Below are 72,089 nucleotides of genomic sequence, written 5' to 3' on the forward strand. Positions count from 1 at the left end.
TTTTCTTCATCCTCATGAGGGTGTAGTAAATTGGAATTGAAATCGCCTGTGAGTATTATTTCCCATGTTGGCTCATCTAGGCGGAATTTTGTTATTATCCCACTGAGTTTCTTGAATAACTCTTGTTTAACCTTAGATTTTGGGTGGGCGTAGATATTAATAAGAATAACAGTTCCGATACCAACCGGGGATCCCATTTCTAGTTTAATTATTTGCATATCTGCAGTGGATGCTGGTATCTGGGAGGACTTGATGTTTAGTGCTGTGGAGATATAGACTGAAAGACCCCCCTTTGCTCGGCCATAGTTTTGGGTTCGAATGGCACTAACATGGAATCCTATCCTGCCCGGGACATCAACTATAGATGTTAGCTGTGTTTCCTGTAGTGCAATGATGTCATAGTTATCCCAGGAGTCCGTTTTATTTTTATCAGTTACGATGTTTTTTGCTCCCGCGATATTCCAGGATAGAATTTTTACTGGGTTTTGATCCAAGTGGGTGCCCTGAGTATTATTTCAGGCCTCTCGTGTTCCATGGATTAATCGGAATTGAACTTCGGGGTTCCGATTTTCCGCGCCCCTGGCACCTTGCAGTACCGAAACAAGCATTGGCACCCATGAAGAAACAAACATTGGCCATCACAAATACAATCCTCTACAAACAAGCCCTGGCAAATGCACATTCACAAATCAGCCTCTTTCAACAAAGCAACACAGAGTCCAAAAGTAAGTTCCAATTACAAAGTCCCAGATTGTGCATGATTCTGCAAAACCACCCTAACACAGTGTTAGGTGGAAATCTCTTTTAGCTGCAGCGGCCCGCACAGGTTTAGCAAAGGATTCAAAGGGGCCCAGTCCACAGTCCTCGTAGTAGGACTAGAGGCTCTGGATTACTCGACAGAGGCCTCACCTGCAAGTTGAATTCCTCGCACAGGAATTATGTAGGCTGACTGGGTGAAGTCTAATGTCCCTGAGACTTCTGCAGGAGGCTCTCTCGATTTAGGCCCTCGGGTAGTTTCTTTGGCAAGCTTGGTGAAAGTTTCCAAGTCCTTTCCTCTGTTCACTCAGGCAGAGTTTCGTCTTGACATCCAGAAGGAACACACAAATTCCAGCACAGCATTTTATACCTAAAAAGTCTTTGCACTCTAAGGTCACAAATCACTGACTCCAGTCAGAACTAGTTCCTTGGGGTCAGGGAGCACTTGGTTATGAGGCGGCATCCTGCCCTTTCGGAATGAGGGAGCCTACTGTCAGACACCCAGTCGGAGGTGGAGCCATCATTCACCTTGCCAGGCACTGCCCTTCTTGCATCAAAGAGTCACCCCTCCCTACGCTCTAAATACAGATCTCTCTCTCTAGCCAGGTCTGACCCATCTGGCCCTGCTGCTCCAAAACCAGATGACCCATACACATACTCGCAACAGCCTTCAGCAAAGCTTTAGGCAAGAAACTACGGCGTCTCCAGGAGAGTCATTTCCCTACATTTGATACCTAAATGGTCCTTCCTAAAAGATGGCCATCACTGACCTGAGCATAAACATACCAAACTCGAAGTTCCTCTTTGGTTCCTAGGGCAGGATAGGGGGATAGAAAGTAATCCCTAACAAACAGGCTACACAGATGTAAGCATTAGAGTTATCCTTTCACATGGTCATTTATATACAGGGAGCATTCGCGCTGTGGCACTGATTAGCAGTGGCATGGCGCCTAAAACATCTACACCCAGCCAACATACAAGACAGGAAGAGTAAAAGGGGAAGTGAGACCCACGCCAATGATGCCAGGTCTAACAAGACAGATTAATATGATACATTTTTGGGAGTCACTAGTTATTGTAAGTAGTGGGGGGCATTTAGAGGTTAGTTAGTTTAAAAATGTATGTTTTTGAAGTTTTAACCAGTTTCATTCCCATGCAAGCAGTGGTTGCTGGTCCATGTTTGGATGATTATTTTTTCTTTTCGATTTGTAAAATTAATAAACAATAATTTAAGTAGTTTTTTTAAACCAATTGAAAAAAGCAATATATATGTATTCTTTTTTTGGGGGCGGGGGGACATCTTGCTTTTGTAGGATTTTTGGTGTATTCTTGGGACAATGTTCCAATGACTGAAAGAAGAAAGTGGATTCCCTTGAGCTATTACAATGAGTTTTTTTTAACTGGAAAGCAGGATATTTTTTCCTTTATTCACTATTTAAAGGGATTTTGCTTCACCAGCATACCTTAGCAACCAGATTTTGTGTTTTGGGGTTGCTTTATGGTTTTTGCAACATGTATTTTTCTTTGGATCTTGAATTTGGAGAACGGATTTGTTCTCACAATTTTTAAGAAACAGTAAAGGCCCAATGATGACTTTGGCGGTCTTTCTACTGAACTGACCAGTCGGCTTTCCCAAGAAGACTGCCAATGTGGTGGTCTTCCACCTGCCATATTACAATGAATGGAGTGTGAGCAGTAGACCGCCATGACGAAGTTTCCATCGCCAGTGCATAGGCGGTCCTGAATGCATGTGAATAGTATGCCGATGGCAACCAGGCAGAGGTCTTCCGCCCATCAAATTACAATGAAACAGCAGTACTGGCAGTACCTAGAGGCAAAATCTGGGTTCCTTACCTGTGCGCCCTATTTAATGCCATCCTGAAGGGTATGGATCCTCCGGAAACCTGGTGCGGGAGAGAGATAGTTCCCATACATAAAATAGGTTGTCCTCTCCTACCCACAAATTATAGACCCATCAGTTTAATCGATACCACCCAAAAACTGATGGGACGGGTTATTTTGGATTGATTGCAGGGTTGGATAGAGGAGAAGAAGATACTAACCCTGTATCAGGCCGGCTTGAGAACGAGTACATCAACCGTTGACCAGATATTCAGATTTACAACTACTTTTCTGGAAAATGGTGAGTATCGAGGGTGGCAGCCTCTATATCATATTCGTCGATATGAAGTCGGCCTTTGACCTAGTCCCCAGGGAGAAACTCTGGAACGTACTTCACGACCTCAGGATTCCATCATATCCCTTGACGTGTTAGTGAGGCTACACACAGGAAACTATGCGCAAGTAAGAAGTGGAAAATATGGAGAACTTTCTGCACGCTTCCTGGTGAAAAAGGGGGTACGCCCAGGGATGTGTCTTTCCCCCACTCTATTTTGTCTTTACATTAATGGGCTTATCGACCATCTTAATAACATCAATGACAATGATGCACCAAAGCAAATCTCGGGCAAGGTACCTGCATTGATGTTTGTGGAATACACTTTGTTGTTGTCCAAAACATCAACGGGTAGACAACGTACCCTGGACGGCTTTGCGGAGTTCTGTAAATTGAGGGGCTTGGAGATTAATTTAACCAAGACCAAATTCATGATTTTCAACCCCCCCAAAACCACCCGCCCAAATCCCTCCTTAGAGGTTACCCTCTTGGAAAGTGTCAGGATATTCGAATACCTGGGTATCACGCTAACAGAACATCTTGTGTGGGAACCCCAAATGGCGAAGGCAAATCTTAAGTTAACACAGACGGTGGGGGAGATCATGAAGATGTACAGAATCTCAACGTTCAAGCCAGCTGCCCTTGTTGTTGGAATATATAAAGCTCAAGCCAGGGGGGCCACTTTATATGGGGCTGAACTGTGGGGACACTGCTCTTCCTCTAATCTTTTGAAAACAAATAACAACTTTATGAGGCAACTACTGGGTCTTCCTAGTAGCACCCCCTTAGTTCCCCTCCGTATGGACTTGGGCCTGTGGCCCATTGACAAAGAGATTGCCCTTAGGCCTATTACATTCTGGCGCAGGGTATGGGTGACACCGGAGTTGTCATGCTACAGAGCCGAGCTCAGGGAGATCCTTTGTATTTTTACTAATAAGACAATACTGTGGCTTTCACACGTAAGGAACCTCTGTGCTAGGCTCGGTAGGCAGGACCTCTGGAAATCGCCGGAGTCAGCATGCCCGTTAATTTCTAGGCTAGATCTTGTGCTGCATTATATATAATTTACAAACTCTTCAGGAAAGGACCATTGGTAGTTGGCTAACAGCAGAGATTCCTCCAAGTAAAGGCAGAATATAGAAAAGAATCGTTCTTGGATGTGATCCAACCCCCCCGGCCAGGAAATTGTATATGCAATTAAGAATGGGGACCCTCCCACTAATGAGCTTTACTAGTAAATGGGCCACAGAGACCAATGAAGACTGCCCAGCGTGTAACTACAGGGTAGAGTCTGAAATTCACGTACTGTTCGTCTGCCCTGCATACCATCTGCCAAGCAAACAATGGTTAAAGCAAATATGTAGAAACCTAGGGTTCAGGTGTTGTTTTGAGGCCTATCGAGTATTAAAATACGACACCCACCCCCCAATCGTATTTGCTGCATCACATTTCTTCAACAGCATGTGGTATAGGCGGAGGGCCTTTCTAAAGTGATATTGGGCAATGCATCAAGCATGTTATTTTATAGGCCATTTGTGGGTCTAGCCAACAGGGAACTTCGTCCCAGTTTATAAACAACTTGATACTTAGTTCCCCAGGCTAGAAAGAGGTGAGAGAACAAACACAGAGTGTCTGGAGCTAAGGGAGCGTGTCAGTCAGTCAGGGAACAAGGTGTTCCCTTGTTGGAACTAGGGGACCTCACACACCCAGACGAGAGCCTAGGTGTCATGCTTCATCATCGGTCTCCTGCTCCTCGTCAGACTGGTGCTGCAATGTCTGACGGGCGCCGTAGGCGCTCTTTGATGGAGATCTTTTGTTCCAGCCAGTTTTTGCGTGAGGGTGAGGGGTCTGGTGTAAGTGTAGTCGTGAGTGAAAAGGTGAGGTTTAAAAGAAGGTAAGTCAGTCCACAATGAGCTTTATTTGGGGTGGCTGACTCCCTAGTTTAAAAGGGTGGGAGGGGAGAAAGGGACTGTTTAGGCTACAGTGAACTTACTCAACCCTCTAAAAAGGTCGACATGTTTCATGCCAATGTGGCAATTCTTCAGGACCTCAAGTGGGTACTACACAGTGAAAAATGAAAAATAAATAAAGTATCTAAATACAACCTCAATGGGTCAATCAGGAAGCAAGCCAGCAGGTCTTGCTCTGGAGGGGAACCATAGGAACAACCCTAAAGGGCCCCGCAGTCTGTTCACGTGGGGCAGTTCAAGTGGTAAAGTACCTGAGACACCAGCTGTTCCGCGCTACCGGCAGGAGCGCTTCGTGGTGTGGGTAGGTTTTCCGCCCTGGCAGCTCTTCGTCTCAGGTACTTTACCACTTGAACTGCCCCACGTGAACAGACTGCGGGGCCCTTTAGGGTTGTTCCTAGGGTTCCCCTCCAGAGCAAGACCTGCTGGCTTGCTTCCTGATTGACCCATTGAGGTTGTATTTAGATACTTTATTTATTTTTCATTTTTCACTGTGTAGTACCCACTTGAGGTCCTGAAGAATTGCCACATTGGCATGAAACATGTCGACCTTTTTAGAGGGTTGAGTAAGTTCACTGTAGCCTAAACAGTCCCTTTCTCCCCTCCCACCCTTTTAAACTAGGGAGTCAGCCACCCCAAATAAAGCTCATTGTGGACTGACTTACCTTCTTTTAAACCTCACCTTTTCACTCACGACTACACTTACACCAGACCCCTCACCCTCACGCAAAAACTGGCTGGAACAAAAGATCTCCATCAAAGAGCGCCTACGGCGCCCGTCAGACATTGCAGCGCCAGTCTGACGAGGAGCAGGAGACCGATGATGAAGCATGACACCTAGGCTCCCGTCTGGGTGTGTGAGGTCCCCTAGTTCCAACAAGGGAACACCTTGTTCCCTGACTGACTGACACGCTCCCTTAGCTCCAGACACTCTGTGTTTGTTCTCTCACCTCTTTCTAGCCTGGGGAACTAAGTATCAAGTTGTTTATAAGTTGATTGGACGCATACTTTGGACCCCGTAAAATATTGTCCACCCCTGGTTCCTTTTTTGCAATTTAACTTCGTCCCAGTTCTCTGTTTTGCCACTGTTTTTTTATCTTGATATCTTTTAGACTCAAATGAATTTATTGTCTTTTATCTCAATACTTGCCAGTTTTAAATGAATTCAATAACTATTTTAATTGGTTTTATGATAATGTCATAATATTTTGTATACCGTAATAATTTCAGATATATTAACACATAGTCCACTGCTATTTATTTTCATGTTGGTTGTATGTTGTTAACGATGCACTTTTATGGCCCTAGTTGGCCGAAATAAAGTTATTGACTGACTGTATGCCGATGCCAACCAGGCAGAGGTATTCCGCCCATCAAATTACAATGAAACAGCAGTACTGGCAGTACTTAGATTAAATACTCTGATAGCGGAAAACATTTGAAGCTTGAGCTCAGCAAAGCAATAGAACTGTGGCCATTGGAAGGACACAATACCTGTTGCCTGGTGTTTCCAGGTCAATTGACACCTTTATAGCACACTATAAAACAAGTACAATTCCAAACCATGATTATTTGCCACTCCACAGCTCCACAGTATGATCGGAGGCAAAATCCGAGTCAGAGAAGCCTGCTTAAAATTATTTTTGTTTTAGCTCACTTGTCATTCACTGCACACTTTTCTTGCCCCAGAACTTTTTTCTCTTTGGTGTCTGTTAATTTCTTATTATAGTGTTACTCTCTTCACCCTTTCATAATGCTCAAAAACAAAAATCCCAAGTGTTCAGAGCAAGAGTGTCTGTCATGGTGGATGAAATCCTCAGAGTTGAGCCACAATTGGTTGGGGCACAATTCTACCATACGTCTGTCAGCAGGAAAAGGAAAATGTGGGACAGAATCATCCTCAAAGTGAATGTGGTAGGCACAATCCCACGCACACATGGGGATATTAGAAAGTGTTGGCACAACCTCAGGGCCAAGTTGTGTAACCTGCCCTCTAGGTAGCACCCAGAGGCCCTGACAAATGGTTGTGGCCCTCCCAGTACACCAGTACAGTTTCTACCCTGGAAAGATAAAAGCTTGGGCATCCTGCACACTGAAGTCATGCATGGAATACCTTGGGGAGAAGAGTCTGGTTACTGAAACATTACAAATTCACAAGAAACCTCATTTCCCGGTTTGTTCACATACAAGCTCCCAAAAATAAGTGTAGTAAATAAGTCACCTGAAATATATCATGCCATGATGGACCACAAAACAAGTGTGTTTTTCCAACAGTGAAAGACATAAGCCCAAATGAAAACATATGAAGCAGTAGGTGACCCTTTTACTCTGCACTGCTCGCATGACTAGGATCAGCATAGAGACAAACAAGTTGTGTCATATACTGTCTTGTACTCTGCTGGACCTTGGAATGTTCCATTTCACATAACACATCTCAACTGAGTTGGATATGATGGATTGCAGATCTGATGTATATGTCATAACCAAAAGGAATCCTACTCACAGTGGAAAGGGAAGGGTGTCTACCACAAGTGTGGGGACACACAGTGTTTTGTAAAATATCCCTCACACACCAACAGGCCCCTTGGTGTCATGCTTCATCATCGGGGTCTTCGCACCCCTCTAACGGGATGCGGCGTGCTGCGACCTACGACTACGCGGGAGCACTAAAGGTTGGACTATGTGTGGTGTGTGTGATGCAAGTGGTAGGGGTATTTAAATGTGAGTGTTGGGGTATGGTGAAGGTTTAAAAAGTACCTGGCTCGTGGGTGTATAGGAAAAACTTTATTCACAACCCCGGGCTGGTACTATTAAAAGAAGTGCAGAGTGAGGTAGCTAACTGTCGTGACTATGGACAGTACCTCTGGTGTGCGTCGACATGTTTCGGAGCGTGTGCTCCTTCTTCAGGACGGGGGCACAACTTCCCCACCTTACTCACGTATTTCTATAAATTGTGTAAATAACCAAAAAGTGCGAGACTATATACAGTGACTTAATACTAAAATAAAGGCTATAATGTGCCTACAGCGGTTTGTGACCATGCATTTGCATGACTCATTGTGAAAAGATGTCTTGCTTCATGAGCATTCTGAGACGTCTGGGGTTGATTGCTATTTTTGCAGTAGACTCGGGACAAGTTCGCCTCCGTGCTACCCCACACGCTGCTCCGCTATACAATACTATATAATACCAGCGGAGCAGCGTGTGGGGTAGCACGGAGGCAACGCCCACCCACGCACACAAAGCCCTACACGACCAAGGCCCGAGCTACCTCAACAGCCGAGTCAACTTCTACGCTCCCAAACGCCACCTCCGATCAGCCAACCACGCCCCCGCCGCCGTCCCCCGCATCCGAAGAGCGACATCAGGAGGAAGGTCCTTCTCCTACCTGGCCGCCAAGACCTGGAACTCCCTCCCGACCGACCTGCGCCTGACCCAAGACCACCTCTCCTTCAGGAAGAAGCTGAAGACCTGGCTGTTCGAGCAGTAGCGGCACCCCCCCCCCAGCGCCTTGAGACCCTTCGGGTAGGTAGCGCGCTTTATAAGTGTCACTGATTGATTGATTGATTCATCCACCATGACTGACTCATCACTGTTTCTTTGCATAGATCGTTATTTCACCTATTGTATCAATTCATTGTTCACTAACAATAAATACACTTTTCACTAATCTCATGGACTGATGTACTAAATTTCATGTCTAGCAAACCTTTAATGTACCCCCATCTGAGCCTTACAAATCTAACAAGTTTTGCTTGGATAGCTATTTACATTTAGCATGTACACAATGTTTGCGATAGGTGCACAACCATATGTCACCAAAACATCCATACCAATGTGTCATTAAAAATTTTAAATCACATCATAATCTCAATGGGATATCATGATGTCACGTAAAGCCAAATGAAGAAATGATGCACAAAACATGTGCTAGTAAACAAAATGTTTATTCACAGATGTTTAGTTTTATGTTTTTCCCAGTGCTGTTTGAGAGTTACTGACAGAGAAGGGTTGACTGGCCCAGTTAGAGAGCTACGGGGGAACAACCATGCCTTGAGCTTTTTCCTAAAGCTAAGTTCCTCTTCCAGACCTCTCAACACAAGAGGTATGGAGTTCAAAAGCTTCGAGATTAGATATGAAAAATATATACCTCCCAATCTCGTCACCTTAATTCCTGAGGTTCTGAGGAGGTGATCATATGCTGATCATAGGCATCTGGCAGGTTCATAAGGGGAGATAATACCTCCTATTTTAAGAGGACCCCTGCCGTGTATTGCTTTATGTAAAAGGCAAAATGATTTGAACTTCTTGCGCCAATAGGCAGCCAATGAAGCAATTTCAAGGATTCCTTCACCGGTTCACGCCTCAAAATTTTGAGGAGTAGCCTAGTTGCCACATTTTGGACAACCTACGCTTTTTTGTTTGATATATTTTGGGGATTCCAAAACAGAAAGTTGCCATAATCAGACGGGAGACCATCAGGGATTGCATCACAATTATTCTTAGATGTTCTGGGATGAGCTCCAGAATATTCATGATGATTTTGAGTAACCCGAAACAAGTAGCAGCAAGTTTTTTAGCTTGATAATCCATTGTTAGTGCTTTATCCATCCACATTCCCAAATTCTTTATGGGCGAGTGAGGGTAGGGGAATTTCCCATTTAACTCAGCCAACTGATTACGGCCTAGGACAGGTACTGTTCCCAAAATCATCAGATCTGTCTTGTCAATGTTTAATTTCAGACAGCAACTCGCCATCAAGTTAGGAACTTTTTCCAGATAAGGCACTAGTTGATGGTGCTGCAAGTTTGAACCATCTGGGAAGGAGACCATCAACAGTGTATTATCTGTGTAGGAGACTAGGGATGCATACAGACGTTGAACAAAATGAGGCTGAGTGATGAGCCCTGTGGCACCTCACATATAGATGGCATAGTCTCAGAGAAGCATGTAGTTCCCATGATCTGGAAAAAGCTTTCCTTTATAAAGGAAGTAAGCCATAGCTTTGTTTTGGATCTCAACTCCCTTCAGCCATTCTAACAAGATTGTGTAATCTACAGTATCATACGATGCACTTAAGTGAAGAAGAAGATTTGCGGAAGTGCCACACTGGTCAAGAATGCTTTTCGGCTCCTCAGTAACAACCAGATGAGCAGATTCAATGCAGTGCTGTGCATGAAGGACCATCTGTGTAGGGTGTAAATAATGGATGTCTTCCAAAACGTATGACAGACCATGGTTGACATGTTTTCTAATACTTTTCCTAAGACAGCTCCAGTGAGATTGGATGACAGCTGCCTGGCATTAAAGGATCTAAGTAGAATCAAGGGCCTGATGATTGTGCCTTTCCATTTCTTTGCAACTATTCTTGACTGTAATGAGAAATTAAGTAAATGTTGAAATAAGTGGTGGAGCTGGATCTAGAGGAGATCCTGATTTGATTCTTCTTATAAGTACAAGGGTGTTCTCCTCATTCAGTACTGGGGAGTTTGTTAGGTCTCGTGAAGTTGAGGTCGTTCAAATGTCCTCTATTTTATTCAACTCTGTGGCTATATTACACATGAGAAAAAGCTGCTAGCTCAGTGCATCGTTTCTTGGTATATTGCAGAAGGGTGTTACCCTGTTCTAGCATTGTGAGAGATTTGACAGCTTTAAGCAACTCCTTAGGAGAGTTTGAGGCCTGATTAAACTTCTCTTCATAGTACTTGCCCTGGGCTTTTTTATTTTGTCATTAAAGTGTCTGATGGTCAATTTATATTCAATGTTTAAAGATGGCTCATAGCACTTCCTTCATGTCCTCTCAAGTTTCTTACAATTTTTCTTCAGAGAGGCGAGTTGGCTATTAATCCAGGGAGGTCTTCTCATGTTCCTTTTAGGCCTTATCCTGGACTTTGGAACACATTCATCTAACATTTGCACAATTCAATGTTCCCATTGAATATATGCCTCATCTAAATTGCCCTTTGGATTTGGAGTAGGGGCTCCAAGGCCATAACCCAATCTTCAGGTAAGAGTTTAGCCCAGCTCAGGGCTGGACTTGAGGCAGGATTAGATGACGTTCATATTGATGACTTTACCAATGTGAGTGGTATAAAATGATGATTCGACCAAGGTACACTAATTGGTGAATTGACCTGAATCTTTGAGTCATTACAAAAGATAGGGTAAAGGATATGCCCTTTCTCATGAGTGGAGGTACCAACTTTAATTAGCTGCACTGCCTCTAGATCCTGAATTAATCACTTAGTGAAGGATTTATTCACTTCGTGTAGGTGTATATTAAAATTACCTCAGTAGTATATAGTGATACCTTCTCATCAACTCAAGCTGGTCGCAAAAGTGACAGCTCTGGCAGGAAAATCCTAGTCTTAAATTTGACAGGTTAGTCTTAAAAATTTGACAGGTCTAGTCTTAAACTTCTGTCTGGAAATTTGACAGCTCTGGCGGGAAACCTTGGCCTTAAACAGTCCATGGTTAAAAAGGAAAGAGAGTACCCTTCTAGTAACACCCACAGGAACAGGGTAATAATACAAAAAAAGGAAATTGGGTGTTCCCTGGGTTCTTGATTCAATGGGGAACCAAATCATTCATTCATCTCATTATATTGTCACTCACTCTTTTGCTCAGCCCTGTGCTCTAGTAGAACCACAAAAAAATAAATTTTGTATACAAACTTCAGAGTCTTTATTATAAAAAGTTTTGTTTAAAAAAGTATTCAATACATTGTAAAACATAAATTTTTCGCAGGTAGTTAAAAACAATTTCCATCTATTCAGTGATGTCTAGATTTTTAAAAAAAATGTTTTGTCAAATACATAGACACTGGGATACTCAAATCAGTACACTTTACCAAAACATTGATTGCAATAAAATATGATTATAGAATGTACAATTAATAAATCCCCTTCGGGATAGTCGACGCGTTTCGGTGGTTGTGGCGGTAAGCCCCACCTTCCTCAGGACAATTCAGATGCACACATATATCTGTAAACAGAAAATACCAGTATAAGGGTACATTCACATTATAATGAACAACTTTATCTCTGCCCTTTCTCTTTTTTATTTGTACATATTCATTTTGTGGTCCCACTATGCACTTACATTACTATGATGGCCCCAAGAGCCCACCCACTTAAGGGTTCCCTGTGGACTTGGACAGATAGGCTCATCTAACCATACATACATTCATACATTCATTTCCCTCAGCATAAGCATCACACAATCAATAGGATTGTATACCTCTTGGGGATATCCCTTCTTAGTTAGGACATCTATATGAATTCATACTTCTTCTTTGGCGGCTTATTAAAGTCTCGCTCTAACAACAAGAAAGAAATTTATTATTAGCTGAATCATTCGACTAGCTATCAGGTTTTTGGACTTACGCAAGTCCTTCAAACTCATACCTTATGTTTTGCGCAAGGTACTTAATTTTGCTCGCAATACTTTTCTTTTCTCATTCCTGGCAGTTACGTTCAATTCTGTCCTATGGGGGAAGAATTAATTCCATGAAATTCACCTTCCGTTATTATTATTTTAACTATTTACTAAATTATCCTGTTACATTACACACCTTAATTAGGATCATCAGACCTTCACACCGGTGTAGTCTTCTGTTTGGTAGTCTCAATGGTTTGGAGTTGTGTTTATTCTGCAAAAATTTTAATAATTTCCCTTAGTTACCAGGGTTATACCCTTTCTTTTACAACCCATCACTCCCAGGAGAGCCTCACTCACCTCCTCTTCTTGAGTTCTTTCAAGGAATGATATTTTCAATTTTCCTTTTTTTTGTTTTTAAGATTTTGCTGGTTCCGACTCTATAAAGAGAGTATGAGTATGCATTAGTCGCTTCCTTTATTTCTTTTTGGGGCTCTTTTTATACTCCTATATTCATGCTAGCTGTCACTATTTTGTGTTCATGTATTGTCATCTCATTTTATAATTAATTTTGCGTGCTAGTTGGTAACCACCCTTTACGTGTTTATCAGTTCAAGCAAGATGTTTAAACAGCCTAATGTAGACCTTGGCCGTCTCCCCAAATACTATGTGTTTGGTAACATTTTCTCAGTTTTTCCCCTTGTTTTTTTATAAATACTCATTTATTTTCCATTCTACTTATTTAATCTAAGTGGATGTGTCCTACAGCGATTACATCTACATCTTTATGGGCTGATGCTTTTGTAGGCATAGGGGGTCCCGTCGCTGCGCATTTGCAGAATGATTAATTAACATGATCTTTCAGTGTTCTGCCGTGCATTATTCCCCCATTATTAAAACATAGTCCGAATTCCCTTTCTTTTCATTTGAGACTTTGCAGGGTTTCCTGCAACAAGATATCGGGCTAAAGGCAGCTGTTCCCGATTACGTATTCGGCTCTGCCTAACGCTTTTAACATGACTCCACCCCATTACTGCTCCTTCTGACCCATTTACTCACCGTTTTGCCGATTTCGTCCCGCTTCCACCGATGTGCGTCCAGGGTTTTGATTCCTGAGAAAGCTGTTCTCCGCTCGTTCTTTTAAACACGTGAACGTTTTTGCAGAACGTGAAATAACGTGAAAAAAATGTGCGAGGACTAAATCACCTCCCCATTCCTGACCATGTGACTCCTTCCTTTGCCGGACGTAAACGAGGTTCTCGTTATGTTCAAAAATCGGCGCCATCTTTGAGTGGCTCACGAAGTGTCTAACAAGATGGCTAAGTTCTATTTAAAGCATGAGTATTGAAAGGTTTTTTTCTTTATTTCAGTTCACACTCTATTCTGATTCTTATTCTTGCACGTGCCAAACAGCAAATTAAATTAAATAGTGGGTATTCATAAGGAAATAAAACTTTAGTTAATATTTATATTTCCAGATCTTATTAGTCCAAATCCCTGATTTTCCAGAGAGGAAGTATTATCGATATAACCTTTCCCATTCCTCCGGTTGTTCAGGCCCTCAGTGTGTGTTCTGAATTTACACATATAAAACTGTTCTCTCATTTTTCGTTTTTTCTCCCAGTTACCCCCTCTTCTGGACATTATGATTTTTTCCACAACGCACCACCTTAGGTCCTCTATTTTATGTTTTTCCTGCAGCCAATGTTCAGTTAATGGGGCATTGCACTTATTAATCCTGATAGCTGAGCGATGTTCATTTAACCGGACCCTTACTTCTCTTCCGGTTTCGCCGATGTAGCCTAAGCCACACGGACAAGTAATTAGATAAATTACATTTTTGCTCTTGCAATTATACATCTCTTTGGGGGTATGTGTTCCACCATTCAAACTAATTGTCTGGCTTGGCATTATTAGTTTGCAGTTGACACATGAGCTACATGGGTGGGTTCCTATTATTTTGGTGCCCGTCATGATGCTCAATTGCTTGTTTTCTGGTTTCTCTCTGTATGTTTTTACCAACTTGTTTTTGATTGTTTTATTCCTCCTATATGAATAAAGAGGTTTTTCTATAGTTCCAATGCCGGCATCTTGTAAATAGCTCCAGTTCCTATTAATTATGTTTTTGATTTTATTACTGATCACGGAATAATTTGAGACAAATACTATCTTGTCCATCTCTCCTTTCTTTCGGTCATTATTTTCAAAAAGTGCATCCCTGTTGTAAAATTTGGCTCTTTTATACGCTTTTTAATGATCCCCTTAGGGTAGCCTCTATTTTGCAATTTACTCTTAAGTTTCTCCGCGTGTGTCACAAAATCTTGTTTATCAGTACAGTTTCTGCGTAACCGCAGAAACTGGCCGAAAGGTATGTTATCCTTTTGGCACCGCGGGTGATCGCTGTTATAGTGGAGCATGGTGTTGCGGTCTGTGGGTTTAACATACAGATCCACAACAAGAACACCTTCTTTGCTCTTAATCATGATGTCCAAAAAAGCACATTCATCCTGACTTATTGTTAAAGTAAACCTCAAGTTAGGGTCTCCACAATTAAGCCACTCTATAAATTCCAGTAGATCACTCTTCTCTCCAGTCCAAATAAAAAATATATCATCTATGAACCTTGAGTAGTTTTCTATATTCTCATAAAAGGGACATACTTTATTGTAAATATGTCTGTCCTCAAAGGTACCAACATAGAGGCAGGCCAGGCTCGGTGCACAGGTAGCCCCCATGCTGGTACCCTTGATCTGACAGTACAAGTCCTCTTCAAACAAAAAAATATTGTTTTTAAGGATTATTTCTGTCAGTTCGACTAGAAAAACTGAATGTTCTGATAAGTCTCCATTCTCATCTTTAAGTATCTCTTTGATTGTTTCTACTGTTGCTGTTTGGGGTATATTTGTGTACAATGATTCGATGTCGAGCGACACCAACCATTGTCTTTCCTTATCAAAGCTAATACCCTCTATCTTTTTAATCATTTCAGTAGTGTCTTTGATATACGATCTTTGTTTTGATACCAAAGGTCTTAAAAATTTGTCCACATAAATACTCAGCGGTTCAGTCATAGAATTTAAACTAGAGACAATAGGTCTCATAGGAGGATTTTCCAAGTTCTTGTGTACTTTTGGCAAACCATAAATCGCCGGAATAACCGGATTGATATTTAGTAAAAAAACCATATTCATCGGCACAGATAATTTCATCTTCCCTTGCTAGGTCCAATATTCTTTTTATGCTTAGCTGTAGGTTATCCCACTCTCTCTGTGTGGATCGTCTATAGTGTTCCTTCACTGATAGTAGTGACTGCATTCTTTCTCTGTAATCATCAGTCTCCAAAATGACGATACTACCCCCCTTGTCTCCTGGTTTTACCGTTATGTTCTCACATCTCTCTAAGTTATTAAGGGCATCCCTACACTCTTTTGATAAATTATTATTATATATTTTAGTCTCTTTTTTAAGCAGGGTCTCGATATCTTTTTCCACTGCCCTTTCAAAGAGTTCTACATTCTTATTTATCATAGCTCTGGATGGGGTCCAAATTGATGTAGGCTTCAAGCCTGACAAGTTTTCTTTTACAGTTGGTTCACTATTATGAAAAAATTGTTTGAGCCTTACTTTTCTAAATAGACTTTTTAAATCTTTTTGAATCTCATAAGTATTAGGTTTTGCTATAGGGGCATATCCTAGACCTAAGCTCAACACCTTCTCTTCATCTTTACTGAGTGATTTTTTGGATACATTTATTATTGGGGCTGATTCCTGCACACCTAGTCCCACACTTTTTGGCTGCGGGTTTTCATGTACATGGGTCTGTATTGTGGAGCTTGTCGAGGGTAATTCCCCCTCCCTCTCCCCCTCGGTACATGGTTTCCTCTCTGTTGGTGTTGCCCTAAAAAAGGTCTTTGATCTCTGCTCTAACCTTGATTCATATCCTTTCTACCTCGTGTGTCACTGACTTAAAGAGTCCATGGCCTTAAACAGGCCTGGTTTTAAAAGGGGGGGTGACATGTAGGGATATTCCCAAGAAGTAACAGGCTGCAAAACATGAGGTAATTGTGTACATGTTTAAAAGTGCATAGGAAAGTGTGTGCATGTAGGCTGGAAATGTCTGTGCATGTTTAAAACTGAGGGTTGTAGACAGCTGCAGGCTGAACAGCTGCTGAACAGGCCTGAGTCCCCATCCCAGTGTGTGGGAGGTGTTTTTTTATGTTTGAAAAAAAAGGGGAGCTTTTAAAATGTAGCTGTTGGGAAACCCATAGGGTGTTTTAAAAAGCACAAGCCATGTTCACTTTCCCAGGAAGGCTTGGGCCTGTTATAAAGTAATAAACCACAGCCACCCTGAGCTTTGAGATGTTGAAAAAGACAGATGTCGTGTAGAGGCAAGGCTTCCCATGAGAACCTGAAACAGGATGCCAACTGTTAGGATGTAATTCACACACCCCAAAGCCACTGGTCCCAAATTTGACATGCTAGTCCCAATTTTGACAGGCTAGTCCCAAATTTGACATTTCTGGCTGGAAAGATGATGGGTGATGGGTTTTGTGCTGGGACGAGAGCCGGTTCCCGGGGGTCCCTACTTCCCAGGAGAAGGACCAAACAGCTTTAACATATGAGGCCCATTATAAAAGTGTCCAGAAGATTTAGATATGTTTGCTATGGCCACCCCAGCACCCTACTCTTCCCAAGATAGGCCATGAGTGTAAGTAACAGATGTATACAGCATAAACTGTACAAGGATAGAAAAAAAAGTTCCCATCCAAAGACCCCAAGACATTGTTCTAAACCCCTCAAGTCATAAAGGGTGTGGGGGCTTCTAATTAGCATGCATGGACAAGTATAAAAAGGCCCCTTAAGGAACACTGCCAAACACCCATTCAAAACCTCTGGGAGCAACTGGCGTGGATTGCTTTTGCTGTACCTTGTGGACTCCTTCACCAACAACCAAGTCTAGACACCTTTGGGAGTGCCTGGACTGCTTTTGCTGCACTTTGAGGATTTCTGCACCAGAGCCAACCCTTGGAACTTAAGGCAAGAATGGACCTGAGCAACTTCTCCCAAATTGAAGCCGCCTGTGACAGTTTAAGGAAGGTAAATAAAGCATGGCGCAAGGATGTATTTTTATGTGGTGTTAAAAGTATACAAAACTGTAGTTTTGAAAATGCTAAAGAGTACTTTGTAAACTGTTAATGTTTAAGGCGATGTGTTGTGTTTAATGTGAATAATGGTGCCAATGAAGTTTTTTACAAGACGTGAAATGTAATGTAAATGTATTTAAAATGAATAAAGGCTGTGTTGAAGGCTTGAGTTTAAAGCTATGTATGTATGTATGTAATGTTAATAGAGGCGGTGTTGTGGAGGCTGGCGCAGAGTTTTGCAGGGTTTGTATTTAAGGGGCATAATGTTGTAGGTCTTAGGAGGGTACATGCAGAGGGGAAACATGTATTTTACAAAGCATAGAAACATTTTTACCAGGATGTTGTACATTTAATGTTAATAAAATGTTAGAGGCTACTACTGCTTTAGGGTCCCAGAGCCATCAAAATAAAATACAATGTTTTTACAAATTCAAAATAAATAATGCCTTTGTTGTACTCACCAAGCCGTTGTTATTTGAGGGTCAGAAGTATGGGTGTGGATCCTTGTAGGAGCTCTTGCAGGGTGTTCCTTCAGTATGCTTGGTGCTGAGGGGGGCTCTGGGGGGTGGGATCCATGGTCCTGGGGTTTTTGGGGTATGAGGCCCTTTTTTAAAATAAGCCCTGAGCCTGCTTCTCCATGGCGCTGCTCGGGGTGAGGGTGCTGGCGTTCCTGGTGTCCTCGTGGCTCCTGGGACCCTTATGCTGCTTCTGTCCCTCTTTTTAAAAAAAATGCCCCCGAGCCCGCTTCTCCATGGCGCTGCTCGGGGGTGTGGGTGCTGTGTTCCTGGTGTCCCGGGGGGCTCTGTGGGGCCCGACTTCATACTGTTTGCCGCTTTTTTAAAATAATCAAATACCCCCGAGCCCGCTTCTCCGTGGCGCTGCTCGGGGGTGCTGGGGGGTGGGCTGTGTGGCCGGCGGGGCTCCGGGCCCCGAATGCTAATTTGTCCCGCCTTTTTTTTTTTATAATCAAATGCCACCGAGCCCGCTTCTCCATGGCGCTGCTCGGGGGTGAGGGTGCTGACGTTGGCTGTGTGTTCTGGGGCTCCGTGCACCGTGTGCAGAGTTCTTTTTTCTAAAAATGCCCCCTGAGCCCGCTTCTCCATGGCGCTGCTCGAGTGCTCTGGGGTCGGGTTCCGGGTGTCCGGTGGGGCACCGGAGCCCGTGTGCATAGTTGCACCTTTTTAAAAAAAAAAATGCCCCGAGCCCGCTTCACCATGGCGCTGCTCGGGGGTGTGAGGGTCCTGTTGTCCTGGGGCTCCGGGCCCCGAATGCTGCTTTGTCCCGATTTTTTGTTTAAAAATGCCCCCGAGCCCGCTTGCGGCTGGCGCTGCTCAGGGGTGTTGTGGGGTAGGGCTCTGATGTCCTGTGGGGCTCCGGGCCACTGAGTGGCGAGTTTGCCGCCTTTTTTTTTTTTAAATGCCCCGAGCCCGATTTGCAATGGCGCTGCTTGGGGGGCTCTGGGGCCGGTCTCCTGGTGTCCCTGTGGGGCTCCGAGCCCCAAGTGCCGCTTTAAAAAAAAAATGCCCCCGAGCCCGCTTGTCTCTGGCGCTGCTCGGGGGCTCTGGGGCGGACTCCGGATGTCCCTGTGGGCCTCCGAGCCCCAAGTGCCGCTTTTAAAAAAAAAAAATGCCCCCCGAGCCCGCTTGTGTCTGGCGCTGCTCGGGGGCTGCTGTGGTGTCTGGGGCTAGGCTCCGGTGCAGGTATTCTAGGCCGTAGGGTCCAGGGGCATTTCCATGGAGCCCACGTGGATCCCTACGGCCTCGGGGCATGGCGGCTGGTAGGCTTCTTCTCCGGGGCTGCCTAACAAAGCCCGCCCCTTCAGTGATGTCACTAGTGCATCACTGAAGGGGCAGACCTTCCCCTGCAGCTCCGGTGTGTGTGTTTTTTTTTTATTTATTGAGTAGCGCGAACTTTACCCTAAAGTGTCAGAGGCTTCACAAAAGGAACAGTAATGATACACGAGAACATTACAAGTGCGCAAAATACAAAAAGCAAATGTAAGTTACATGAGGTAAAAGTGACATTTGTGAACAAACAAAATACATGAGGTAGCAAGTGGTGCATTACATGAGGCAAAAGTGCGCAAATTACAAGCGCAAACGCTACATTACAGGCTGCAAAAAGTGACAGTAGTGCACAAAACCGAATACATGTGCTAGCACGTGGTGCGTTACAGGCTGCAAAAAGTGACAGTAGGGCGCAAACGTTAAGTTATGGGACGAAAAAAAGTGGCATGTGTGCAGGGTACCAGAGAAAACAAAGTGCAATTAGAGGTATAATACTGCAATATAAGGCGGACACTCAAGCTTAAGAATAAGCGATATGTAGGCAATTGTGGCGCGGGCGCAAGTATCAAAAGCCTGCAAAATGTGAGGTATTAAATAATGTGTTACAAGAGAAAAGTGGCGTGTACATGTTACAAAAGAGTGCCAAACACATATGCGCAATGGTTGTAAGGTAGGATGTTGGTGGTACATTAAGTCATTTACCCAGAAGCATAGGATATGGTGTAGGGTGCTTCTATTTATTTTAAAATGTCTGCTAACGCTATCCCCAAGGGTGCATAACAATTACAATACATGCTTTTGCGCTGTACAGTCACCCCTTTTTTTTAAAATGGTCTCCTAGCGTGTCACAGATAGAGGTTTTTTAAAAAAATGTGTGTTGTTGCACCCACCCTTGTAAATGTATACCTGAATTGTTTGAAGTTGTGATACTTGTGTTTAAGAAAGGCGCTTTTAAAACCGCTGCTTTTTTTGTTGTTGTTGTTTTAATACAGATGCAAGACTCTGCAAAAGCAGCCGTTACCAATGTACCCCCGGCACTGGACACCCCTGTAATAACTAGCAATACCGTAGACTTAACAACACCGCAGCCAGGTATATATATATATTTTAAGTTGTGTAGTTCTACGTAGTTTTGTACACCAATCTCTCAGGAGTTCTCTTTTTTCTAATGTGGGTCTCATGTATGTATACTTTTACAGCTTATGATCCCGACCTACAGCAAGTTTTTGAAGATCTTATGGTGTACCTCGAGGCTCAAGGAGCTCTGAACAGTGTGCAAAACACTTCAGTTCCTACATGTAATTAAAAAGGCCCCTGTTATTTTAAACTGTCTAAGACGCTGGGGAGTTTGTGGGGTAGGCCACAGTCCTGACCCTGAGGGTGTATAGTGGGACTCCTCAGAAAGATGACTAAGGCTGGGTACTATTTTTTCTTTACAGACACCCCCAAGTTATGCCCGAATGGCGTCGAGGTACAAGAGGCGGCGCGATGTTCAAAAGAAAGCCCCATGAAGAGGAAAGCTTTACCTTCTAAAGTGTGACCCCCGTCAAAGAAAGGAGTTGCAAAAAGACCTCTATCAGGTGTGTTTGTTACAAAGGGTGTGAAAAGTACTAGCGGTGTTACAGACTCTCAAGCAGAAGGGTACAACGACTTGTAGCAATGCCTATATTAAAAAGGTGGTTGTGTAGAACTTAGGATTGTGCTGATTGTATGTGTTCTTTTTATGCTTTCTCTAATATATATATTTTTTCTGTTTATATTTAGAAGCGGCTCAGAAACATGCTGCTGAAGAGAGGTCGGCGAAGGCCTTAAGGGACATAACAGCAGCCGTCCAGAACAACAGCAGCGCTGCAAAAGGCGTGAGTAGGCGTGTATGCCATGAGAAACTCTCAACGTACTACACACCAAACATGATGAACAATCCTCTACAACATTCTATTCTGCACAGGGGTGGGGTCAGCACCGGCGGAGTGTTTAGAAGCACAGAAAACACAGGGCAGGGTCTGTGTAAAACAGCTACAGAGGGTCTGAGCCTCTCAGGGTATCAAAAGGGAAAGGTGTCTCAAACACTGCCTCCCTTAAGAAGAAACATAGGGACTCAGAGAACCTTCCCAACCTTTTAAAACGTGTGAAGTCCTCCAAGGTATTCACAGACCCTCAAGCAGAACCCCTAAGCCTAAAGAAGACGGCGCCGGTGCTCCCAGAGGTCCAGGCAAAGCCCTTAAGCCCTGAGAAGAAGAAGAAACCTAGGACTCCTGAACCCAAAGATAGTCCCTTAGACTTATCTGTAAAAAAGGCTGTTAAACCCTTGAATGAGGCCTATACACCCATGAGCCCCAAGGAGGCGGTAGTTGTAGCTGTGGGTGTAGAAGAGATGGCGCCGCCACAGCCCCCTAACACATCGCGCCTCTCAAGAAAACATCTGAAGCTGAAACCGGGGGTCCCTAAGCTACAGTTAGCAGCGTCCCTCAGCAACCATAATGCAACGCTGGATCCACCCAGCATCCTGAAACCCCAGATAGTACCAAATAAAGTAACTGTACATGTAGAGGTGCACGCCCCTGAGCAGCCCCCAAAGCCGGTTGTAAGTGTTCAGGCACAGCCTAGGGTCTCAACAGGTGATAATACGCAACCCCTAGAAGGGCCTTCTATCGTGAACAGCCACGCTCTTGAGGTGATGAGGGGGATGGTAGACAGCATAGGTAGAACCCCAGAAGCGGTGTACCAGGGGTCTTTGAACACAGAGGGTTTACAGAACCCAGTTAACCAGTCACCACACCCTGACACAGGCATTTCAGCTAGGACCCATGATTACAACGACAGCTCCTCACAATCCTCATACCCATTGTCCCCTAGTACCCCTCCGGGGGCATACGACCCCACCAGCCCAGCTGCCAACCCCTTGTACAGTCCCGTGTCCAGCCCCGAGGCCGTCGTAAGCCCCAAACCGCCCTCAGAAACAAGTGTGGATGACAATACCACGGGGGCCCAGTGGGTACATCCGCTTTTTCCATACAAAGTTTGCAATGTTCCGCTCCTGTCCGCACCAGGGCGTTCGCAGGGGGTCCCTATTTCTAGAACACTAGCGGAACAGGCTTTACAGAATGGTGCTATGGCTGTTAGCAGTATAGAGGGTCCTGAGGCGTTGCATCCATTTACAAGGCCTCGCAAGGTGGGGCCCTCTAAGCAGGCGCAAGACTAGTCTGTAAACACATATGAGGTATTTGCGGCTCATGTAAAAGAGATGCAGATGGCGGTTCGAAAACTAAAACGCCAGGGGCTCGCCGCAAACATAAAATGGGGGGGGTGGGGATTACCAAGACCATGTACACGAGGGAGGCCCATCAGAAGATCGTGCAAAGGGTTGGGATGTGTAAAAAAGTGATCATCCAGGCGTGTCAGGCGGCTGTGGCAGACATATATGCTATACGGGCGTGACTAGGGCAGTACCAACCCCTAAAGACCCCCACAGCCACTGGTGCTCATAAGAGGCCCCCAAAATATACCCGTAAGGTCCAGAGTTTAGTGACAAAGTCTGTACGCTTTTTACAACTGCTCAAGCAGCGCCCATCTGCTGCCCCGCAGCCCCTCAAACAAGACAACACTCTTTCCCTAGACCCCTTCAAACAAGACACATCTGTTTCCCTAGACCCCTTCAAACAAGGTCCCGTAGCTTCAAGACCAACGCCTGAAACATATAAACCAGCACTTCACCACCGACAATACATAGGTGCAGGGTCTAACATACCGAGGGTCGGCCATTTGAAGGGGGTAGGGGGCGGACTTTAAAACTCCAAACACAGCAACATTCAGATGGACCTAGGGGTGGAACTGTAGCGGCGGCCTCCATGAACAAGGCATACAATGACACCAACCCACCTGTTCAGATAGGCTGGGGCATATTATCTCGAAAAGCCTGGGCCCGTAAAAAAAAAAAAAAAGTCGCTTAATAGTACAAAGCAACGCCGGCTTTTAATACATAAGCTGAAGAAGGCGAGAATATGCGCTACCCGCAGGTTTACAAGGACCCCTGAGACATGTCCCACCGTGACCTCCCAAAATGACACAGCAGAGAACACCTCTGCAAATCACACTCCTTCTGATGAGGGCCCAGAGCCCTTGTTTTTAGAGAGTGTTAGAAGTTACACTCGCAATGTAGAGAGGTTTAGGGCCGTAGAACACTATGAAGAGTTTAGATTTATTAACCTGCACCAAATAACATCATCCGATCAGGGTGTTCTAGCTATACATCTGGCTGTGCAGGAGCTCATAGAAAGGTTGTTACACAATGTGGGGCCTAATGACTTTTTCCAACTCCGCTTCCAGGGGCAGGGATTTGACACTCTGTTGTTCACCAGGCGGAAGACCCGCGATGTTTTTGACGCTGTGCAATTTTTAGAAAACCTCTCAAGGCTTTTACAGAGTAAGGCTGAACTAGTCACCTATGGCACTTTTAGAGTCATAGCCCTCATTGTACGGGGGCGTGAGGGGGGTGTTTCCAGACCTTTAAAGAGCATACTCTACAGTCAAATAATTGGTAAGAAACAGCGGTGGCTGCTCAACTTTAACAGCGCCCATGCCAATACATGTCTGGCGGCCAGCATCGTGGGGCTGCTGATGGATCGCAAGACCCCTGACGCTGTCATCATGTCTAGAGCTGCTGAAGCCCATGAGGTTCTTGAAATACCTCCTGACCGAATGGTCGGCTTTGGCGATATAGGTCTTTTTGAGAACTATTTCGCCGTGACGGTTAAAGTTCCTTATCACAACGGTTCCTGGAAGTACTTTACAACCGGGGAACCTGTGAGAAACAAGACCGTATATGTCCTCCACGGCGAAAATCATTTTTACGGCATCTTGAACATTAAAGGTTTTCTGGGGGTCAGGTATGTGTGCGCCCACTGTGACCATATATACAGCAATAAAACATACCACCAGTGTGAAATGCATTGTAAGATGTGTCAGAGGGACGGTTGTATAGAAGACGCTACCCTGAAGGTGAGGTGCGGCACGTGTAGGATGTTTTGTCGCTCGCAAAACTGCTTGAGCATACACGAGAAATTTTTTAACTGCGTCCCTAAAAAGGACTGCAGCGAGTGTGGGCGGTATGTGGCAACGGATCACAAGTGCAAAGGTATGATATGTCCCCGTTGTCATGTGTCTTACAAGGCCGACACCAACCACCAGTGTTATATGGTTAAAGGTCTACCTCAGACCAAGACCGGAGACTATATAGTGTTTGATATAGAGTGCACACAAGAGACGGGGGTACACCAGCCTAACTATATTTACGCACACCATCTAACTTCCGACGACAGCTGGGAGTTTGAGGGACGAGCGTGCGTTGGTGATTTCCTAAACACTTTCATTCAAACCAAATTCCAAGGGTATACCATGCTCGCCCACAACTCGAAAGCCTATGACTCCTTCTTTATTCTGCGAAACATGATTCGTGAAAAGATACAGGTGGAACTCATAACCCAGGGGTCTAATCTGATGCTGATGATGGTATACGCTTTTAAAATACGGTTCATGGACACCCTGAATTTCCTACCCATGAAATTGAGCAAGCTGCCAAAGGCCTTTGGGTTCCCAGGGTGTAAAGGTTATTTTCCACACTTTTTTAACACCTGGGCTAACCAGAATTATGTGGGGTCCATGCCTCCTCCTGACAGCTATGGGGTTGAATACATGATGCCTGACGATAAAGTGAGCTTTCTACAATGGTACTCTGAAAACCATGAAAAGGAGTTTCACTTACAAACAGAGTTGAAAGCTTATTGTCAGGCTGATGTAATGATCCTGCGGCAAGCTTGTAACCTCTTCAGAGATGCTGTGGTGTCTATGACTAAAGAAGTCACGGTCTTGAAATCCAAAACCCATGAAATGCTGCAAGCGGTCGAATACATAGACCCATTTCAAAACGTCACTCTGGCATCCATGTGTATGTCCATCTACAAACACATGTTTTTAATGCCCGAAACTATAGCTCTAGTACCGCCAGACCTCTATAACGGTAAACAGAAACGTTATTCAACACCCTCTATCCAATGGCTCATGCACGTCTCTGAGAAGGAAGACATACAAATTCAGCATGCCTTACAGGGTGGTAAATACCGCCTGGGCCCCTATTACCTGGACGGGTTCTCTGTAATTAAGGGTGTGCCGACGGCCTTTGAATTCAACGGTTGTTTTTACCACGGCTGCTCAAGTGTTACAAACCCCACGAGTATAACAAAATGCTGGGGGCCAAATTTGAACACTTATACAGACGTACTCTGACAAAGGCCCAGTATGTTGAAAACCAGGGCTTTGCTATGAGAGTTCTTTGGGAGCACGAGTGGTTAGACATGTTAAAAACCGACACAGACCTCTGCTCTTTTCTTAAGCCTCGTGATTTACCCACACCTCTGGAGCCCCACGATCCCTTATTTGGGGGGCGTACAAATGCCATACAACTGTATAAGGCCGCAGGTGAGGGTGAGAAAATACACTACTCTGATTTCACCAGTCTGTACCCTTTTGTGAACAAGATGAAGTTGTACCCGCTGGGTCATCCCACCATCATCTATAGAGATTTTAAGCCCCTATCCGAATACTTTGGGCTTATCAAATGTGAAATCTATCCTCCTAAGCAGCTTTACTTCCCGGTGTTACCATGCAGAGTCGATGGCAAGCTGATGTTCCCCATCTGTCGAACATGTGCTATGCTTAAAGAAGTTGACGGCTGCAGACACACCGATGAACAAAGGATGCTCACAGGGACCTGGTGTAGCATCGAGGTACAAGCTGCCTTAGAGAAAGGGTACAGGCTAGGTAGAGTACACGAAGTGTGGCATTTTAAGAGCACTACAACACAACTCTTTGCCCCCTACATTAATTTGTTTCTCAGAGACAAACAGGAGGCCTCAGGGTATCCTGAATGGTGTACTAGTCAGGATGCAAAACAGAAATACATCGATGACTACTACGCTCACGAGGGTATCCGTTTACGCCCCCATCTGATAGAGGTCAATCCTGCACGCCGCCAGTTAGCCAAACTCTGTCTCAACTCCTTATGGGGAAAATTTGCACAGCGCACAAACCTTTCAAATACTACCTTAATATCAGATCCTGATGAACTGTTCAAGTACCTGTTTGCCCCATGCTACGAGGTGTCCCGCTGCGACTTTATCGATGACGATACCGCGGCTTTGTGTTGGAAATACGCCCAAGAGTACCCCACATCGAGTAACAACATAAACATTTTCATAGCCTGCTTCACGACAGCCCACGCTCGTCTAGAGCTTTACGGGGTTATGGATAAGCTCCAGGATCGCTGCTTGTATCACGATACAGTTTCTGTGATTTGTCTGAGCAAGCCGGGGGATGAAGACCCTCCTCTGGGAGATTATCTGCGTAATCTAACCAGTGAGCTAGATAAGGATGAGTTTATAAAAGAATTCACGTCCTCCGGGCCTAAAACATACAGTTACCGTACCAACAAGAACAAGGTGTGTATGAAGGTCAAAGGGATAACATTAAATATCAGCAACACCCTAAAAATCAATTTTGATAGTTTGAAGAATCTGGTGCATGAATACGCTACAGCAGACGATTCTGAGAATGCTAAAACCATAGTCGTGAACCAGCCCTGCATAGTCAGATCCAAAAAGAAGTGGGAAATCACAACCCAGCCTCTACATAAAACATTGCGAGTTGTTTTTGATAAAAGGGTCCTGACCACCGACTAAAAAACACTGCCTTATGGTTATTAGACTCACTAGAGAGACAGCCGCCACAGCATGGACACTAGGTTACAGCATCCGTTCTCCTGCGTGCTAGCAGGACCCTCAAACTGCGGCAAAAGCTACTCTATAAAAAAGCTCTTAGAAAATGCCGGCTCTGCTTTATCACAAACCCCTAACAACATTGTGTGGCTTTATTCATGCTGGCAGCCTCTTTATACAGACTTGGGCCGCCGGTTCCCACATATCAAATTTATAGAGGGTATACCGGATAACCTCAACGATGATGAGCTACTACCCCCAACCCTTGTAAATATGATAATTGTTGATGATCTGATGCGTGAAGGTGGTGATCATCCTGAGTTAGAGAGAGCTTTTACGCTAATATTCCCATCATCGTAATCTAAGCATCTGCTACATTGTGCAGAACTTGTTTTACAAAGGCAAGAACAGTAGGTCTATAGCTCTCAACGCTTCATACCTTGTTTTATTTAAAAACCCTCGTGACAAACAACAAATATCCGTCATAGCTAAACAGATGTACCCCGAAAACACACACTTCTTCATGGAGGCCTTTAACGACGCTACAGCAAAACCCCACGGGTACCTGTTGGTAGACTTAAAAAATTAAACTCTAGAAGACTATAGACTAAGGGCTGATATTTTTCCCCCAGAGCTACCTGTAGTTTACACCCCAAAGCCCAAGTTCAGGACCTATTTAGAACCATTTACAGCCCCACCCTTATAACGCACAGTAGTGACCATGTCTGCACACCTACGCCGCAATTTAGCCCTCCTGAAAATGCTTGTTAAAGCCAGTCCCCAACATCGAAAGGCCATCCTGGGCACCGCTTCTGATGATTTAGTGGCGGCCATTTCAGAAATAGCCCTAAACATCCTAAAAGGCAACGTCCCTATATCAAAGCGTCAGTTACAGGTTCTGAAGAAGAAGAAGGGGCTTATCAAGAAGCTCAGTAATAAAAAGGCCTCACTCATCACCAAGAAGAAACTGGTGAAACAGTCTGGGGGCTTTATAGGTAACTTGCTGGGGATAGCTATACCTGTAATTACAAGCCTCCTCGCGGGTCAGTGATGGATCATGCCACAAAAATGTATCTGGTTCCTAGACGGCAAATGGAGCAGCTGGGGTCCACCTCGGACAACGCCTGGGATATCCGAAGAAATGAGACTCTACGCCTGGATACTGAAATTAAAGCCATTTTGAGCAGGACTGATCTAAACCCCTACGACAAGGCTAACCTATACACCAGCACTCTCAAAAATTTCTTAAATTACTACGGCCAGTGGAACACCGAGAAAAACAAGCTGACTCTATATACCCCAGACTCTGAACCACCAGCTGCTCAGGCCCCCGACCCTCAGCCCCTACAACCGCCTCCCGATCTTGCGACAGCCTCAGACACCTTTGTTGGAGACCTCCTAAAAAATATAGGTCAAAGGCACAGAGGGGCTGCGCAGATGCTGATGAGTAAACTCGCCGCTTCTAAAGACCTACCCTCCTGGAATGACCGCGGCGAGTTTCTCTACAAGGGCCAACCGGTTGCAGGGTCGCATATGTACGATCTAGTCAAAGGTCTGACACACCCCAAAATCCTAACGCCTCAAAATGCCCCGAGAGGCTGGGAGCAGTTTCTGAAGGCCGCCGCTGAACTCAATATACCCTCCACGCTTGTTGGTAATAATGAACACCGACGCCTTCTAGACAATTTGAAGGACCCCCTACTGCCATCGCCTACAGGTTCTGAAGGCCACAGACTATCCCCTAAATGATCTACACAGCCGACGACATCTCGAAAAAAAAGACATTGCCCCAGCCACCCTTCGCATGGATTTTTGAATAAGTGTGTGTGTGATTTTTATTCCTAGGTTTCTTCAATAAAGTTTTGTCAACTAAATATTTTGTAATAAACATCTTGTTATAACTTTACAAACCGTCTGTCGTCTTTCAAAAAAACATTTTATGGTGCATGTATATTGAAATAACGAGTCTGAATGCATGTTTTTAAAAAATATAATGTCTTTATTTTATACGTTCAACATTAAGCATACAACAGTTATAAACCCTTACAGTTTTGACAAGGTACATATTCTGTTTTCACAGGTCTGACCGACACCCTGGTATTTTCTTTTACATATTTCGCAACTATACGGTCATTGTTAACAAGATCCCCCGGATATAGATTTAAGAAATTTCTAAACGAAAGACCCTGTGACATTTTACTGATAAAATAAATACAATGTTCCCCGCATGTGATGGCCATGGAATCCTGCCCCCTTAGTTTGTTATACTCCACCACAGCTGCAGCTTTTTTCATAAACTTGAATATAGGTGTTGTATAGAGTTTGTGCTCAGGGAACTCTGCTGTACTGTCAAACACTGTAACCTTGTCAACATCTATAAACATGGCAGCCCAATGTGTCCCAGCCTGGTCATGCGGGTCTGTGTTAAAGACTAGGGTGCATGCCTTTCTGCCCCTATTTCACCTGGTAGCCCATCGCTAGGGAAAACACCCAAAAAGTATTTCCTAGCGTATTTATGTCTGCTTAAGAAGTCACGTATCTGCACCGTATCCATTTCACAAATGTTTTTAAAGATAGTCAAACAAAATCTGCCTTGCGTGGTTGATCTGAATGATGCTGTCGAATACAGAGAATACGACCATGTTCACATTAGCCGCCAGTGGAGCTGCGAATCGTATTTCAGCTTTTAGATTCCCATTTTTGACCAGGTTGTAGTGATCGCCATCTTCCATGTCCGGTGTCAGGTTGAATGCGAACAGCGTGTATCCACGGCCATAGCCTTCTCTTGACACTGCCACACCGCAGCCCCTTCGATGCTTGCCTGTTATCGAAACCAGTCCCTGATATTCCCTGATGTAATGCCCTGCTGCAAAACTGGGGGTGTAGGGTTTTGCAGGAATCACATTGCCCTCATGGACCAGCGCTGCGTAGTTGATGTTGTAGTGTTTAAAATTGAAGGGGTTTGAGGCATAGGTGCCACTAAAAGCTGTATTGTCCACAAACCCTATGATGATGAGCTTTGGTAGCTGTCCCAGAAATAAATTCTGCTGTTGTGTTAAGCGTGTCCCTGCAGGGATGCTGAATACCTTCAGAGCTACTCTTTCCACAGCGTACTTGGCGTTGGATATTTGCAAAGCTTCGGCGCGCGCTAACCTTATGCTCGGGGACACTTTCACTCTCTTTACAAACAGACTCGCAGACAGTGTGTTCAGCTTGTACTGTTCCGCATCCCCGTTGATGAGGCAGAATGAGTCCTTGTTGCGATTGAGCTTGATCTTAAGATCAATTCCGTTGATGAGCAGTTTATCTTGGAAGAAGAGGTCCGAATGTATGCGCCCCAGGAGGTCAAAGGTACGGCTGTCTGCAGCCTGCCCGCTCTTTTTATAAAGCCCTTATTATCACCATCCAGAGCAGTGATTTCAAAATGGCGGTGTGTATCCCTGTGAAAGAGACCGGCTGAAAGTTGTGTGTCAAGGGCGTCGCTACTGTAATTTAGAATGCTTTCTATGTAGGCTCTGTAGGCGTATATGTTATCGTTCTGGGTGATGAGTCGGTCGCCCAGGGTGATGTCCACTTGATTAAACATGGTAACTAGAGGGTAAGCGATCGGTGCCACTTTAGCGTCGTTGGCAATGTCGGACCCATCCGCTTTTACGATTTTACACATAAGATGCAGCAGAGTGTTGTTGAGATCCAAATACATATCCGTGGCCCCTGACACATAAAACTCTATAGGTGCCAGCGGTGTCAATGCTGCTAAAGGTGACACCTCCATGAAGAAGCTGTTTTCGATGCTTGTGTGCGTGGGTTTTAGACTAAACAAGTCTAACTCTGATTTGGCGCACTCTCCAGATCCACAATGTACGAAGGCCATGGCTGTGTTTACAAGGCTTTAACAAATATTTACTTTAGAGCCGGTTCGCTTCTTCGCAGCTCTCTTCCGTCTTGGAGCTCTTCTTTTCTGAGGGCGTTTTGAAGCTGTCCTCCTTTTTTTATAGGGGGCCCCGGCGTCTGGAAACACCCCGTTTCCTTTTGACACTAGCGCGTGGCTTATACATCAAACCAGCTCCTTCTTAAGGCTGCTTGTTCATGCGCTCTGCAACCGCCGATGTAACAGACCCCACCACCTCCTGGGCAATGTTCGTGGCAGCCGCCTTAACATGAGGTTTTGCAATTTCATAGCCTCTTCTCAGGAAAGGCATAGCTCTTCTAAACAGACTCCTAAAGAATCCTCCTAATCCAGCCCCGTACATAACGGGTGAACCTTTAAAGTACGGGGGTCCTCCATAACCGGCTTGACTTCTGTAATAGTCTCTGTACATAGACGGATCTCCGTAGGTTTTCATAACCACCATGATGACTGCTTAATACCCTCTGTCGTGTCTAGGCCTTAAATGAAGCTTGACAATAACTTTCCCGTATTTAAAGGCCACCGGCTCAGACTGATCATCATAGATCATAATTGAAATAGTGTCAAAATGTTTTTTAGAAACTGCGACGTAGTCAGGTTTGTTAAATTGTATGTTGACCATGGTATTATTATAACCCTGTACATGCACCCACCTTAACAACGGCGAGTAACTATCACCTATCCTCTGAGACTCTACAATATCGCTGTACACGTGGAGCGTGTAGAACCCACCATTAATATCAGGGCATGTGTGATCTTGTTCCACAGGGCTTTTCACATGTTGTACTGTCCCTAAAATCCTTTTTAATTTACCTGAGCAGTTAAACAGGGTGTTTCAATTTATGGATTTAAGAAACACCTTCCTTATCACATTATCTAGCACCAGATGAATATTCAGATGTGGTTCTATACCGGCTATGGATTTGTTGATGGCTTCGATAATGCTTGAAACGTGTGGGTAGTAGCCGGGCGGGAAGGATGTGTATATGCCCGTGGGGTCCTGTTCCCTCTTGATGTGAAACTTGGTTTCGGCCGCGGTAAATGTATTCCATGTCCTAGGGTATTGTATTTCTGTTAGGGCTACCTCCCAGTCACCCTTCAGGTGCACAGCCTTAGCCAATTTGAAGGTGTAATTAGAAATCTGATTGTTGGGGAACATGTCCTTAGAAGCGTTGGATGGTAAGGTTATATAAAAGGGTGTAGTCTCCATCGTGGCAGCGGCTTTTAGCTTACACACCCTTCAGGGAGCTGGCCAACACCCAACTGTTAAATTTCTCAGGCCAGCCGCGCCATTTGACATATGCCTGTCTCTTAGTACCTGTACCTTTCCTTTTCAGAACCTTTTCAACCCTATACACGCGGTTTGGATCATAGGGCACCTTTTGTAACTCTTCCTTGTAAAAGGATCCCGAAACCGTTTCCCCATCGTAGTCCTTTAACCTGTAAATATACAGCCCTTACTTAAGCTCCACACTTTCCACTATAAATATTTCATCACTAAAGGTCTGTTGGTAACCCTTCGTGAAGACTCCTTTCAGTTTTGAAATCCTTACGTGATCACCATTTTTAAAAACAGACTTCTTCACCTTTGTCCCGAAGTTAGGACCATACACATTTCTCCAAACAGTTAACGAATTACTAGGTGTTACCTCTTCAGGGGCCATTTTGATGGTCCTATGATAACTGGCATTATATACAGCTAAAAAAGCCTGTAGAACATCAACGTATCTGTATGTATTGTTGGCCGTAAAATACCGCCACATCTTAGACTTTAAAGTTCTGTTAAACCTTTCTACAACCGCTGCTTTTACCTCCGTGTGTGTTACAAAATGTTGAACATTGTGCTGCTTTAATAATTTCAGAAATGACTTGTTTAAGAATTCTTTTCCGGCGTCTGTTTGTAGTTTTTGAGGAATACGCCCCTTATCGAAGATGGCTTTAAAAGCTGCCGTGACGCTAGCTCCACTTTTATCACGCAGCGCCTCTGCGTAAGCGTACTTGGACAACACATCTATGACTGTTAATATATAACAGGCACCGTCGTTATGTTTTGTTATATCTTGAAGGCTGATTATGTCCGCTTGCCACTGATAATCTATATACGCATTGACGATTGTAGGACGCCTCTTAAAACGTCTTCTGGCTGGTTTATGTAGTGAATACGCCTCCTCTCCTGATAACCATGTCTTCACAGCATCTCTGCTCACCGACTCCTTTTCAGCCACAGCCCTTCTATATAGAGCTGCACCGCTTCCAAAGCTGCCAACCCCTCTTGTATCATAATAAAGTTTTCTTAACAGGCCCTTCGACATGTTAGCAGTCATTACAGTACAGGAAATGAAAGACGCTTGTTTTGTGTAAGAACATTTTATTAAAAAATAATGAGTATTACCAAATCACAAACAAAAGGGGTTTCATATCTTTTCATAGTATGCGTAGTAAGTACGGTTTAGCACATATACGGTTTTAGGGTGTAACATTCTACTACTTTAAATACACACTAGCACGTAACAATACATCAGGACTTATCTATTATAAAATAGCCTTTGTGGTGCCAAGGATACTATTTTCTGTCTTTTAGATACAGATTACACATGCGCCTTTCTATAAGTCTTTGTGCCATCTTTTTGTCACAGCTCACACGTGTGCACGGCATACTTCTTAGTTTTGCGCAGGGGTCGTTGGCATAGCGTATCTCCCTTACTGTCGCCGTTATGCTCTTCAGCATGTTCGGGTGGACAAAATTATTTTCAGCGGTCAGGCCGTGCACCACCCTTAGCAGCTTCTACATCTTGTACGGGTCTAGCATACTACATATGTATCGGATTACACGGTCTCTGTATGATCCGGCTAGACACTCGTGCGCCCCATGTTGCGGGTCTCTAATACGATGGCCGAAACACAGGCTGTAAGAGTCCCTTTTGACGCATGTGTGTACAACCACAGCTACGAAACCTTTAACACTTGATATGGGGTCTCTGTTGAACCCTGTCGTTGCTTTTTCAGAGGCATCGTTCTTAGAACCATCTTCACATTCCATAGGAACAGGTGAACTCGAATTTGTGGAACTTCCAGTCTGGTTTGCACAGCATATACAGGACAGATTCAAGCTGCGGCCTTTTGCAGTCTGCCGCTGGGCCTCAATTCTTTTCGGTGTTTCATCCTAGGTTCAAAAGATAAATATTGACAACCCGTTAGCGGTAGAAAGACAACAAACTTTCATGTAAAGGGTCTACGTCTAACATTTTTTGACTTACCACAACATTTTCACCACCCTCTGCAGCGGCTCTGAAATCTTGAGAGTCGGTAATATCCATAGGTGATCCCTCATCTTCCACGCTTGTATCAGGCTGTTGCACAACTACCTTCGTAGGATTCATAGCCTTCTGAACATCCATGGTTTCATAGATGTGCGTGTTAGGAACTGGTATCTTTTGATTTTCTTGGGGTGTTTTGCAGTAGGCGTATCCCAGCGGTGTTGCTCTCTAGAGGGCCAAAAAACAAAAAAACAAATTATTAGCGTTTGCTAGTTGTAGAAAATAAAAATACATCCTTATGTAAATGGCTGCTCATAACATTTTGACTCACCACCACATTTTCACCACCCTCGGCGGCGGCTCTGTCATCTTGAGAGTTGTTAATATCCTGCGATGCCCCATCAGCCGCGGTTCTGACATCTTGAGAGGCGATAATAACATCCGAGGCCCCCTCATCTTCCACGCTTGTATCAGGCTTTTGAACAGGAACATTCTCAGGAACAACACCCTCGTGAAAACCCAAGTCTTCATAGACGGGTGTATTAGGCGGAACTATGGATTCTTCCTCATCCTCCAACTCCAAGAGCATGCTTTGCTCAGACGCCAAGTCGCCACACGATTCCTCGCTAGACCCGCTGTCGCTCTTAATCGGGGACACCGGGCACTACCAATTCTTGAGCCCGGGGGCGCTAAAGCGCTTAGCAAACCCACAGCCATAAGCAGTAATGTCGCAACCCATATCCTTAGGTTCTTCTGGTTCAGCATTCTCGTCCATGACCAAAGGGCTTATGGTTCTGTAATAGCTACTGATGGGGGGTTGTGAGCCCCCAAACCAGTGTTTTCTCGCAAATGGGGTGTAGCTCTTCTTTTCTGCCATGGCGACCCTTCACGTAGTCCAGCGGCTGCTTGCTATACCAGGCTCCTGACACAGGCTTATATGTATTCTAAGAAACCACACCCCCTAAAAGAGGCGTATACCTCTACACCACAACAGGGACACATAGCCTCAGGGCTGGTCCGACACGCCTATGTCTCCAAAAACAACCCACCCCTATGACTCATTCGCTCCCCCTTCCGGGACAGCTGCTTACCCTTGTCAACACTAGTGCCACCTGTCACTTGTTGCTGCCAACAGTTTAAGGCCAGGACTGTTTAAGGCCTGGCCTGTCCATTTTAAAACCAGGCCTGTTTAAGGCCATGGACTGTTTAAGGCCAGGGTTTCCCACCAGAGCTGTCAAATTTCCAGACAGAAGTTTAAGACTAGGGTTTTACTGCCAGACTTGTCAAAATGTTTAAGACTAACCTGTCAAATTTAAGACTAGGATTTTCCTGCCAGAGGGAACTTTTTTTTCTATCCTTGTACAGTTTATGCTGTATACATCTGTTACTTACACTCATGGCCTATCTTGGGAAGAGTAGGGTGCTGGGGGGGCCATAGCAAACATATCTAAATCTTCTGGACACTTTTATAATGGGCCTCATATGTTAAAGCTGTTTGGTCCTTCTCCTGGGAAGTAGGGACCCCCGGGAACCGTCTCTCGTCCCAGCAACAAACCCATCACCCGTCATCTTTCCAGCCAGAAATGTCAAATTTGGGACTAGCCTGTCAAAATTGGGACTAGCATGTCAAATTTGGGACCAGTGGCTTTGGGGTGTGTGAATTACATCCTAACAGTTGGCATCCTGTTTCAGGTTCTCATGGGAAGCCTTGCCTCTACACGACATCTGTCTTTTTCAACATCTCAAAGCTCAGGGTGGCTGTGGTTTATTATTTTATAACAGGCCCAAGCCTTCCTGGGAAAGTGAACATGGCTTGTGCTTTTTAAAACACCCTATTGGTTTCCCAACAGCTACATTTTAAAAGCTCCCCTTTTTTTTCAAACATAAAAAAACACCTCCCACGCACTGGGATGGGGACTCAGGCCTGTTCAGCAGCTGTTCAGCCTGCAGCTGTCTACAACCCCCAGTTTTAAACATGCACAGACATTTCCAGCCTACATGCACACACTTTCCTATGCACTTTTAAACATGTACACAATTACCTCATGTTTTGCAGCCTGTTACTTCTTGGGAATATCCCTACATGTCACCCCCCCTTTTAAAACCAGGCCTGTTTAAGGCCATGGACTGTTTAAGGCCAGGGTTTCCCACCAGAGCTGTCAAATTTCCAGACAGAAGTTTAAGACTAGACCTGTCAAATTTTTAAGACTAACCTGTCAAATTTAAGAATAGGATTTTCCTGCCAGAGCTGTCACTGTTGCGACCAGCTTGAGTTGATGAGAAGGTATCACTATATACTACTTACCTAGAATAGTAATATAACCTTTCCCCACAACTAAGTTAGCTAGCATGTCTGGTAGAGCTTCAATAAATTTCATACTTGAGTCAGGAGGTCTATAAATAAAGGCTCCAGTGAAAGCCCGTGTTAGGGAAAGTGTAAATTTGGAATCCCGGTGATAGGGTCTTTAGTAAATCCGTAGTAGCAGTCTTGTTGAGCCACATTTCTGTAATAAACAGGACATCCATTTATTCCTCTTCTAACAGTAACCTGATCCCTGTTTTATGACCTGGAAGTGATGTAATATTGATTAGGCCCATTCTCCAGAATTCCCCATTCATTTGAATGTTTCATTTTATCTTGTCCCGCCATGTATGCCCCTTTAACACATATTTAGTGTCAGCACATACCTTTTCACATTTATCTAGATTATCTAGTCTAAAAATAGAGGTGCACTGCGACCCAGGTACTGGCCTAAGCGTCAGTAACTGTTCAGCTGTATAGATTTGTGACTGGGGAGAGTATTGGGGCAGGGTTCCTTGCCCCTGGACCCATTGGGGCGCGGAGAGGCGCTGATGGGCTTGTCTTTGGTGCACCTTCAGTGCTCCAGCGGCTTTCCTGCTGCACGTGTCCGCTGCACTCCCACACCCCAGCTGCCATAGAAGAACGTGGGTGGCTGATCACTAGAGTGCCATCCTTCTGGCAACTCTATGGTAAAGATGGTAAAAAGTGACTCTATAGTTCTCACCCCTCTGTTACCTCATGTTGAGCTAAGAACTACTCGCTCTTTGATACAGCTGGACAGGCATCAAGCAAATCGGGACACACACACTAACAAGTGAGTGAAGCAATCACAACATCTGCATGAATGAGAGGTGTTGTGCACTTCACTATCAGACAGGAGAGGAAAAGCACTCATCTAAGTGACGACTCTGATCATTGAAACTGGAGCATCTTTATAGCATCTGCCAAAATCAGAACTTTAGTTCAACTGGCGGAAGAGGTTGTCACCTAAAGAATACAAATAGTGGTGATTTATTAAGATTTTTTTTTGTGTTGCATGCTTATGAAGATCTTTCACACCTATCTGGGAAATCATTGAGGTAATTGGAAAATATTGGGAGGGAAATTTGGGCATCAGGTCAGATGTTGGAGACAAAGGAATTATTTATTTTTCAATGCAAGTAGGTGTTGTATCTTTTTGTTTAGTGTGCAATCAAAAGGCCAGATGATATAGCATCCCATTTTTTAAACATTCGTGGAGGAACCAAGTTTGAAATGGGAAAAATGTAAGATGCTTTTAATAGATGTTTATGTGTATGTGCTATAAGGACGTGTGGATTGAAAGCCATCCTTATTACATTGTTTAGGACCAGATGTTGAAGAGGTCTGTCACCATTTTCCTAAACCGTCAAGTGAGGAAGTATCGAGTCTCAATGATTATGATATATAGATTAAGAAACTAGATTTACATTATTTATCCAAAGACTCATCAACCTACTTTGAGAATAGAATGCAAAAAGTGAGTTAGTAGATGATTATGTGTAGGAAATCGCCCCTTTTTATGTGGACACTCCCACTCATTTTTGGATTTTGTTGCTGATTTTTGGATGCTGCACAATGGGACAATGCGGTCAGTGCCTAGTGTATGTGCTCTGATCACTAAAAGAAATGTATATTGGCTACACTCCTAATTGGCACATTCAATTTGCCTATGAGACCCTAGTATACGCTACAAAGTGTAAACAGGGCCTGTAAAGTAAATGTCACTAGTAGACAGCAACACAGATTGTGCTACAACTGGAGTGACAGTGCAAAACAGGCTGCAGACCTACAACTGAAGCCTGCCAGTGCAGATTTAGGTCTACAAATTCCCAATTTGACAGGCTTAAACCCTCCTTTTTTAATTTTAATAAGCCACCTCAAAGCAAGCTTAACCATCTGAAGTCAGGGTACATGGCATTTAAAAGTGACAAATATTTATTTTGTTTTTTGCTCTCCGGAGAGGGGAGGGGTGGGGCGGAGGGTGGGTCTTGGTTTTTCCTAATGTTCTTTCATTCCTTTCTTAAAATGCAGACTCATTAGCATTCAACTGATCGCACATGACTTTCTGTTTACAGCCTCATACATGTTGATGGCTCATTGGCCTTTGCTATATCCATTTTTTGTGGAGCTTGACCTGTCTGTTATTCCCCCTTTACAAACACGGCAGGCCGGGAACGGGTTGTAGGTGACAGGCTGTGTTAACAATCCTAACAGGGAGCATTTATTCCACTGTCTCGCCCTTCCCGGAGTGACTGTGCAGTAGCTGGCCCTCAGGGTTGTAGGCGACGCTGCAATGTATTTTCATGCTAAGTGTTCTGCTAATAAAAACTGATTTAATACTAAGAGTGACCGAACCCCCAAAAGTCATTTTCATTGTAGCAGGGTTAGCAAGTAAATCAAAAAGCATGGGATATAATATTACAATTGTATTATTTCCGCTTAGAAAACAACTACAAAGTACATTTGTGGACTCCCAGCCACCCCAACAAATAATCCACTTTGTCACACTATGTAACTGACTTAAGATAATTAGCCTTATCGAAAAAGATTGGTAGCAATCTGGAAGAAAGTTAAGGGATCAACTTTTGCTGATTTGTGACAAAGATAAAGTGAGAGAAGAGATGCAGATAAAAGATGGTCTTAAATTTAACAAAATTGTAAGTAAAAAACGTTCTCGGTGCTCAAATGTGAAACACACTGTGTTAAGGTAATTCCAGTGCATGGCATATAGTGTTCAGGCATTCATCTATAACATAAAAAATAATACATTAGTAGGTTACCTAAAACCTTTCATTATTGCAACTAGGCTAATGCAGGTATTGCATATATTTCTAAAAAATTGGCCCCTCTATAGCTATATAGCTACAATTTGCATTGTAATTTTACATCTTCTCAATGATTCATCTCACTTACCCCTACAGTGATGCGTCACAGCATTTTCCCTTTGACTTTTACATGGGCCCTAGCAGGGCTGGTCTGAGAACCCATAGCAGCCCTGGCAATTTTCTCCTGGGGAAGCACTTCCAGGTTCCGGGAGGCTGGAAACGCTTGCTTGCTGCTACTGTTACTGGGGGCCGATATTACAGCACTGTTGCAAAACCAGCCCCCAGTAAGTACATCGGCTCCCACAACTGCAAACCCATCCCCCCACCCTTCCAGCCTCCCAGGGAAAAGCCCCGTGCCCGGCACACCAGTCCTACCCTGGGCCTTACCCTAGGTGAGTTGCATTGGCCCCTTCATAAATACCTTCTTACAGTAACATATAGCTCCATATAACTAGTAATTTCTGATGCTTCTGTTCCTTCATGCTGATAAGGACTCCATATGAGTATTACAAGGCCTGATTTGCATCCGACTTTTAATCACTATCCAACAACTGTACTTTTCACTGTATTTATAATTTCCTTCTACTTTCCGTTTTTTTAGCTGTTTTACCTACTTACTCATGGGAGTGAATTGGTTTCTTGCTCCCTCCCATCTTACTCCATCTTTTTTTAATCATTACAAAATTAAAATGGCTAACGGCCATCTTGGAATTAGTGTTCATAAATAGAAAAACAAGTCTACGATTAACATTCTAACCGATTGTAAGACCAGTAAATTAAAATGTAACTGAACAACATTTTAACAAGTTGCAGGCTGTGTGAAATATGGAGCAAGGAGTCAAACACCACTCTGCTGCTGCTAAGAGCCCTTGTTTAAAAATAATATTATAATAAATTATACTAATAAAAGACAGGGATTTGGATAAGAGGGAGCAAGAAAACACATTGACTCCCAAGGAGTGCTTAAACCTAATTTAATTAGTCCTCTCAAGAATCCAGTGGAAGCATACAACCCATTCAATCAGAACACTGAGACCAAAATTGGGGAGAGGATGTAGCCTGACGGTTAGAACAGTCGACCTCGAAGCTGGGGAACTGTGTTTGAGTCTCGGCAGAGATGCTCAACATCCTGCGATTCTGGGCTTAATCTCCCTGTGCCTAACAGATTAAAGGTGTCTTTCTCTAATACAACTGGTGCTGATGTAAAGCCTCTGATATCTGTGGGTCACGTTTGTGCTATATAAAACTCCCAAAAAAGGCAAAATACTCCTGGATGGGTCAAAAACAAAAATAGGGAGGAAAGCTATCCAGCAGCGGTCCATGCAGGTAACAGCGGTGGGGCGGAGGGGCTGTGTAAGGGGGGATTTCGAGGGACGATGCAGTTGGAAAAGTAGTTATTTATTTAATTTCCCCTCTGCATCGTCCCTCAAAATCCCCCCTTACATGGCCCCACCGCCCCACCGCTGTTACCAGCATGGATCGCGGCGTGAGAAAACTGATATAGACAAAAAAAAGAGAGCCAATTATGGGCAAGAGGCTGATAGGAAGCACACTGTGGGGCAGATTTAAAATTACTGGCGCATCCCTGCATATCGGCAGGGATGCGCAAGTAATTGTGCGCCCCAGCTCCGCCACCCTTGATGCGCCGCATTTACAATGCGGCGCACCATCGGGCAAAAACGGCACAGATGCGTCACGCATCTGTGCCGTAAAAGCGGCGCATTGCTGGAGTTGCGTCGCAAGCGCGATGCAGCTCCTGCAATGATCAGGGGGGCCCTATGTGCACAATGCTGTGTCAATCCTTATGCCTGCTTCAAGCAGGCGCAGGGTTTCGTCGCAGCATGGGCCCAAAAGTGACTGAGTGAAATCTTGTAGATTTCACTCAGCCACTTTTGGGAGGTGTTCCTACGCCCCCTGCGATGGTACGCCTCTTCTAGCGCAGGGCTTTACAACGTGACGCATCTGGGAGATGCTTCACATTGTAAATACCCCGCACCATGGCGCATCTTTTGCGCCGCCGCTGCGTCACAAAAGTGACGCAAAGGAAACGTAAAAGCGGCGCACGGGGCTTGTAAATCTGCCCCTCAATATATATATATTGCAAACAATAGATCTGAACAACAGACAGCTAAAACGGTCACTAGCTGAAACATAAAAAGGAGCTGCATCTATAAAGAAACACACACTTTGTAAGAATCCTGTTTTGCTTGTCAATACCACAATTGGTTTAACTTTTAGTCCCTTTAGAAAAATTAGTATTTCTCCTCTATAAGAGACTCAGTTTATCAGATTGAGATGACATAATCAACACCTAATGTTGGTCTGTATATTTGTTTGATCGACCCATGGCTTAGTCCTGTAGAGATCAATCAGTCTCCCTCTGAGCATGGAAGGAGTGAAGTGATAGCAAATTTGTCAGACTATGACCTATTAGCTATGTAAAATGTCTTAAGCCTTTGAAACAACAGAACGATTTGGAAAACCACAGATTTATGTTACTACAGCTTGCAATCAGTACTACTTCTGCTAAGCTTACATTTGTACCCAATTATGAGAGCATTTTATGGTCACTGATGAAGATTAAATACAACTATTTGAAAACATATCTTATCAAGGCTATTTATATAACAAAGGATACTTGCATAAAACCAAAAAAGATAGGAAAAATCAGATGCTTGGGCATCGCCCAGGGTCATACTATGAGCCCCGTTAACAAAGCCATCTTCAAATGCAAGTTCGAATTGAGCCATAAATCGCAAATTTCATGAGTGAAAAGCCATCTTTGTAGTTTACAGAATATAGGTTTACACCTATAAAATGTGTGAGCGTGTATTTGTTTTATGTGAGAAACTCTTTGTATAAGGATGCGGAAATAGAGATCCTCAGTAAGACTGCCCAGGGAAGTCTGCTAACACCACAAAAATACTTGTTCATTAGCATTCACCAACATTTCTTTGGCCCGTACCCACCCTGGACACAGTCATAAATGTGAGGCCTGATATAAAGTTTGGCATTCAGCTTGTCCTCCACCAGGGAGACTAACTTACTCTGTCGCCCTACCAGAGGTATCAAATTTTGAAATGTTTGTCAGTCCATTGGACATTTAAAGCACTGACAGCAACCGCTGACAAGGATGTTCCTGCCTTTGCTGCACAGCTCTGTCAAACATAAGGAAGCCATATGGCAAAGTTACATTTTTTTTCATAGGAAAGTCCCAAACCATTATTTGCTTTTTGAAAATAATTTAAAACAACAATGTCCCTCTCAGGATAGGGGGGAATCCCTTGGCGAGTGGGGTATTAAGTACTTTTAGTGGCCAAAACTGCCAGCTTAATCCTGGTGGTGACCAGCAATGAAAAATGGCTCCTTCCACCCATCTAAATTAGATGGGCAGACATATAGCCAAATCTCCTACTTCCTTTCTCCGTCGGAGGAGTTTGTCCATGGCGGAACACAGATTAGTCACCACCGTCTCCAAACTATGGTCCACCCATAGTTAAATCAAGCAGGTGGACCTTATTCTTGGTGGAGACGGTAATCAATCATCATTGCGATAGAGGTTCCTATACACCTAAAGTTAAATTAAGACCTTGGTCGTGTTAAAAGCAAGAGTAATTGTGTTTCCAGGGGGTTATGGAAAGGTGTTTTCTTTATTGGAACTAATATATTCAGCATAGAGAAAAAGTTTCAAAGTACAATTGCTCTCTCCCAAGACATTTTCCATGTGAACATGTACACTGTACGCACCTAGGCATGGAAACATGATTTTGCAACACCATAATAAAAATTTACAAATGTTTTTTAGCAATACTCCAGAAAAGTTCCTACTTATGCACATTATTGGATACTTCTGAATAAAAAAAAATCATAAGTAAACTCTTAATGTTATTCGCCAGTCAGCAACTTATGAACAAGAAACACCCCCCCCCCACTTTGTCTTCCTAGTACTAACATCATATATCTTGCACCCTTAATTTTACTACTCCAGTTAAATGTTAGATGACGACAGAACAATCAAAGCATGCCTCATGCTGCATCACTTAGCTTTTAAATATTGCATCTCTCTAACTCGTGTAAAAAGCATCCACGTCTTTAGATTCCACATTGCCAGCTATTTGTCCTTTAAAAAAAAAAACTAAATTTGGAAAATGTACTTTACACTTCAAGCAGGGGTTGTTTTATTAATTCTAGGTGAGTTTGGATGGCATTGTACTAATCAAAAGCTGTAAGCCTGTGCCTGGATTGATACAAAGATGTTGTCATTTTACAGCTCAACATGGATGGCACTACCTAATCATATGCTTAAAGACTTTGTTGTACAAATGGCAAAAGCCTGTGTTACTTTGTAGCTCAGCATGGAAGGAACTGTGCTAATCCTGTACTTATAATCGTTGCTAGAAAAGCAGACATTTAAGGTGAGCAAATTCAGAGACCATTTTGTTGTTGTAGGGTTGTAGGGTGGTTTATACACGAGCTGCACTCCACCTAAAGTGCTTGGACTGGTACAAGGCTTTTGTCATTTTACAGGTCTGCATGGATTGTACTAGCTATTTCTATGCTTAAAGACTTAGCTGTAGAATTGGCAAAATATTTTGTCCCTTTCTAGCTCAGTGTGGATGGCACTGTGGTAATCCTACGCTTAAAAGCTTTGCTAGAAAACATGTGTTGAGGTGATTAGATTCAGTTTTTCCCCAGTGTTGTAGGGTGCTCTAGAGAACTAGAGAACTACCCAGAGTTCTCTGCTTCTATTTTTGCATAATTTATGCAGCACTCCGAGCCTGAAAGGGAATTACTTATATATATATATATATTCACAGAAAAAACCATAGGTTATAGACCATATATAGTTAGGAATTAGCATTTACAAAACCTTGAAAATTCACTGAAAAAACCATAGGTTATAGACCATATATAGTTAGGAATTAGCATTTAAAAAACCTTATTTTACTCACACAAAACCATTGAAATTCCATATATAGTTAGTTGCACTAACTATATATCGCGCACCCGTAATCCACTGCTGATGATGTCACATATTACATCATTCATGACATGGTCAGTGACATCACTGATGACATCACTGATGACAACATCCAGTGATTATGTGTTTCTGTAAAGTTTAAATATGTTTTACATATTGAAGAATGAGTGGATGTATAAGTGTCTCAATGAAGGTTTTAGTAGGTGCGTGATTGACTGTATGAGTGAGTGATTAAATGCGTCTTACTAAATGCACGGGTTAGTGACTAAACTGTCTGAAAGTGTGCATCAGCATGTCTGTTGTTGTGCAAGCTGCTGCATGTGTTGATCAGTAGCTATATAAGTAGCTATATGGGTTATTGATTGGTTGCACAAGTATTTGTATGGGAGACTGAGTGTGTGTATGACTGGCTGGGAGGTGTGTGACTCTGTGCAGATCAATGTGTACTTGTATCAGTGATTCTATAAGAGAGTAAGTATGTGTTAGTATATGTTTTAAAATGTAAGGTACTCTATGTTTAACTGTGTAGATTAGAAAATGGAACTGTGATTGATTCTTTACAGGACTGACTAGGTGTGTGAGTAACTCCATGGATGAGTGGCAGAGTGTGAGTGTCTGTATAGGTGTATGAGTGCATATGATAGTGTTGTAAAGATGAGTGATTGTATGTATGAATGATTGTATGGGTGAATGAGTGAATGTGTGTGTAGACGTAGGAATCAGTGAGTGGGTATGTAGTAACTAGTATTGGTGTGTCAATGGTTTCAAAAATTATACTCTGTATTTAACACTGGGTGTAACAGAGGTTATATTAAAGTGTGAGGAGATGCATTGTATTGTCACATTAATGATATCATCATTGATGTGACCATTGATGTCAAATGAGATATCATCAGTGATGTCATTTGAGATGTCATCAGTGATGTCATCAGTGATGTCACTGACCATGTCATGAATGATGTAATATGTGACATCATCAGCAGTGGATTACGGGTGCGCGATATATAGTTAGTGCAACTAACTATATATGGAATTTCAATGGTTTTGTGTGAGTAAAATAAGGTTTTTTAAATGCTAATTCCTAACTATATATGGTCTATAACCTATGGTTTTTTCAGTGAATTTTCAAGGTTTTGTAAATGCTAATTCCTAACTATATATGGTCTATAACCTATGGTTTTTTCTGTGAATTTCATTGGTTTTTTAACAGCTAATATCTGTAGCTGTAAAATGTATTCTTCTTTAAATCCAAAAATATATTTTATATGTTTATGAATAATTTTTTTTTTTAAATATTTTTTTTTCTTCGTTCCCGCTTCGCGAATCGGGAAGCTTCCCGTTAGCTGACCTTGATGCCGCGAAATAGACCGCGAGCCGGTAAACGTTTCTTTACCGCAACTGCCGCATTAGAAAACAACATCGTGACGCCTCCCGTCCGCATGACGTTTCGCGTTGTCGCGTGATACGTCATATGACGTGCTACGTTAGCGAACTCGTACGCTTACCGAGTCGCAAAGCACAGGTTTCTGGAAGCAAACCGGGAGGCCCTGCAAAGCGCGTAACGTAAACACAGCAGGTCATGTGACTTGGTAATAACACTTTTCATTGGTTCATTTCACTTTCGGTTTCCTAATGATGTAAGACTAGGTCATATGATCTAAAATGAACACTTTTCATTGGTTGAGAACTATTTTTTTTCCCAAATGGTGAAAATCCCTCCTTCTTTCCTCACTCTGACTTTCATCATTGTGAGAGAAAGACCCTTTGTTACCAGTGAGCAATGGCTTCTTTACTAGCTTCAGCTGGTGCTTCCCCACCACCTCCACCACATCCAAGGAAGAGTGGACCACCTGCTAAAGTTATAATTCAGCAAGAAGAGGAAGAAGAGGAACAGGACGACCTAGATAATCTCCCTATTATGGCCAGAAGATCTGTTGTACCGGAAGTAACGGGACCAGAGGGCAGGGAGATGGTGCCAAATATACAAACGAGATTTCGTGAAGTAAAACAAGTCTGCGTACATTGCAGTGGAATCATTTGCTACGCAGAAAGTAGCATCACTCTGATCAACAGAGCTATTAACAATCATGCTCATGTTTGTCCGAAACTCCCCAAACAATAAATTCTTTTTTTTGTTTTCTTCCTCCTGTTGAGCCCTTTACAATGAATCGTTTTCGTTGCCCCCTCCGAAAAAAAAACAAAAAAAATATAAAACTGTTCAGAAAAATTCAAAAAAAGTAAAAAAATGTTCAGAAAAATAATAAAAAAAATATAAAACAACAAAAACAATTTTAAAAAAAGTTCTTTTCAGAACTACCTCCCCGTTATAAAAAAATTGGTACAATATTTGCAACTGTGCCAACCTCTATTTCTCTTAGTTCGCTTCCCAGTTCGCTCCCCGGTACGCGAACCGGAAGCGAACCAAAAAAATTTTTTTATAAAAAAGAACAGTAAGTATAAGGGAAGGAAACAGACAGTTATGTTAAAAGAAAGACAGCTATAGGGGAGTAAACTAGAGATACTATTACCCGTAATCCACTGCTGATGATGTCACATATTACATCATTCATGACATGCTCAGTGACATCATCAGCAGAGGATTGCGGGTAACAGTATCCCTAGTTTATTCCCTATAGCTGTGTTTCTTTTAACATAACTGTCTGTTTCCTTCCCTTATACTTACTGTTCTTTTAAAAAAAAATTTTTTAGATCTGTCAGAAACAGTGAAAGTAATGAAATATAAAAGACTACGTAGAATATGAGCACTGTATGCAACAACTTTGACACTGACAGAAGCCTCACCTTCTCCATGCCTCCTACACAGTTCTACATGTACATCATAAATGCAAACAGAACAGAATTAATTATACATGTTAAATGGTTTATTTTTCCTGTTCTCAGAATGTATCAAATTTCACTAAAACAGTGACTTGAAGGTATTCATCATATAACAGCGGGGAAAAAAAAACACAATCAAAATGATTGTGTTTAAAAAACCCATACATTACAAATCAGAATTCAGAACTCCTTAAAGTTAACTTACTTTCCATGACTGCCAAGGATGTCCTATGAACAGCTTACACTCTGTTGTGCTGTTATTACTTTCAACCCGCCACTTTCTGAAAGAAAACCTCCATCGTTTTCAAAAACATGTTACATACAATAAATGACTTCTCGCTCTCTACCACACGATTCCACAAGGCCAAATCGTGTCAGAGCCATGTATAACTCTTGGATTTCTTGTAAGCCAATCCCGTCTTTTCGCATTTCCGCAACTTTCAGAATTAAAATGTTGAAGATCATTTACACAATCCTGGACTAGTAATATCTTCCCCTTCTTGCTCAATCATGTTCTACATTTCCTATCACACTGATACTGCTTACTATGAAGCAGACTTACACTACCTTTATGACTAGTACAATTATTTAATTCTCTACATCACTTTTAATCACAAAGCAATGTAAAACAGTAGACAGCATTGCAGACTTACATTCCCTCTACTCCATGTTTTGATTCGCTGCTTCAATTAGCTTATAAAAAGAAATAGTTTTTCTGAACTCATTCAAAGTGCACGTATTTCTCAATAACGTCCAGTGTTATGGTAAAAAGTTATGTCTCTGTACTACACTTATCCTCAAGGCCAAATAGTGTAGGAGCCATGAGAACTTCTTGAAATTCCTCAGAGCACATCCCGAGATTCTTTCCCTAAAATTTTGGTTTTAAAAACACCAGGTAAGAGTTTTTAAGGTCATATGGCAATTTTTTTTTGAAAATTAAAACAGAATCATTGCAGAATGACCAGCCATTTCTACACTTTAAATAAGCTGTATAATGTCCTGATGTTATTGAAGGACCATCATGATATATAATTGCTACAGTTACAAAAGTCCTTCCTGATATTGACAACTGTGAAGCCACAAAATTTTTAATTAAAGTTGTCAATTTTGTTCCATCAGGCCTACATCGTTGGAACATTAAAATGACATACTGGCCATATGTTCGTATAAATAAAGTGGACATCATTTCAGATTTACATTGGCTACACTCCATGTTGTGATCAGCGGCTTTTACTAGCTTATTAAAAGAGACTGATTTACTGTCTGGCAAAGTTAAATATATAAATCTTTCTGAGTCTACACTAGTAGTAGCTGATACCCTACAGTTCTCGCAGTCATGCTGCCATTGATAAGAAAGCCCAAACAGGTGATCTACATCTACACCTTCATCATGCAATACATCAAGCATATACATTAAAAACTCCTGACAATCTTGCTGACTATTTTGAGAGAATTGTGTTTGGCCTGAACATCTGTCTAACAGATTTCGAATTTCAGACACACTTTCTATGTTTGTTCTATCAGTGCTACATTTCTCTAACACAGAATTTAACAAACTGCAAAATCTTTGATCCGAATTGACCACAATCTGTTCTTTTAAAGTTTCTAGAGAAAAGACAACATTAACCACTACATTAGCATAGCAGTTGACACCAGAACTGTTTTCAAATTGAAAACCAACAACATCTTCAACAGAATCCTTTTTGTTTCTGCTTATAATTTCAGGTTCATCAACTTTTCGTCTTTTTGCTACAACCTCCCCAGTATTGGTCACATTTCTTCGTTTCCGGCCTACCACACGTTTCTCAAACAAAGGATACTGAGGCAAATGTGGCGCATACTCTCTTCTCAACCTATTGTATTCCTTAACACAATCTAGATCCGCACAAATGTTTGTGACATCACACTCAATCAAGTACAATCCCGATAAAGTCCTAACTCGTGACAATGCCACATATGCCATACCCTCCTTGAACACAGAACTGCCAATATTCACCAATGCACAGTCTACACTTAAACCTTGCGATTTATGGATTGTCACCGCATATGCCAAGCAAACAGGAAACTGCTTACGACGAACATATAAGTCTTTTACAAGCAAAAATCTAGCAGAACAACGAGCAATTAGCTGTACTTCCTCAATGCCATCAAATTTAATTTTTAAAAATTCAATTCCATCTCTATTTCTGTATTTCACAAAATCAACAACATTACCCATTGATCCATTTACCAGACCTCTTTCAACATGTAAATTCCTTCTTAAAATTATATGGCAGTTCAAGCACACATTCAGAGTCTTTTCAAAACCCGCAGTTTTAGATATACTCTTCTCTAATGAATCCAATTTTGTTTTCAGATTCTCAGACAAAATAATTGTTGATCCCATATGCTCTACTCTGTCAATAGCTTCCAATTTCACAATCTCTTGCTTTTCTAAATGCAACATTTTGTTGTTGAATTTGGCACATTCTGCAAGAGTTGGCATCAAACATATTCCAGATTTTTTCTCAGTAACTTTCTGAAAAATATTCTCAGGCACAACATCTTCGTCTGGATATAAATTTGTCAGTAATCGTGCATGTAAAGCTTCTTTCCCATGCTCGGTCACTTTTCCAATTCTAACATCTTGTAGAATAGTCTTGTAAACTTCATCCTTTGCCTGACGCATATTTTCATGCAGTTCAGCATAATTGAAGTTTAACCATATATTGACGTTGCCAATACTCCCTAAGCACTTCCTGGTATCTTCATGCGTGAGCATTTTGAACACAGGTTGCCCTTTCACTGGTGTCAGCTGCAGAAGATCTCCAAAAACAATGATGTGTTTGCCACCAAATAACACATCATACTCTGTTTTGAGAACTTCTTGCATTCTCAAATGCACAAAGGCAAGCATAACATTGGAAACCATGCTTACTTCGTCAATGATAAGAAGTTTCATTTTCCTCAAGACTCTTGAAACTTCAAAACAAGCATCTCCAGATAGCTTGTGATATTCTAATTTGTTGTCATGCTCCACTGGCAGCATCAGTAAACGATGTAAAGTAATCCCTTTAATGTTATGTGCTGCCAGTCCAGTTGGAGCGGTGACAACACAAGACAGCGATGACTCTGTCCTTTCCTGCAAATAACATGAAATTGCTTTAATAAGGAAACTTTTTCCAGTTCCCGCTTCTCCACTCACGTACAGTCGGACAGGCTTCAACGACGTACATGAGCACTCTTTCTTATCATGACTTAATCCATGATCAATTTGCATGGTAAGTTCGTCATATATTTTCCTCTGCTCAACGTTGAGTTGTCTTTCCAACTCTTCTAAGTTAACCGCATCCTCCTGAGCATGTGCCATGGCTCTTTCCACTTCATTCATAGCAGTGGCAGCTTCATTTTCGATAAGAGGTCCTCCTAGTGGATCCTGACTCAATGAAGCAGAACTCTGACTGTCCTGAGAACTGTCTCTGGCAATCTCGGCTGCAATCGTTGCTTCCTGCTCAATTTCCACATTCAACATTTCTACATATTTGGGAAAAGCAGGACATTCTATGGTCTCCTTGGCAGCATTGAAAGAGTCTTCGTAACACAGGAAATCTCCAAGCAGTTCCTCTTCTGCACGCCAAGGCTTAAAAAGTTGCAAAAGTGCTAAATAGAAAAACTCCTTTTTTTCACGAGATTCGCCACTCAATTTTCGATGGTTTATCAAGTGGCATTTTCTTTGCTTGACCAGACATCCCTCACTTCCTATTACAGCATACACTCCTTTCTCAGTATCTTCTTTGATGTTCCTCTTGAATATGTAATTTTGCAGAACCTCATACAGACAAACATTCTCGAGGTGACTGCTTCGATTTGGATAATATGTATCCAACATGTTGCTCTTCAAAATGTCGGTACTGTTTGGCTCCTTTTCCGCCAAATACTCAATTTCCCGCACAGGTTTGAGAACTCGATTACGCGTTGCAGCAAGACCAAGACTCGCCCAAACGATACTCCTGGACTTGGCATAGAGACTTGCTGAAGACAACCGGTCAGAACATTCGTACGCTCCGATTTCTCGATGCGACAACATCTTCAGACTGAAACTGTACAACTTCTTGCTGAGGCTCTTTTCATGGGAAATGTCCTCCCACATATCCTTCAATTCTGTCTTCTCTTTTTTGGTGATGTAAGATGTCACATACCTAGCCACAGCCATACAGTTATCAGCCACAAACTGTATATCCATGTTAGCATTCCACATGGACAAAATCACCGGGTTGTAGTCGTTGATGTACTTAGACTCTTCGTTCCTCTTCAAATTGTATGTGTTTTTAGGTGATTTCTTCATCACATTATGTCGCAGCGAAGACATCAAACTGTTCACTCTTCCTTTAGAAATCACCGATCGTGGAAAGCCGAAACGACATTTGGTGTAGAACTTGTCTTTGTTCCGGAATTTACGACGACAGTACTTTCCACATCGATGGCTTTGGAAACGTAGAACTTTTTCTCTTAGGCTTTTTTTCTCCTTTGCGTTTGGAACAGCACACGTAGAATACTGTTCTATGAAACTCATCACTGAGTCGTCTGCATCCGTTCCAAATTTAGGTGCATCCTTGATCCACAGCAACATATGTATATGAGGAGCACCTCTTGCTTGGTACTCCTTCCTCCAGAAGAAATCCAACACCTCTCCAAGAGGTGGATTCTTCTTATTCATGATGAAAGACATCATACCTTCAAATCTATGATTGAAGTACCTACATACATTGACTGGATACAAAGAGCACAGTTCTCCGGGTGTCTTGAATTCGATGTTTTCTACGTTAGCATTTGCCTCTCGTAGAAATTCAAGTAAGTCTTCCCAGCCATACTCAGCACAGCTCAAAGTGAGGAACCATGTGGGAGTTCCTAAGTTCCTCAGCATACATTTTAAATCACCATGACGACGGTACCAGTACTCATTAGTACCACGCTGACACGCCATGAGATTAATCAGGTGAGAATCCAAAATACTGTCTTGGACATTGACTTTATCCATAAAGTCACTTGCCGAGATGTTTTGCATGTGTATACCACTTTTCAAGATGTGGTTCACTGCATATGACAGTCCAGACAGATCGCTTTCAAACAGGAGATGAAACAAATAAGGAATGCATTGTCGAAACCTAGGATCTCCTGCATACAATCGCAAAGTCCGGTATTCAGAAGCAGGAATTTGATGAGGTCGCTCATCATATCTTCCTCCCTGACCTGTTGGAAAAAGCTGTGGGAAACACCGAGCTTCCAAACTTTCCTCCCAAACACTAATGGGACTCCCTTTCGCTTGTTTCATTTGAAACAACTCAATAGCATTCCCCATGACTTCCTTGGAATGCAAAGGATGAACACTATAATGTTCATATATTTCTTCACTAGTACAGGGTTCTACTTTCTCAATTTGACCAGCACACAAATCGCTATCCTCTTCCTCACTTACTTCCTCTTCTGCAACATATACATTTTTATAGTATTTATTATATTTTTTCAAATACAATGTTGCCCTTTTGACTTTCCTAACATCTACTAAATCTTGCCATATTTTCTTATTCTTTGTCGGAACCCCATTAACTAAGATAACCAGAGGTTCCTCTTCCACTTTTTCTACTCCAATTGTGTTAATGTTTTTCTTCAAATCTAGAGGCAAATAAACAACTCTTCCCTTTAATCCTCTCTGTAAATCTGATGGAGGCAATTTCCCTGTCTTTGGCTCCATTCTTACAATAGCCTGAAAGGGATGGATACTTTGAATCAAAATAGATTCATAAGTATTTAAATCCTTCAATTCAGAAGGAATTTCAACCAATTCCAGATTATTATGAACTGCTCTAGCAGGCATCTGGTTTTGATTTAATTTGTTACAACAATAAGTACACACACGTTGATCCAATCCCAAATCAAAACAATTTTCTACCATCAAGTATGTTGTAAAATCCTTCCATTCACTATTATTTTCCCTTTCACTTTTTCCATATAAATCCACTAACTTAGTCTGATTCTTATAATAAGTGCGTCGACAACACACACAAGTGAAATTTGGCCTCTCACTTGATTTCACCTCAAACGTCGCAATTTCCCTCTGGAAATTATCTGTACTGGAAACCTGTACACTATCTTCCACATTACTCTCTTCTTCTTGGTCAATTTCAACATTCTCCTCTTTACTTCCAAAGTAACAAAACTCAATTTCTTCACATATATTCTTCACATCTATTTCAGAACCATGCAAAAGAGCAGCGCATAATTGTTTTAGCATAATTGCTGGACTCTTAGCATAATACAACATTCTAACTAATTTCCTCACTTTATTATGATGCACTGCTAGCATCCTGAAATGATGAAAAACACTCTGGCATACTCTCCTGGAAAGACAAGCCAGTGAATGACCATGCAAACCTATCACTTCTCTCACTCTGCAAGGATCTAATTCTTGCAACAACTTCATTTTCTGCTTCAAACTTTTCTTACTAAATGACCGTATAAAATCACAAAGCAAATTGATGGAATCCTGTCGTACACTGCAAATACTACTACACTTCCAGGTGTACACAGGACCCTTAGGACGTCTCCCTAAAACCTCATTACCTAACACCTCTTCTATCTCTGTTCTCACAAGTTTTTCTTTTTCAACTGGACAACCATCTTTCACTTCATAAGCTCGACCACTGGTGTCAACTGCATGCACCAAATCATTATCCTGGAAATAACTCTCCTCATTAAAAAATGCCTCAGAGCTTGAACTATGCATCCATTCTCCAGAAAAAACTTCACAAAAATTACTACGATTAACTATTCTCTTCCATCTACTATTTCTTTTGAAATCATAAATTACCTTGTTTAGCTTCCTAATTCTATTGATTGTCAAAATAAATAACTTACGTTTAAATTCAAATGCCTGATCAATAACTTTCTCAACTATTTTTTTTCTCTTATAAAAAACCACTTTCTGCTGACCTTTCTTAATATTTTTTAACAAATTCCCAATTATCCTGTTGCGGAACATTCGTTTACGAATATCCCTAAACTGTTGTTTCCTTCTACTTTCATGCATAGAGTTATCTCTTACTCTAGCAGTAACATTTCTCATTGGCCTTTCCTTACCATTTGAATTCGGTCTCCTTTTCTGGAGTGAAACATTTTCTGTAGTAATATTTTTTTTACTACACATATTTCTTATGACTGTTTTTCGACTCTTACCCGGTGCTTTCTTGGTGACTTGACAAATCTTTTTGTTAGAGGACTGCTGCAATATTCCATGCTCCTGCTGTCTTTGACGTTTTCCAGCCTTTCTTACTCTTTCTTTGCTAGGCATCCTAAAATCTTGAAATAATGTGCAGTTGAATCTGTGGTAAAATATAATAAAAAATGTTATTAACCACTATTACCCAACAGTAAATTAATAACAGTCATCAAAAACTTAACACACTACTTAAGTATATAATATACTGAAGCCTATCTCCAATTTTTCACTGAACAGGACTCATCTCTTCTTAACCTTGGATAAACCTCACCTACTCTGTGTCCCCTGCACATAATTAAATGTAAAGGGACAGATTTATATTAACTAGCACATCCCCAGGGATGCACCAGTTAACGTGCACCGCTGCTCTGCCACCCACGGTGTGCCGCATTTACAATCAGATAGGACAAAGCTACATCAAAACCCTGCGCCTGCTTGAAGCAGGCATAGATCTTGACGCAGGTAGGCTGAAAGCTAAAGCAACAACTAAGTGTCGTGTGCAGAAGTTACAAAAAAGGAAAAATGGCGTTTAAACCAGTAATGAGACCATGCTAACGTAATACAGAGTAAAAATATCCAGGATCTACATCAGTTTGGGGTTCACGAACCTGGCAGGTACAAGGCACTGAGGCTTTCCACCGTGCATGTCTCATCCCAAAACATATGTTGTTTGTGAATGAAACAATTTCCCAGACCAAATGCTTTGGATTGGCTACTTCTAAAAAATTAAACACCCCTACTATCCCGGAGTTAGAGGAATACGATGGTTGGAGTAATTTTACTCGTTGTCTATTAAAGATTTACAGGCCCTACTCCGTAATTCTTCCTTTAACATTTCCAGTATAAATCCAAAAGGTTGACTGCTTTGGCAACGTGCCTTATCCACGGTTTAATAACGCTGCCTTTTGCTTTATATAAGTTTTCAAATTGTATGAAATATATACCAATAGGTCGTTATTAACCTTTAGGTAGTGGTTTTCTTCATCAAGTCTGGTCGCTTCCATACACATACAGATTTTCAAAGATGATCAAGAACTTTATCTGAATGGAGAGGAATGCACTGAGACGCCAGATCATTCACTAATGTGTAGGCACAGACAGTTACACGGTTCATGCAACAAACACCGACCAAATATGGCTTGCGTGTTGCAAGGCACGCCAGTTCCTGCTATCATCCCCACGTTCAAGTTCTTGGAAAATGGCAGTTATTTGATGCTCAATAATGAAGATTGTTCTGGGTTAATTAAAAGTATTCATTTTATCGTAACAGTAAATGAACGGGTTATTTGCTGCAGAAATGTTCTATTTCCTCCCACACATGAACATAGGGAGTTTTCAATCTGGCCACAAATACCAACCTTGGGAGCACATTTCAACAGCATGGCAAGAATAAGAGCTCTTTTGTCTCAGAGAGAGGTGGCCTTGAGTTCGGCCCGTGAAACTTTCGTGCTTCACATAGCGAACACCCGTACAGAGGTGCAGACCCTTTTAAATACAGATTCGACTTTGCATTTCAGCAAGATTACCCATTCATTTCCATGCAGCAGGAGGCCCATAGGAATGAAGGTGCAATTTGCGATTAGCAATTACCTCATCGCAAATTACTAATTTTTCCGACGGTGCAGGGGTATCTCAAGAACACCCTGCTGCACCCCTGAAAAAAAAATTTGGGGTCATATGGCGCACATAAATTTTGAAAACATTCCTTTACCTCAAAAACGATTTTCAACTCATAATTTGAAAACACTGCACATGGGGAAATGACTTAAAATGTCCTTAAGACACATAAAAGCATTTTTTGATTGCCTTTGCAGCATGTTTCAGTCACCTTTAACATGCCTATGTAACGGAAACATTCAAAATCTAAATTTGCCATGCACAGGTGGGAGCATATTTACAAGCAATTTGCTCCACAGACAAACTTCTTACATTGAAATGGGAAAGACTCTCAATTACCTTATAAAGAAGCAGACACCATTATATCCTTCTCATCAATATTAAAACCATTGCTTTTTCTCAAAAACGATTTACAAGTCATAATTTGAAAACACTCCACAGCTCCTATGCACATAAAAGCCCTGTCAGTACTAATACTTCACATTTTCTCCAATTACAATTTCTCAAACAAACAAAATCTATTTGTGAAACACTTGAGACAAAGCAACATTTGAAAAACACAACTTTCTTCATAATTTTCTCCTTAAAGCACACTATTTTCTATCTAAATTAAAGAAATTTTTTCTCACCTTAGCAAGTACTTTCAGTTTCAAAACAGTCTCAGAAACACACCAATTTGTCTTCAGCAGAGCAAAAGGTATGCACTCCAGAGTCTGCAGCTATCAAAAGCACAGAAATGCTGTAATTCCTCACACAGATCTCTCATGTCACCCAATCAAAACTCTTCCCTCACTTTTTTTCAAAGCAAAACCCTTCCCCCCTCTGCCCCCTCTCTGCTTTTTCTGCATAGCAACCACCTCTTGCAAGACGTCTCACACAACAATGTTGCAATTGAACTCTGAACTCTCAGTGCACCTGCATATCCAAAGCATTCTTTCATTTAATGATTTTTTCTTCGCCACTCAAAATACATCTTTCAACGAACTCATCCATGCACACTAACTTTCTGTTTTCAGCAATCAAAATCCACCAATCACTCTTACTGCTTCATTAACACAGAAACTCCTCAGTTTTTTTCATTTTACACTCTCATTTTTTCAACTGCCATTTCATTGCCACACTTCATCTGACTGCAGGAGAACCTTCTCTCGCCATGTTTTCTGTCTGGATTGTTGGACATAGCTACATCTATTGGGCTCAAAGGTACGCTGAAAACAGGAATTTACCTAACCTCAATTTACAAGATGTGGAAATTAAGTGGTTTGGCCACAGAGGATTAAAATGTCACCAATTGATACCATTGGTGAAAACCTTTATGCATTTGCCAAAACCTGACCTGTTAATTGTGCACTGTGGAGGTAATGATTTGGGCACTTTGACTGGGGTAGGTCTGGAAATGCTTTTAAAGGACACCTTTGAGCAATTGATGGCACTTTTTCCTCAGACTGCCTTGGTATATTCAAATATATGCCAAAGACAGAAATGGAGGTGGTCGAACCAATTTTGTCCACAAATTGAGAAATCGAGGAAGCATGTAAACAAATCTGTTTCAGCTTACATGAGAGACCATGGAATGGGCTCCCTGTACAACAATAACTTGCGTTACTACATGCAAGATATCTACAGAGGAGATGGAGTTCACTTCTCAGATGAGGGCAACAGAGTTTTCACTCTGAATTTAAGAATGTGCATTGGTACCTACTTATAAGTACCTAAATGTACCATAAACCCAAAAGCTCTTCTCAGAGCTACCCTACATCTGATCACTCACAATTATTATTGTACTCTAACTTTTTTCACTAATTTTCAAGAAAGTACGCTCCCCAGAACGCTTCCCGGTTCGCGAACCGAGCGCACTCCACGCAAAAAAACTAAAAAAACGGTATATATTTTTTTGCCCTGCGAGAACCTTTCAAAGCCTCCACATCAAACCTAGGGGGTCAGGGACGATCTACTATGCCCCCTTATGGTCATTTGCCCCTTCGCTTTGGCCTCCTCTTGTCTCTCGATCCTACCGAGAGACAAGATGGCGGCCGCTACGGACTGTTTGGAATGTTTACAGACGCCGAAAAACCAATCAGCTTCGCAAACCTCCGTAACGCGAAAAGTACGCGAAGCGGAGCGCTGTTACAGATATATATCTTTTTTTGAACGTTAATTTCTCAAAATCCACTGGAGCACATATATTGAGACCTAGCAAAGGCACATCGGGCTACCAGTCCCTACAATTTTGCCAAGTTTCGTGCAAATCCATTCAGCCGTTCGATTATTATTATTATTTTTTTTTTTGCCCCGCGGGGCCCTTTTAAAACCTCCACATCAAACCTAGGGGGTCAGCGAGGATCTACTATTCCCCCTTATGGTCATTTGCCCCTTCGCTTTCGCCTCCTCTTGTCTCTCGATCCTACCGAGAGACAAGATGGCGGCCGCTACGGACTGTTTGGAATGTTGACAGACGCCGGAGAACCAATCAGCTTCGCTTCACAAAGCTCCGTTGCGCGAAAAGTCCGCGAACCAGACCGCTGCCTGGTCCGCGCTTACAGATATATATCTTTTTTTAAACGTTAATTTCTCAAAATCCACTGGAGCACATATATTGAGACCTACAAAAGGCACATCGGGCTACCAGTCCCTACAATTTTGCCAAGTTTCGTGCAAATCCATTCAGCCGTTCGGGCTAAAAGTGAGGCCAACCGCCCTATGGAAATTAACATGGGAAAAACGCGTTTTGGGACCCCCCTTTTTTCTCGGCCCCCCCTTGACGAACCCCCCCCAAATTTTCAAAGGCTGCTCAGAAACAAAATGTGCCATTTTCCTGAAAATTTCAGCCAATTCCGTCCACAAACGGCAAAGTTATTAGACATAGAATTTTCAAAAAACCCATAGAGAAAAAATCCTAACTATATATACCTACTGGCGACCGCCAGTAGGTAATATATATATGTATATATATATATATATATATGTATATATATATATATATATTCACTGAAAAAACCATAGGTTATAGACCATATATAGTTAGGAATTAGCATTTACAAAACCTTGAAAATTCACTGAAAAAACCATAGGTTATAGACCATATATAGTTAGGAATTAGCATTTAAAAAACCTTTTTTTACTCACACAAAACCATTGAAATTCCATCTATAGTTAGTTGTACTAACTATATATCACGCACCCGCAATCCACTGCTGATCATGTCACATATTACATCATTCATGACATGGTCAGTGACATCACTGATGACATCACTGATGACATCTCAAATGACATCACTGATGACATCACTGATGACAACATCCAGTGACTGTATGTTTCTGTAAAGTTAAAATATGTCTTACATATTGAAGAATGAGTGGATGTATAATTGTCTTGATGAAGGATTTAGTAGGTGCATGACTGACTGTATGAGTGAGTGATTAAATGTGTGTCACTGAGTGCATGGGTTAGTGACTAAACTGTCTTAATTTGTGCATCATTATGTCTGTTGTTCTGTAAACTGCTGCATGTGTTGATCAGTAGCTATATGAGTAACTATATGGGTTATTGATTGGTTGGCCAAGTATTTGTATGGGAGACTAAGTGTGTGTGTGGGTGCCTGGGAGGTGTATGACTCTGTGCATAGATGTGTGAGCAGTTGATTCACTAGATCTATGGGTTCAAAAGTGCATGTGGAAACAGCTGTATGGGCGGTTGACTGTGTGCATGAGTGCACTGGTGAGTGAATGGATATCTCAGTGCTACATGTCAAAGTAAGTACATATGTAAAACACAGTACATGTGAGAGTTGACATATATACATAACTGTGCATAAGAGCCAGTGAATGTGTGAGTGGCTGTATGGATCATTGTGAACTTGTATCAGGGATTGTATAAGAGAGTAAAAATGTGTTAGTATATGTTTGAATAAGTAAGGTGTGTATAACTGTATAGTTGAGGAAATGGAGGTGTGATTGATTCTTTGCATGACTGACTAGGTGTGTGAGTAACTCCATGGATGAGTGACAGTCTGTGAGTGTCTGTTTACACTGAGTGTATCTAAGGTTATATTAGAGTCTGAAGAGGTTCATCGTATTATCACATGAATGATGTCATCAGTGATGTGATCAGTAATGTCAAATGAGATGTCATCAGTGATGTCATCAGTGATGTCACTGACCATGTCATGAATGATGTAATATGTGACATGATCAGCAGTGGATTGCGGGTGCGCGATATATAGTTAGTACAACTAACTATATATGGAATTTCAATGGTTTTGTGTGAGTAAAAAAAGGTTTTTTAAATGCTAATTCCTAACTATATATGGTCTATAACCTATGGTTTTTTCAGTGAATTTTCAAGGTTTTGTAAATGCTAATTCCTAACTATATATGGTCTATAACCTATGGTTTTTTCAGTGAATTTCATTTGTTTTTTAAAAGCTAATATCTATAGCTGTAAAATGTATTCTTCTTTAAATCAAAAAATATATTTTATATGTTTATTAATAATTTTTTTTTTATTATTATGTTTTGGTTCGCTCCCGGATCGCGAACCGGGTAGCTTCCCGTTAGCTCAATTTGGTGCCGCGACTCGGTACGCGAACCGGTAAACGTTCCGTTTGCGCAACTGCCGCGTTAGAAATCAACATCGTGACGCGTCGCGGAAGCGCGATGTATCGGGGTTGTCGCGTAATGCGTCTTATGACGCGCCGCGTTAGCGCACACGGAAGTGCTCCGGTACGCGAACCGAGGCGCGAAGCGCAGCTCCCCGAAAGCGATCCGGGGCGCGTCGCGTAAGCGCGACGTATCGCGTTGCCGCGTAATGCGTCTTATGACGCGCGGCGTTAGCGCACCCGGAAGTGCTCCGGAGCGCGAACCGAGGCGCGAAGCGCAGCTCCCCGGAAGCGATCCGGGGCGCGGCCCGCAGCGCGTAACATAGGCGTAACAGGTCATGTGACTTGTTAATAAAACTTTTCATTGGTTCATTTCACTTTTGGTTTCCTAATGATGTAAGGCTAGGTCATGTGACCTAAAAATAACACTTTTCATTGGTTTAGAACAATTTTTTTTCCCAAATGATGAAAGGCCCCACCTTTTTTCTCACTCTGACTTTCAACTTTGTGAAAGGAAGACCTATTTTGCTGAGTAGAAAATGGCTTCAGTAGTAGCTGCAGCTGGTGCACCCCCACCACCACCACCACCACCAAGGAAGAGAGGACCACCTCCACAGTTCCTTCCCAGCACAGAGGAGGAAGAGGACGAAGAAGAGGAAGAGGAAGTACAGCCAAGACAGTTTTTACGTGAGGAGCCCCGGAAATCTCACCACAAAAATAGTTTTATTTGGCAGTTTTTTTCTTTTCCTCAAGGACAAAAAAAAGTGAATGCTCGCTATGTGACATGCCTCATATGCAAAGAAGATTTATCTAGAGGCACAGATAAAAAGTATAGTTTCGGCAACTATACTATGCACCGTCATATGCAGAGGTGGCATCCACTAAATTACAGCATGGCAGAGATGCGTGACCTCCAAGACAACCCACCAACTCCTGTGGCCAGGACATCGGCACAGGTAACTCTGTCGGGGCCAGAGGCACGGGAAACAGTGCCAAACATTCAAGGAAATTTTGTGCACATGAAGATAGTGTGTCTTTATTGTGGTAACCTACTCTCATGTGCCAATATGAGTATTAATTTGATAAACAGAGCATTTGAAAACCACAAGTGCTCAAAACGCCCCAAAAAAAAAATTTTTTTTTTGCTCCTGTTGAGCCCTTTCTAATGCCTGTTTTTCGTTGTTTCCCCCAAAAAACCCATAAAATTGTTCAAAAAATACAAAAAAAACAAAAAATGTTCAGAAAAATAAAAAAAAATATAAAACAACAAAAACATTAAAAAAAAAGTTATTTTCAGAACTACCTCCCCTTTATAAAAAAATTGCTTGAATGTTTAGCACTCTGGCAACCTCTATTTCTTTTGGTTCGCTTCCCGGTTCGCTCCCCGGTACGCGAACCGGGAGCGAACCAAAACATTTTTTTTTTAAAAAGAAGAGTAAGTATAAGGGAAGTAAACAGAGAGTAATGTTAAAAGAAAGACAGCTATAGGGACTAAACCAGAGATACTGTTTAATAGATCTATTTACCGAAGAAAAGATGGAAGAGGGTATAATTGTGAAAAACAAAATAGATAAGGAAGTGAAAGAAAAAAAGGAGAGTAGAAGAATAACAAAGAAGAGTTTCTTAGAGAATATGAGTGAATGTTCAAAATAAGATTAAAACATGTGGAATAACAGAGAGAAAAACCAGAAAGCAGAAAAGAAGAAGTAACAGAAAAGGAATAATTGAAACAGCAAAGAAATGTAAATAACATAGGGGCATATTATCAACATAGGCAATAAAAGTTTTGCAGCTTTTATCGGCAGAAATGTGTCGCTAAAGCCGCTTTTGCGGCACAAAACTGCCGCTAAAACCACTTTTGCAGCAGTTTTCTGCCGATAAAAACAGCAATAATTTTATTGGCTGTGTTCATAATATGCCCCTTAGTGTGCTTCAACTACACAGAGAAAGCATAATGAACAAGTAGTGAAAGAGTGGTCAGTCAGAGACACTAAGAGTAATAGAGACGGAGTGAGTGAACAAGAGTGAGGAACTATGAGAAGAGAGGGACTGAGAAAAGGAGTGGAAGGAGTAGAGTAAGTAAGTAATAGAGAAAGGAATGAGGGAAGTAGCAAAGGCAGGAAAGTGAGGGTAAAAGAAATGAAGCAGTGGAACTAATAGTAGTTAAATGTGATAGAAATGTAACGAAAAGAGTACAAAACATTTACCTTATAATTGTCGTTAACTTAGTCACTTGTTATTTTTATACTTTCAATCTGTGAAAGAGAGAACAAACATTTGAAAAATATTAAAACATGTATTTAAAAATTAGAAAAGACAAGGGAAAAGATTGAAGGACAAACAGTTTTTCAACAACTTTGACACTTACAGAAGCCTCTGCTTCTCCAGGCCCCCTACACAGTCCTAAAGATATAAATTTTAAACTAACAGTATCTTGATGCAGATGAAGTGAGGCCTATCTTGGAACATGGTGCATCTTTTGCACTGCTGTTGTCTCACAAAAGTGACGCAATGGCAGCGCAAAAGAGGTGCACAATCATCATAAAACTGTTCAAATCTAGAGGCAAATAAACAACTCTTCCCTTTAATCCTCTCTGTAAATCTGATGGAGGCAATTTCCCTGTCTTTGGCTCCATTCTTACAATAGCCTGAAAGGGATGGATACTTTGAATCAAAATAGATTCATAAGTATTTAAATCCTTCAATTCAGAAGGAATCTCAACCAATTCCAGATTATTATGAACCGCTCTAGCAGGCATCTGGTTTTGATTTAATTTGTTACAACAATAAGTACACACACGTTGATCTGATCCCAAATCAAAACAATTTTCTACCATCAAGTATGTTGCAAAATCCTTCCATTCACCATTATTTTCCCTTTCACTTTTTGCATATAAATCCACTAACTTAGTCCGATTCTTATAATAAGTGCGTCGACAACACACACAAGTGAAATTAGGCCTCTCACTTGATTTCACCTGAAACGTGGCAATTTCCTTCTGAAAATTATCTGTACTGGAAACCTGTACACTATCTTCCACATTACCCTCTTCTTCTGGGTCAATTTCAACATTCTCCTCTTTACTTCCAAAGTAACAAAACTCAATTTCTTCACAAATATTTTTCACATCTATTTCAGAACCATGCAAGAGCAGCGCATAATTGTTTAAGCATAATTGCTGGACTCTTAGCATAATACAACATTCTAACTAATTTCCTCACTTTATTATGATGCACTGCTAGCATCCTGAAATGATGAAAAACACTCTGGCATACTCTCCTGGAAAGACAAGCCAGTGAATGACCATGCAAACCTGTCACTTCTCTCACTCTGCAAGGATCTAATTCTTGCAACAACATCATTTTCTGCTTCAAACTTTTCTTATTAAATGTCCGTACAAAATCACAAACCAAATTGATGGAATCCTGTCGTACACTGCAAATACTACTACACTTCCAGGTGTACACAGGACCCTTAGGACGTCTTCCTAAAACCTCATTACCTAACACCTCTTCTGTCTCTGTTGTCACAAGTTTTTCTTTTTCAACTGGACAACCATCTTTCACCTCATAAGCTCGACCACTGGTGTCAACTGCATGCACCAAATCATTATCCTGGAAATAACTCTCCTCATTAAAAAATGCCTCACAACTTGAACTATGCATCCATTCTCCGGAAAAAACTTCACAAAAATTACTACGATTAACTATTCTCTTCCATCTACTATTTCTTTTGAAATCATAAATTGCCTTGTTTAGCTTCCTAATTCTATTGATTATCAAAATCAATAACTTTCGTTTAATTTCAAATGCCTGATCAATAACTTTCTCAACTTTTTTTTTTCTCTTATAAAAAACCACTTTCTGTTGACCTTTCTTAATATTTTTTAACAAATTGCCAATTATCCTGTTGCGGAACATTCGTTTACGAATGTCCCTAAACTGTTGTTTCCTTCTACTATCATGCACAGAGTTATCTCTTGCTCTAGCAGTAACATTTTTGATTGGCCTTTCCTTTCCGTTTAAATTGCTTCTCTTTTTCTGGACTAAAACATTTTCTGTAGTACTACTTTTTTTTCTACAAATGTTTCTTATGAATGCTTTCGTTGTCTTACCCTGTGCTTTGTTGGTGACTTGACGATTTTTTATTGTAGAGGACTGCTGCAATAATTGATGAACCTGCTGTCTTTGACGTTTTGTAGCCTTTCGGATTCTATCCTTAGACGGCATTCTCTAATTTTGAAATGATCTGCAGTTGAATCTGTGGTAAAATATAATAAAAAATGTTATTAACCACTATTACCAAACAGTAAATCAATAACAGTCGTCAAAAACTTAACACACTACTTGTCAATTTTTCATATATAATAATTTTTAGTGCATTGGCAAATTTAGTATTCACAAATAGTAGGAAAGAAATGGAATGCTTCTACATTTTACCTGTGCTGTTTTATATGTGAATCTGATCTAATTTTATGAGCATATTATACTATTTTATTAAAGACACTACACATAACCTGTTTTTGAAGTTGTGTTTAATTTTAAATGAAACGGTTTACATTTTTACTTTTTATTTCCGTTAAATTTTAAAAATAAATGTTTATAGTTCCATAGGCTCAAGCAGGTCAGCTTCCCACCCTATGTCATACAATTCTGACAAATCGGCATCCTCATCATGTTCTTCATCATCCTCAGGATTTAAATCATCTAAGGGATCTACTTCCACTGACGTTTCAATGACAAGTTCAACGATAAGATCGAGATCAACTGATTGCTCATTATCACTCATGCTTGATGTTGTCGTTATCTTTAAAAAAAGAGAACAACAATGAGATGTTGCAGAGTAAGACACAAATCTCAGAGACTATAATAGTAAAATTGTTTAACAAGAGTAACATTTTACAGCTATTATTTAGCCATGTCCAGCGATGCTGAGGAGGTGAGGCCTATGTCCAAGTTTTCACTGAACAGGACTCATCTCTTCTTAACCTTGGATAAGCCTCACCGACTCTGTGTCCCCTGCACATACTTAAATGTAAAGGGGCAGATTCATGTTAACTGGCACATCCCCAGGGATGCACCAGTTAACGTGCACCGCTGCTCTGCCACCCATGGTGTGCAGCATTTACAATGTGGAGCACCATTGAGTAAAAACAGCACAGATGCGTCACGCATCTGTGCCGCAAAAGCAGCACATTGCAGGAATCACATTGCATGGTGCATCACTCCTTATGCCTGTTTCAAACAGGCATAAGGATTTGATTCAGCAATGCTATAAAGCTGACTCAGTGAAATCTTCTAAATTTCACTGTGTTAGTTTTACAGGGCTTTCATGCAAATGAATGCCCACCCTGCAACAAAACACCTATATGAAACCTGACACAGGTTTCATGTGGCACAGGACGTTACAGCATAACACATCTGCCTAGATGCATCAAGTTGTAAATATGTCACAACATAGCAAATGTTTTGCACCGCCGCTGCATCACAAAAGTGACGCACAGCGGCACAAAAGAGGCACACACCTATCATAAATCTGTCCCTAACATTTTAAATGATTGATTCAGGATGCCGATAAGGTGTAGCCTATCCAGAGGTTTGTTTAAGGTGAGGCCTACTCAGGGTTGCAAATGAAATTTAGGGTTGTTGAAGAATACAGAGGAGATAATACATGTGCAGGCCTACCAATGAAGTGAGTCAAGTCCACTTCACTCTTGAACAAAGGCCAGACCTCTTCTGTGTCCGTGGACACACCTAAACCTCATCTGCACAATGTCATTCGTAAACTTAGGAAACACAGGTGATGTAATTGAAAAATGTGGAGTTTCTTTTCCTCATTTCACAATCACATCACCTGTGTTTCCTTTGCTTAGGTATCTCATAGTGCAGATGGACTCTAGCATATCAAAGAGTACACATAAGTTGAGCAGTGTATACAACAATTTTGACATTTAGAGAAGATTCAGTTTCTTATCTTGTTGGCGATGAAGTGAGGCCTGTCTTGCAACATGGTGCATCTTTTCCATCACTGCTGCATCGGTTTCATGTGGCACGGTACTTTACAGCATGACACATCTGCCTAGATGCATCAAGTTGTAAATATGTCGCCACATAGCAAATCTTTTGCACCGCCGCTGCGTCACAAAAGTGACGCACAGTGACGCAAAAGAGGCATACACCTATCATAAATCTGTCCCTAACATTTTAAATGATTGATTCAGGATGACAATAAGGTGTGGCCTATCCAGAGGTTTGTTTAAGGTGAGGCCTACTCAGGGTTGCAGATTAAATTTACGCTTGTTGAAGAGTACAGAGGAGATAATATATGTGAAGGCCTACCAATGAAGTAAGTCATATCCACTTCACTCTTGAACAAAGGCCAGACCTCTTCTGTGTCCGTGGACAGACCTAAACCTCATCTGCACAATGTCATTCGTAAACTTAGGAAACACAGGTGATGTAATTGAAAAATGTGGAGTTTCTTTTCCTCATTTCACAATCACATCACCTGTGTTTCCTTTGCTTAGGTATCTCATAGTGCAGATGGAGTCTAGCATATCAAAGAGTACACAGAAGTTCAGCAGTGTATACAACAATTTTGACATTTACAGAAAATTCAGCTTCTTATCTTGTTGGAGATGAAGTGAGGCCTGTCTTGCAACATGGTGCATCTTTCGCATCACTGCTGCATCCGTTTCATGTGGCACGGGACTTTACAGCATGACACATCTGCCTAGATGCATCAAGTTGTAAATATGTCGCCACATAGCAAATCTTTTGCACCCCCACTGCGTCACAAAAGTGACGCACAGAGACGCAAAAGAGGCATACACCTATCATAAATCTGTCCCTAACATTTTAAATGATTGATTCAGGATGACGATAAGGTGTGGCCTATCCAGAGGTTTGTTTAAGGTGAGGCCTACTCAGGGTTGCACATGAAATTTACACTTGTTGAAGAGTACAGAGGAGATAATACATGTGAAGGCCTACCAATGAAGTAAGTCATGTCCACTTCACTCTTGAACAAAGGCCAGACCTCTTCTGTGTCCGTGGACAGGCCTAAACCTCATCTGCACAATGTCATTCGTAAACTTAGGAAACACAGGTGATGTAATTGAAAAATGTGGAGTTTCTTTTCCTCATTTCACAATCACATCACCTGTGTTTCCTTTGCTTAGGTATCTCATAGTGCAGATGGAGTCTAGCATATCAAAGAGTACACAGAAGTTCAGCAGTGTATACAACAATTTTGACATTTACAGAAGATTCAGCTTCTTATCTTGTTGGAGATGAAGTGAGGCCTGTCTTGCAACATGGTGCATCTTTTGCATCACTGCTGCATCGGTTTCATGTGGCACGGGACTTTACAGCATGACACATCTGCCTAGATGCATCAAGTTGTAAATATGTCGCCACATAGCAAATCTTTTGCACCGCCGCTGCGTCACAAAAATGACGCACAGTGACGCAAAAGAGGCATACACCTATCATAAATCTGTCCCTAACATTTTAAATGATTGATTCAGGATGACGATAAGGTGTGGCCTATCCAGAGGTTTGTTTAAGGTGAGGCCTACTCAGGGTTGCAGATGAAATATACGCTTGTTGAACAGTACAGAGGAGATAATACATGTGAAGGCCTACCAATGAAGTAAGTCATGTCCACTTCACTCTTGAACAAAGGCCAGACCTCTTCTGTGTCCGTGGACAGGCCTAAACCTCATCTGCACAATGTCATTCGTAAACTTAGGAAACACAGGTGATGTAATTGAAAAATGTGGAGTTTCTTTTCCTCATTTCACAATCACATCACCTGTGTTTCCTTTGCTTAGGTATCTCATAGTGCAGATGGAGTCTAGCATATCAAAGACTACGCAGAAGGTGAGAAATGTATGGAACATGGCTATGTAAGTCAAATAATCAAAATCTAAATTTGCCAAGCACACATGGGGGTGTATTTACAAGGACCTTCCACCACGAGGAAATGTCTTTAATTAAAATGGGAAAAATAACATCAAAGGGACTCAAATGCCTTTTAAATATACCCCAAGCAACCTATGAAACTGTAGCACTACATATCAAGAAACCTAATTGATTTCAAAAATCGTTTTTAAACACATCATCTAAATCAATTATATACCTACATTCAAGGGGAAATGACTTAAAATGGCCTAAGACACATGAAAGCGTTTTTTTAAGGCCCTTGCACCATTTTTGGGTCGCTTTTAACATGGCTATGTTAGTCAAAGAATTAAAATCTAAATTTGCCAAGCACAGATGGGGGCATATTTACAAGGACCTTGCACCACGGGGAAAGGTCTTAAATTAAAATGGGAAAAATAACATCAGAGAGACTCAAATGCCTTATAAATATGCCCCAAGCAACCTATGAAACTCTAGCACTACATATCCAGAAACCTAATTGATGTCAAAAAACGTTTTAAAACACATCATCTAAATCAATTATATACCTACATTCATCGGGAAGTGACTTAAAATGCCCTAAGACACATGAAAGCGTTTTTTTTAAGCCCTTGCTCCATTTTTAGATCACTTTTAACATGGCTATGTAAGTCAAATAATCAAGATCTAAATTTGCCAAGCACAGATGGGGGCGTATTTACAAGGACCTTGCACCACAGGGAAAGGTCTTAAATTAAAATGGGAAAAATAACATCAGAGAGACTCAAAGGCCTTATAAATATGCCCCAAGCAACCTATGAAGCTCTAGCAGTACATATCAAGAAACCTAATTGTTTTCATAAATCGTTTTTAAACACATCATCTAAATCAATTATATACCTACATTCAAGGGGAAATGACTTAAAATGGCCTAAGACACATGAAAGCGTTTTTTTAAGGCCCTTGCAACATTTTTGGGTCACTTTTAACATGGCTATGTTAGTCAAAGAATTAAAATCTAAATTTGCCAAGCACAGATGGGGGCATATTTACAAGGAGCTTGCACCACGGGGAAAGGTCTTAAATTAAAATGGGAAAAATTACATCAAATGAACTCAAAAGCCTTGAAAATATGCCCCAAGCAACCTATGAAACTCTAGCAGTACATATCAAGAAACCTAATTGATTTCAAAAAACGTTTTTAAACACATCTTGTAAAGCAATTATATTCATACATTCATGGGGAAGTGAGTTAAAATACCCTAAGACACATGAAAGCATTTTTGTAAGACCCTTGCACTATTTTTGCGTCACTTTTAACATGGCTATGTAACACAAAGAAACAAAATCTATTTGTAAAACACTTGACACAAAGCAACATTTTAAATACAAAACTTTCTTCATAATGTTCTCCCTAAACCATACTATTATCTATCTAAATTAAATGAATCTTTTCTCACCTTAGCAAATACTTTATGAGTTTCAAAACAGTCTCAGAAACACACCAATTTGTCTTTAGCAGAGCAAAAGGTATGCACTCCAGAGTCTGCAGCCATAAAAAGCACAGAAAAGCTGTAATTCATCACACATATCTCTCATGTCACCCAATCAAAACTCTTCCCTCACTTTTTTCAAATCAACACCCTTCCCCCCTCTGCCCTTTCTGCCTTTTTTGCATAGCAACCACCTCCTGAAAGACCTCTGATGTTTGCAAGTTCACACAACAATGTTTCAATTGAACTCTGAACTCTCAGTACACCTGCATATCCAGTGCAATCTTTCATAAAATGATTTTTTCTTGACCATTCAAATTACATCTTTCAAAGAACTCATCCATGCACCCTAACTTTCTGTTTTCAGCAATCAAAATCCACCAATCACTGCTACTGCTTCATTAACACAGAAACTCCACAGTTTTTTTCATTTTAAACTCTTATTTTTTCAACTGCCATTTCATTGCCACACTTCATCTGACTGCACCAGAACCTCCTCTCACTATGTTTTCTGTCTGGATTGTTGGACATAGTTACATCTACTGGGCTCAAAGGTATGCTGATAACAGAAATTTACCTAACCTCAATTTACAAAATGTGGAAATTAAGTGGATTGCCCACAGAGGATTAAAATGTCACCAATTGATACCATTGGTGAAAACCTTTTTGCATTTGCCAAAACCTGACCTGTTAATTGTGCACTGTGGAGGTAATGACTTGGGCACTTTGACTGGGGTAGGTCTGGAAATGCTTTTAAAGGACACATTTGAGCAATTGATGGCACTTTTTCCTCAAACTGCCTTGGTATATTCAAATATATGCCAAAGACAGAAATGGAGGTGGTCGAACCAATTTTGTCCACAAATTGAGAAATCGATTAAGCATGTAAATAAGTCTGTTTCAGTTTACATGAGAGACCATGGAATGGGCTCCATGTACAACAATAACTTGCGTTACTACATGCAAGATATCTACAGAGGAGATGGAGTTCACTTCTCAGATGAAGGGCACAGAATTTTCATCCTCAATTTAAGACTGTGCATTGCTACCTACTTTTAGGTACCTACATCAGCCACAGGACCCAAAAGCTCTTTTCAGAGCTACCCTACATCGGTTCACTCACAATTATTATTTTACTCTAACTTTTTTCACTAATTTTCAACAAAGTACGCTCCCCGGAGCGCTACCCGGTACGCGCACCGGAAGCTAACCGCGCGAAATTTTTTAAAAAAATGTTTTTTTTCGCACATATGGGCCTCCTTAGCCACCCTCAGAAAACCTAGGGGGTCAAGATACGTCTACTGTGCCCCCTTCTACCCATTCTGAACATTATTTGCCCTCCATCTTGTATCTTAATTCGACCGAAACACAAAATGGTGGACTCCCGTAACGCTGCCGGTTCGCGTACCTGGGCGCTCACCGGGAAGCGCTCCATTAAAAAAGGTGGGAAAGTAATTTACAGAAGAAACCCTGGAGACAATGTCACCAAATATAGATTAACTCATACTACATACCAATCCCTACCATTTTCACAAATTTGGTTGGAATTCCATTTAGCCATTTAGCCTGTAGACCTCTCTAAATACCCTGAGGTAAATTACTTCACAAAACACATCTGAAGTGTTGGAATTGACAACCAATTAAAATGTTACTTTCATTTTCTACTTTTTTTTTACCTGACATTTGATTGGTTATGTACCTGAATATATATAAAAAAAAGAGAGAGAAACACAGCCATTTTGACTACTACTTCCTGAACTACATTGCAAGATCATTTTCACTCACAACTTAAACTTGTTTTTAAAAGGTAAGATATTATTTTATAAATTTGAAAACATTTTCAGATAGTTATATACGATCCCTCTGTAAGAGTTAGACATTGAGAAAGGCTTGTTTATTATAATTATGGATTGATTTAGGTTTCTGTGGTATAATTATGAATTTACATAGGCTTTTTCACAGGCACTTTTTAATAGTACTACTTCATGCCTCAAAAGTACCTGTCTGAACTTAAACCCAACAGTGCCCTATCTCTACTGATATATTTATTTTTTATTCAAATGTCAGCACAAAAATGCAAGGAGAACAGAACGTTTCCTTTGAAATTGT

This window comes from Lissotriton helveticus, chromosome 1_1, assembly GCF_964261635.1.
Source record: "Lissotriton helveticus chromosome 1_1, aLisHel1.1, whole genome shotgun sequence".
Lineage (NCBI taxonomy): Eukaryota > Metazoa > Chordata > Amphibia > Caudata > Salamandridae > Lissotriton > Lissotriton helveticus.